At 44.5% G+C, this 72089-nt stretch overlaps 1 protein-coding gene across 1 annotated transcript; it reads right to left on the reverse strand.

Moving 5' to 3' along the window:
• Positions 1 to 30964: 30964 nt before the first annotated feature.
• Positions 30965 to 33583, reverse strand: LOC123176825 (anthranilate O-methyltransferase 3-like). Its single transcript, XM_044590867.1, has 6 exons — positions 33509 to 33583; positions 33043 to 33308; positions 32895 to 32958; positions 32518 to 32568; positions 31917 to 32186; positions 30965 to 31330 (listed from the first exon to the last, which is right to left on the reverse strand). Exons 1-6 carry the CDS (start codon positions 33581 to 33583, stop codon positions 30965 to 30967), a joined length of 1092 nt encoding a protein of 363 aa, XP_044446802.1.
• Positions 33584 to 72089: the final 38506 nt, after the last annotated feature.

The following is a 72089-nucleotide window of genomic DNA, read 5'->3' on the forward strand; positions in this document are numbered from 1 at the left end:
AAGTAGATGGAGGTGTACCTCAACATCACCTCCAAGGAGGATATTAGCGCTGAAGCGTTGTCGACATCGTGCTCACCACTGCTAGCCAAATGATTCCCACAGATAGAGCTCCCACGCCAACCACCAGATCCCACATAGAAGAGGCCACCGGAGATCAGAATCATCCCATGGAGTGGGCAACACGCATCGATGGAGACGTGTTTAGATATAGATGTGGGGGTCATGGGGCACCACTCCACTTCGCGAACACCGCCCTTCGTGACCACACCTCCTATGCAGCCAAGGGGATACGACCATATGCACCGGCGGACGCCTCCTATATCAATGGAAGGGCTCCACCCTCACTACTCAAGGCCGCAATCTTGGAGCCTAGTCCCTCGTCTGAGAAGAACAGTAGTCGGAGGCCTCACCGCGAACCTCTCTGGCAGCCAGACAGGGATCTCGGTGGCTGCCTCCGATGGTGGCAACAGGGGAAGGGAGGAAGGGGTTTGGCTACACGGCAAATCCTAGCCCTTCGGAGGACGACACGAGTCTCTCGCAACCACCCTTAAAGCGTACCAGTAAAGAAGTGGACTGGCGGTGTCTAGGACTGGAGACGACGTACGCAGTGAGTCAACGAAACCGTCTTCCGGAGCATACTACGCCATAGTGGAGACGTACTGCCAACGGCAGTCAGTGCTTGCGTCACTGATACATGACTTCCACAAATGAGGTCATCGACAGGTCAAAACCCATCAGTGAACGCGTTTAGGCACCTGACACCGGACGTGTAGCAATATACTAATACTCACTCCATTCCTAAATATAAGATCTCTGTATGAAGTCCGTATTGAGATCTCTATATTTAGAAACGGAGGGAGTACAAGATAGATTGAGAGAAGCCTATCAAGCGAGACATCTCACATCACACAGTACTATTCTTTTTTTTTTAAACACTGACCTTAATTTGATGTAAATCATGCACTGTGAGGATTTTTTTTTTTTTGGAAAGAAGGTTGCTCCTGGCCTCTGTCCACTAATACACAAAGCCCAAATATGTATGGTATTAAATGCTATTACCTGTCTAGCGATTCCTAAAACCATACCAAATATTGTCTAATTCGTTGTCCGGTGTGAAATCTTTTCACAGCTCTCATGCCATCAGTTTCTTTCCGTTTCAAGCTTACGATTCTGGTATATCTAGATCTCCAACCCTAGCTTCATCTCCATCCCTAGCATCATCCATTGCACCGTGCAGCCCGTCATCTCAAGCGCCGGCGTGTGGAGGACTCGCGGTTAGCTGCCTGCCCAGTACTTGCTAGTAATTTCTTATTGATACAGATCTGTTGCTGCTTGATTGAATTATTCCGTGATCCATCCCACTTCCTAGCTAGCTTTGACATGGGTCATTCTGGAAGCCAATCACGGCTTGGTGCTGCTAATGCCGCCGACAACCCGGAGGTTGTTCTCCCCGGCGACGAGGGTGAGATCAAAAGGTTAGCTTTCTAGGAAGCTAAACTTTCTTCTTCTTGGAGTCTTTACTGGATCTTTGTGATTGCTAAATCCTAATACCGTTGTCACCATTGTGCTGGGTGTTGTCTGCTGATGTGGTGGCCAGTGAGCCGCTGCCCAACGCCAACGTGCAGGTGATCTCTGGGACGACTGCCTCACAGGTCCCCTTTTCTCTGCCGGCGCTTGACCACCCGCACCCACACCCGGGAGATGTGTTGGCCTGGGCCTATGGAGAAGGCCGTATTCATGCGGACCCTCTTATGCAGAGGTTGGAAGCCATTGGAGCTTTGCTCAACGTGGAACTGATGATTGTTCCCCCCTTCCCACGCTCGGAGATCATGGCAGCACTGGACGAGCTCGCCACGCCTCCGGCTCCTATTGAAGCGGCTGCAGGAGCTTCAGAAGAGATAGATGCCGAGGTCAAAAGGTTAGTATACCAGGAAGCTGAAGTTTCTGACCGGATCTTTGTGAATCGTGATACCTAAAGACTAATATCGTTGTCACCATTGTTCAGAGTGTTGTCTGCTGATACGACGGCCAATGAGCTGATGCTGTCCAACCGCGACATGCAGATGGTCTGCGGGACGGCGACCTTACAGGCCCCCTTTCCTCCGCCAGCGCTTGATCACACACACCCGGGAGATGTGTTGGCCTGGGCCTACGGAGAAGGTCGCCATGTTCATGCGGACCCGCTTATGCAGAGGTTGGAGGCCATTGGAGCATTGCTCGACGTGGAACTGGATGGTGATGTACCGCCGCCATCGCTATCTCCGTGAGACATAAGTTGCTGATTATGATCGACCAGTTACTATCAACTGGGAATAAAAATGTCAGTCCTATATGGTATAATTTGAACATCACCTTTTGCTTCGCATTTGTGATTCTTGCTTGTGTAATGCTTTTCTTTACTTCAGCTCTTCGTGATGAGGTATCTTGTTCTAATCATGAATGGCAACTCCGTTTTCTGTGCACTTAAACTGGTTAGATATATGTGCATGTTTTCGTGCCTTTGCTAGGAATTTTGTATATTAAAATGTATTTTGAATCTGCATCTTCGGTTTTCCATGTTTATCAGTGAAATGGATAACAATATATTTAGTGTGTTGTTGACCTATTCTAACTGCTCATGTGCATGGGCTGCAACTCATAAACAAATTCACAAGACTGATTGGGCATATGCTTATGCTATTTGTATCCTGGGTAGGTTGTCTTTATAAGCGCAGCTCTAAATTACATTTTACTTCCACATCTTAATGTACAACCATTGTACATTATTTTCTCATAGCAAACTTGTTAACACTGTAAAAAGTATTTTGAACAGTAATCTTTCGCGTAAAACCCTCAAAATGATGTTTTGTAGATATATGTAGTCTCAAACTACTTTGTGCCTTATTGAGATCTCACCCTCATTGTGGGTTCTTGGACCACTCTGATTATTGACATATATTGTCCAGATTACCGACATCTAGGAGCATCAAAATTGATAAATATTCTGGCATTTATCTAGTCACATATACTTCGTTTTCTGCTAGATATTTTATGATCAGATTCTCCTGTTCTATTAAGATATCAAGTTATTTCAGTGTTCAAAAGATATGTCAACTCATCTATCAAATGTATGCGTATGAAATTTGAAGTTGCTAATTAATCCCCCGATGATCTTTTTATAAAGTATCGACTCTTTATAAATTGTCTGCATGCATCTCCCAGATGCGGAGGCTGGGGGTCATCCTCCTTTTCTATACAAAAAATGCTTATGTTCCTATTTTCTTTACTGTATATCTTGTATGTCTGCTATATTCATAATGTGAATTCATCATTCATTTTTTAACATGTTGATAATGATATATTTTAGTTCAGAAGAACATACCGGCATGCTGCTGTCCATCTTCCTGGGTTAAAAGCAAACATATCTGTTTCATTGTAAGGATGCTCTTGAGGCGGAGATCAGTGCCATCCTAGAGGGGTTATCAATGAGATTTCAACGCTCCGAACTTCCAATAGTAATCCAATCAGCAAATTCAGTGGCCATTGCTGCTTTGACGGATATGTGTAGAAGTTGGAAATCTCACGCCTATTTGTGTCCCTAAGTGTTCTAGGTACTGACTAGAATTTTTTAACATGTAATGATTCAAGATTCGTCTTCCCTGGTAACTAGAAATTTTGAACATTTTCCAACTAAAAAAAGACATGTTTTTCTAAGATATAACCTAATATGTAAAATATGTGGATGCTTGCGCAAAGCGGTGTTTTTCAACAAGTCGGATCGCTTCACTGGACGACTACAAGAAATGACAACAGGTTAAGAGAACCTTGTTTCTTGTAATCTATCTTCCATCTGAAACAGATAATTAAGAAACCCCACAGAACAGAGACGATACGGGAATCATCCCCAATCCTAAACACCGCTCCGTAACCAATTACCATAACTCCAACAGATCCAGTTTGACCCCCATATCGCTCAGGAGCGGCGATATGGGAGGCAATCATCTCTAGCCACCGGTACCCTTAGAAAATTCCATTTTCACTACCAACTTCGCTTCTTCCGGAGTAGCGTTGGTCTTCTAGGCAGGTTATTGGTCGCGGTAGTGCAACTTGCTCTCAGAAGTGACCCAGTAGGGTAGCGAGTGATTTACATAGGAGGTGGTAAGCGAAACCAATCACTGTAGCAATTGCTTGTGCATCACAGTGGTTAGCGGTGGATAGCACGAGTGCGGCTATAGTCATGACTAAGCCGGCTAGGAGACGTCCCTCCCCGATTTGGTGTCGGCCATGGTCCTTGGCTTGGCTTCGGGGTGGTGGTAGATGGATGTTGCTCGTTGTTATTGTCCAATCTGCCGTTTGCATCTCTCCCTTGCCTTTTCCATTGATCGATCGGCGGGAATGACGGATGATGGTCCATCATAGTCACTAGTGGGTCAGGGATTCGTTTTGTGTTAGAAACCAGCTTGTGATGAACTATGTTAGTGGATTTTTTCCACACATTGGTTTGTCATGGCGGTTGGAAACACTGGTTGTTGCGGGAACATATGTTGGTGCCATTTCTATTCCTTTTGTAAGTCGATTAGTTCGACCTTGAATAAAGATAATAGTTTATGCGCTGGAGAATGAAGAGGCAGGAGACTTGCCTTGCATTTTTCAAAAAAAAAAAGTTAAACCATATGCTTCAGTTATCATGATGCACATGCATAACAATCTTAAATTACTTTTGCTATATGAACATCGCTGAATTCAAACATCTAGATGGTTAAACTTTTTATATTCATATATTTATAATGAATTATAAAGAGTTTGCCAATGCTCTAATCGTACTAAATATTTTGCACAACTCTTTTTCTTCAGATCCTCCACTTTTATCATTTGAAACAAAAGTATGGTCGATTCATGATCTTTTTTGTATTGCATTAACATAGATGACGTTGTGCTGCAATTTTGAATAAGGATTCTGTTTTAGTGTTATTTTAACGTCTTCAACACTGCTCACTTTCTTTGGATAGTAATGGAAGAAACGAATCATTGTTTGTAATGGGGAAATTAAATATTTGGGCTGCTTTTCATGTGACAAGGTCGTAGCATACAGTTTATTGGGCTGATTGTTAACCTTCTTTTACATATCAAAAGGCATCTCCCAAAACTGTATACCATCAGAACCAAGCTCTCTTCTTCTCATCCCAGCACAAGAGCCATCTCACTATCATCCCAACTCTCACTCCGATGTGCCACGAGGAAATGCTCTGTCGCTGGGTGTTTTGACTAAGATTGATCATGCAGTCATTGCAGCGACATATGTCAGACTCATACAATGGATTAGTCAGAACCTTACCAATCACAGATTCAAATAATTTAGTTGTATTACCCTGTATTCCCGTCAATATAAGAAGCTAATTAGCCAGTGAGAGTTGTAAAAACTATATTGTTCAAACATTATCTTAACTCCCATGGCCGCCTACGCACATGCATTGGAAACACCATAATTTTTTAAATTATCCAAACTCATATGTAAGATTATTGTCTTTGTTTATTTGTCCAATAGCAAAATCCTTCCTATATGGTTGATCAAAAACAATATGAATAGAAATAATTTTAAGAAAATTACATCAACTCTAGAGAATACAATAAAATCAAAACACGTAATCTAATCGTGACAAAAATAAATAAAGCACTATAAAAATATGAAATTTCATGTCAAATTAACCTGAAACGAATAATTTGGCCGTGTTCTACCCCTAGCAAATCTTCTAACATTGGAACAGATCATGTGTTCCGTCAAGACTACATAATTTATTCAGAAAAACATCAAAATAGAGTATCATGCTGCTACATAGGCGAGCACGGACTAGCTGCATCCTGCATCCATACGAGGGTGTCACCCTATAAGCCTGTTTGGTTGCAACGCCCGGACAGCCACAAACAAATTTAAGTAGCGAATATGTCTATTCCTAACTGGTTGCGCGCGCAAAGCCAATCGCTGCCGTCGCTGCTTCACGTGGATGCGAGCCCCCTGGCGCACATATCCCTGGCCAAAAACGATAACTATTTCACATCTAAATAATCATCCTCATCCTAGAAAGTAGCACATCCCGCCTCATGTTTGTTTGATTGTCTTTTTTTCTTCGTTTCTTCCGGCCTGCCTGTTCGACCGATCGTCTTATTGATTAACTGTGATCTGCTGGGGCTGGCGGCCCACTCTTCCGGTGTCTGTTTCCTGCAGTGCAGTACGAGTCGCAACATGCAGAACAGCAGAAGCACAGTACTCCGTCAGTTATATACACCTACTAGAGCATACCGAGGGCACACACTAATCACTACAACGGATCACTAAATAGTTCGACGTGCTAAAGCAATCATGGTGCACCGGGAGCCATTGTGTGGGGTCCACTCCATCTCAAGCTACAGTAGCTAGCTCTAAATGGATGCCACTCAGACGTTTCATCATTCTTTTTTGCAACACCTTTTTCTTGGTCATTTATAAGGCACAAATTAAACTGAAAACCCAGGATAAAATACACATGCAAGTAGTTTCGTGTTTGACAACTCATGTAGAATTATTTGGGTCATCTATGGATAACATATAGAAGTACAAACATATGGTAGGCTTGTTGTTCTGCTTGGTGCCCTTGTTCACCTTCCACATACAAGTGAGTTGCAAGTTAAGAGTGACTATGCAACTAAGGCAAAAACAAAGAATCAAGCCGAATTGAGAGTTGATGGTGGACTTTTCAACTGGGACGAAATAAATTTTCGACCTAGTTGAGTCGAGGTTGTACTTCCACCTGAGGCAGCAAAAAATGAGACCTCTTAATCGGCGTGTTCTGCGCTGATTAGGGTTTCGGGCGCCCACACAAGTGCACATATGGGCCGGCAAATCAGCGCACGATGCGGACAATTGGCAGACGTGACCTCGTTTGCTTTTGGATGGTTGACCACCTGACAGGTCAACTATTGACTTTTTAAAAAAATGCAAAAGTTTCTGAAAAGCCAAATAAATTGCAAAAAAGGGAAGAAGTTTGTGAATTCAAAAAGTTCACGGGTTTGATTTTTTTGACAAAATTCAAAATAAGTTCATGAATTTGAACAATAAGCACAAAATTGGAAAAACTTGATGAGTTTGGAAAGTTTATCGATTTAAAAAAACATTCACAAATTTGAAAAAAGTTTGAGTATTTGGAAAAATGAAACACACAAATTTTGAAGGGATAAAGAGATGGTAAAAGTGGAGAAACTGAAAGGGGTCAATACTGTTTGGCAAATATGGCAACAAAAAACTATAAAGTCAAAAAAGGGGGCAGTTGAATACAAACTGGCCTTATATGTTCCTAAAAAATGTTAAGTTGTTTTGCAAATAACGATTGCACAAAAGGATATGAATGAAATGGTGTTTCCTGTTTTATATACAACAATGACATTTCCAAAAAAAAGTTCAAGAATTAAATCAATGGGTCGGGGACTAAAAAACATATAAATGGTGGATTGTTTGAAAGGAAAACATAACATATGAAAAAATGGGACCCTCCAACTCTGTTGCATTTCTTTCAAAAAGTATAAAAATGGGTAGAAGATGGGGCTTGCAAGTGGGACATTTGGAAAAATGGGTTGGGCCCAAAAAATACATAACAAACAATGTTGAGCATCTAAAGGCAAAAAAGAAAGGTGGATTAGTAACTGCTAAGGTTGGGGCGGTTCAGATTTGTCTATTGAAGGTAGAAAAAGCAACTAGGATAAAAAATTGGTCGCTCCTCGAGTTGCAAGTTGATGTGAATTTGTAATCGCGACAACGAAAACTTAGAGCCCAGTTGCGACTCATGTATGATCGACTTGCAATTGAGGTGGACTTGTACTTCAGGTGGTAACAAAAAAAATTAAAGTCTAGTTGCAAGTCGATGGTGGAGTTGCAACTTGGGAAACAACAAAACTTGAGCTCAGTTGCAAGTAGAGGGTGGACTTGCGGCTAGTGTGAACAAAAAAAATCTCGACTATGCACGAAGTAAAAAGGTCGGGCCATGTTGCGAGTCGAGAGTAGGCTTGCAACTGAGGCAACAACAACTACTACAATCCCAGTTGCAAGTCATGGGTGGGCTTGTAACTCGGATGAGAACAAACGATGGCCCGGTTGCGCGGCGAGGGTGGAGTTTTAACTGGGACGACAAACACACAAGGGTGAACTTGCAACTAGGGCAACTACAATTACAAGTTCCAGTTGCGAGTCGGGGATGGACTTGCAACTCAGGCAACTACACAACTACAAAGCCAATTGCGAGTTGATGGTGGAATTGCAACTAGGGAAATTACAACTACAAAAATCCCTAGTTGCGAGTCGAGGGTGAACTTGCAACTAGAGCAAATACACTACTACAAAGCCCCTAGACTAGCAAACAAAAACAAAAAAAAGGTCGTTGCCTGGCACCGTAGTATTTAGGAGATCCATCCTCATGTCGCCTCTGCTCCACAGACAAAGAGGAATGTGTGTGTGTGTGTGTGTGTGTGTGAGAGAGAGAGAGAGAGAGAGCGAATAACCGAACTGATGAGCTAGCGGTCAGCTCACCTTTTTGACTTATACAAGCAACTGGTCTCTTCAATTATGACATAAAAAAAAGGACGAAAAAGGCTTAATAGATAAAGACGCATGGTGCGGTGGACTGCAGAATGGACAATAGACGAGTGGCATCGAACGCACGGGACAAAACAACCCCGATCAAAGATTGCACGAAATTTATAGCGACGGATGTAATGGACTAAACTTAGATGAGACATTGCTAAAACTCGTCTACATGAGTTTTAGCAATTCAATACATGATTTACTATTCCATAGATGAACATGAATCAAAACAACAACAAACAAGCATGCATCAACGATGGTATGGTATATACACACCCAGGAGATGCATGCGCACATCATATGATATATACACATCATAGCATCACAGGGGAGAAAAAAGAATTGAAAAAAGACATTACCTTACACAAACAAGTATCTTAATAATGTGAGTGCGTGGATGAGGAAGAAAATGGTAAAAATGGCATTGATGCGGGTCTTGCACTACTTTAGGGGGAGGCAGGCTATTGACTCAAGATTCTACTACAAAATTCAAAGTAGACCCAAAACAAACAAATAAAGTCCTATGCATCTTCTCATGTAATGGATGCTCAAGGAAACTATATGATTTTTAGTTGCGAGTCGATGGTTGACTTGCAACAGGGCCCCTACAAACATACGTCCTCCTTAGATGTGAGTCAATGGTTGACATGCAATCAGGGACACTACAAAAAAGTACGACGCGTCCTAGTTGCGAGTCGATGGTTGACTTGCAACTGGGCGCCTACAAACATACTTCCCCCTAGTTGCGAGTCGATGGTTGACTTGCAACTAGGGCAACTACAAAAAGTATGACGCATCCTAGTTGTGAGATGATGGTTGACTTGCAATTGGACCCCTGCAAACATAAGTCCTCCCCTAGTTGCAAGTCGATGGTTGAGACGCAATTGGGGCCACTACAGAAAGTACGACGCGCGCTAGTTGCGGGTCGATGGTTGAATTGCAACTGGGCCCGTACAAACATATGTCCCCCTATTTGCGAGTCGATGGTTGATTTGCAACTGGGACCCCACAAACATACGTCCCCCTAGTTGCGAGTCGATGGTTAACATGCAACTGGGGCCACAACAAAAAGTATGACGCGTCCTAGTTGCGAGACGATGTTTGACTTGCAACCGGACCCCTACAAGCATAAGTCCTCCTCTAGTTGCGAGTTGATGGTTGACACGCAATTGGGGACGCTACAAAAAATACGGCGCGCGCTAGTTGCGGGTCGATGGTTGACTTGTAACTGCTCCCCTACAAACATAGTTCCCACAAGTTGCGAGTCGATGACTGACTTGCAACTGGGCCCCCCTACAAACATAAGTCCTCCCCTAGTTGCGAGTTGATGGTTGACATGCATCCGGGGCCACTACAGAAAAGTATGACGCATCCTAATTGTGAGTCAATGGTTAACTTGCAACTAGGCCCCTACAAACATACGCCCCCTAGTTGCGAGTCGATGGTTGACTTGCAATTTTCCCCTACAAACATACGCCCCCCTAGTTGCGATTCGATGATTGACTTGCAACTAGGGCAACTACAAAAAAAATACAATGCGTCCAAGTTGCGAGTCGATAGTTGACTTGTAACTACGCCCCTACAAACATACGCGGCCCTAGTTTCGAGTCACTTCTTGATTTGCAACTAGGCCCCTACAAACATACACCCCCTAGTTGCGAGTCGATGGTTGACATGCAACTGGGGTTACTACAAATAAGTATGAAGCGTCCCAGTAGCTAGGCGAGGCTGGCTTGCAACTAAGGCCGCTACAAACATATGTTTCCCTTAGTTGCGAGCCGTTGGTTGACTTCCAACTAGGGCAACTACAAAAATGTATGATGAGTCCCAGTTGTGAGTCGATGATTGACTTGCAATTGGGCTCCTACAAATATACGCCCCCTAGTTGCGAGTCGATGGTTGACTTGCAACTGGGCCCCTACAAACATACACCCCCTAGTTGCCAGTCGATGGTTCACATGCAACTGGGGCCACTACCAAAAAGTACGACACGTCCTAGTTGCGAGTCGACGGTTGGCTTGCAACTGCCCCCCTACAAACATACGTCCCCCCTTGTTGCGAGTCGATGGTTGACTTGCAACTGGGACCCTACAAACATACTTCCCCCTAGTTGCGAGCCGATGGTTGACTTGCAATTGGGGTAACTACAAAAAAGTACGACGCGTCCTAGTTGCGAGTCGATGGCTGACTTGCAACTGGGGCCGGTACAAACATACGCCCCCTAGTTCTAAGTGGATGGTTGACTTGCAGCTGGGGCATTTACAAAAAATTATGATGCGCCCTAGTTGTGAGTCGATGGTTGACTTTCAATTGGGCCCCTACAAACATACGCCCCTCCTAGTTGCGAGTCGATGATTGACTTGTAACTGGGGCCCTACAAACATATGTCCCCCCTAGTTGACAGCCGATGGTTGACATGCAACTGAGGGCCCTACAGACATATGTCCCCCTAGTTGCGAGTCGATGGTTGACTTGCAACTGGCCCCCCTAGTTGCAAGTCGATGGTTGACATGCAACTGGGGCCACTACAAAAAAGTACGACGCATCCTAGTTGCGAGTCGATGGTTGACTTGCAACTGCCCCCCCCCCCTACAAACATACGTCCCCCCCTTCTTGCGAGTAGATGGTTGAATTGCAATTGGGCCCCTACAAACATATGTCCCCCCTAGTTGACAGCTGATGGTTGACATGCAACCGGGGGCCCTACAAACATATGTCCCCCTAGTTGCGAGTCGATGGTTGACCTGCAACTGGGCCCCTAGTTGCAAGTCGATGGCTGACATGCAACTGGGGCCACTACAAAAAAGTACGACACATCCTAGTTGCTAGTCGATGGTTGACTTGCAACTGTCCCCCCCCTACAAACATATGCCCCCCTTGTTGCGAGTAGATGATTGACTTGCTATTGGGCCCCTACAAACATACTTCCCCCTAGTGACGGATCGATTGTTGACTTGCAACTGGGGCAACTACAAAACAGTACGACACATCTTAGTTGCGAGTCAATGGCTGGCTTGCAACTAGGGCCGCAACAAACATACGCCCTCTAGTTCTGAGTACATGATTGACTTGTAACTGGGGCAAGTACAAAAAAGTACGACGCATCCTAGTTGCGAGTTGATGGTTAACTTGCAATTGGTCCCCTACAAACATATGTCCCTCCTAGTTGCGAGTTGATGGTTGACTTGCAACTGGGCCCCTACAAACATATGTCCCTCTAGTTGCCAGCCGATGGTTGACATGCAACTGGGGGGTTTACAAACATATGCCGCCTAGTTGCGAGTCGATTGTTGACTTGCAAGTGGGCCCCATACAAACCTGCAGTTAATTAGCAGACAACCCCAGTGGTAGAGGTGGATATGCAATTAGCTGACTATCCTAGTTGTAGTCGTATCTAAAGCATGTAGCTGCAGTCGACTTGCAACACTTATAATTATATGTCTAGTGAAGGACATGCAAATAGCCAATAACCCTCTACCAGTCTAGTTGCAATCATGGTGAGAGTCATACAGTTATAGTCGGGATACAACGCTTTAAGCTGCTAAATAGTGGTTGAGACATGCTACTCGCTGAGAACCGTTGCATTTGGGGCATGCACAGTTGGGTTACAACACTTGCAATTGTGTTTCTACCAATGGATATGCAACTGCCTGAGAACAACCTACTAGTCAAATTGTTGTCATGTTGAGGGTCATGTAATTACAGCCAAATTACAAGGCTTGCAGTTGTAAATCTAGTGAACATGCAACTAGTCGCACAAACATTTACAAAAAAATCACAAATTTTAAACAGTTAAATTATCTAGAAAACATAATTTGTATAATTTTCTAAAAGTGCTCAATGTTTTCAAAAAAATTGATGGATTCTAATTAGTGTTCGCACACTTCAAAAATATCTTGTACAAAAAATGTTATTGATTAAAAGTGAAAAAAGAGAAGAAAAACAAAAAAGTAAATAGAAAAAAGAAAAAGATAGAAACATCAATACAAAATTCTCCCCCAAAAAAAATAGCAGCTCAAAATGACAGTGTGACAACGGACACACAAACATAAGAAAAAAGAACATGATTGTACGTAGAACATAGGGACAATCCCATGTCTGTAGACACGCACAGATAATACTTACAAAAAGTTCAAAAAATATTATGCCTGCATGACAAAAAATATTCGTGAGTTTGAAAATAAATTTCTTGCGGATCTCGACTGTAAATATTGTGCCCGATGAAAACACACACACACACACAAACACAAAAAATTTGAAAAAAAAAAGAATGAACAATGCCACTCCCCGTAAAAGAAACACAAAAATCAAAATAAAATGATAAGAGTGTAAGAAAAAGGGGAATGTGAGAGTGAGAAGATATAGTGGTGGATGGGAGCAGAAGGCGCAGGAGATTTAGGATTGACTCAATTTCTAATAAACAATCAAGAATTTAAAATAAAAAAGCTCAGGATGAACAAATAATAAAAAAATAAAAACAACACGAAAAGGCCCAGACCTGAACAAAAGGCAGAACAAAGGCAGCGGAGCACCATCACATTTGACAACAACAAAAAAAACAGAAGCCCACATGCCCACGAAGGCTGACCACCGCGTGTGATATGAAAAACAGCCCACAGGGAGACGCGAGACATACCGACAACACAAACGAAAAGAATTTTGCACGAATCTTACAGCCCCTTATCATGTGGTGGACAAGTTAGATGTGACATAACTAAAAAACATTTAGATGTGAGTTAGCAAATCCGTTTTCCTATTATATGACTGATGCAATACAGCAACCCCGTACCAGTCCCTCTCCGGCTCTCCCCTATCCTTATCCCTACCTGTGCCCCCCGTCCAGATCCCCTCTCTCCCTCTCGTCCTCCCTCCCATCGCGGGCGCACCGCCGGCGACCCACCACGGCCACGCACCGCCAGTCGCGCTCCTCCTCCTCCTCCCATGGTCGCGAGCCCTCCTCCTCCCTTCCAGAGCAGTGCTTCTCCACCAGTAGGCATCTTTGTGGGTCCTGGACGCCTGCTGATTTGACATGCATGCTGGATGGGTGGATGGAATATGCGTTGTGCGCGCAACGAGTTAGACAAAATCCTTGCTGCGAACAAGCGAGGGCCACAAACAGCCTTGGAGTAGATATGTGATGAGGTGATCGAACCGTTAATACGCCGGGAAGACAATGATTAGATAGCGTCTGCTGATCAGATTTTTCGATCTATAAGTTAATAAGTCTAGCTAGCCGGCTAGAACAGAATGCCATACGAGCTCGCCATGACGGCCGACGAGATGCTTCAAGCCCAGATCGAGCTCTACCACCAGTGCTTCGCCTACGTCAAGTCGTTGGCGCTCAAGGCCGCCACAGAGGACAGACCTACGCATCCCGGACGCCATCCACCGCCGAGGCGGCACCGCCACCTTGTCCGACATCGCCGCCGAGAACGGGATCCACCCGACGAAGCTGTCCAACCTCCGGCGCTCATGCGCGTGCTCACTGCCTCCGGCGTCTGCTCTGTTGCTGGTCACCAGGACGCCTACGTGTATAAGCTCACCGGCGTTTCTCGACTCCTCGTCGGTGCTGGTGAGCAGACCGACCTGCCCTCCATGGTGGCCGCGTTCGTCGGCCGGAGAAGCATGACCACACTCTTCAGCATGCGTGACTGGTTCACCGACGAGCGGGCGGCGGCCATGTCACTCTACGAGGTGGTGCACGGCCGCAAGCTGTGGGAGGCCATGGCTGCGAGCGGCGTGTTCAAGGCCCGCCATGACAGCCGACAGCCGCTTCACTATCGAGAGCCTCCCGATGAACGAGTGTGGCGGCACGGTGTTCGCAGCAGTGAGGGCCTCGCTGGTGGACATCGGTGGCGGCCATGGCGCCTCCACCGCTGACATCTCGAGGGTGTACCCGCACGTCAAGTGCATGTGCTGGATCTCCCCCATGTCGTCACTGGAGCTCCGACCGCTTCTCGTTCAAATCTCTCAACCCTAATCTTGCGTCCCCCCGCTTCTCTTTACAGAGCGGCGTCGGCTGCCGCCTGCCACCTGCCGGCGATGCAAGCCAAGGCCCCCGCCTCCCCCATTCTTCTCCTCTGGCAGTCCACATCCTCCTCCTCCATTTCCTACTTCCAATCCACTTCTTCCATGGAGCGCGGAGACCGGGTCAACGGCGGATGTAGGTGCCGGCGTTGGAGCTGCAGCACTACGTGCTTGGGAAGGCCGTCCCTTTCCCCTTCCTATCTTGTGTTTAGTTTGATGACAACGAAAAGTTGTAGCATAACTCGAGCTTCATGGTACCTTCTATCACCACCGCCAAGTTGCGCCAAGATCTGTGCCAGTAAGAGCATCACGTGGGCAGTCTATCCTCTGGCTGTGCTGTGTGAGCCCCCTTTACCAGTAATTAACAGAAGCGAAGAGTGGGTGGCCGACAGATGCATGGAGAGTTGCATGCTACCTTTTCAGAGTTGCAGGTTACCTTTTTTTCTTACAAGACTCTCACGGCTGCTCTCTCCCATCCCATTTCTTTCTCTCTCCCAAAGATTCTCACAGAAGTCACATCAACTCTCTCTCTCATGCGAAGGAGCGATTCATCCTTTCTCTACTCTCTGCAGCGGAGGAGAGATGATGAGAGCTGCTGCTGTGTGTGAGAGAAACGAAGAGAGAGAAAGACAGAGAGGTGCTGTGAGAATCATAAGAGAAGAGAGAAGTGTTTGTGACGTTGTGTGACAGTTCGAGAGGGGGAAGGGAGAGAGGTGTAATGCATGAGAGAGAAATAGAAAGAGGTGATGTGCGTGAGATAGAAAAGGAAGAGAGAGAGAGGTGTTGTCTAACAGTGTGAGAGAGAAAAAGGAGAGAAAGGCGTTGTGAGAGAAAAGGAAGGGAGTGAAGGAAGACTTATTTGATATTAGTTTATGTAACATTCATACCTTTGGGATTTCTGTGTCCCTGAAGAATAAACAAGACCATAAAGAGTGGAGACTGGTGTCTATATATGGGCCCAGCTATGATACTCTTAAGCTGGAGCTTATTAATGATTTACATAATATACTAGCTGGTTGGGATGGTCCTACTATTATGGGTGGAGATTTCAATCTCATTAGAGAAGCTAGTGATAAAAGTACTGGCCAAATAAACCATCACTGGGCTGATATGTTCAATGATTGGATCAATAAATTTGGCCTGATGGAGCTAAAAAATTCTGGTAGGAAATATACTTGGGGTAATAATCAAGATAATATGATTATGGCTGCCATTGATAGAGTGTTTATGACTGTTCACTGGGATGCTATGTTCCCAGCTACTCAGCTTAAAGCTTTACCTAGAGCGGGGAGTGATCACACTCCTATGATGGTTGACACTAAAGCTATTCCTGTTCCTAAGAATAAAATGTTTAGGTTTGAGAAATGGTGCTTAAAGGTGGAGGGTTTCAGAGATATAGTATACAAAGCCTGGAACACTAAATGTAAGAGCACTAAAGCCATTGATATTTGGCAGTTCAAAATCAGAGTCACCAGGAAAGCTATTAAAGGCTGTATGCTCAATTATGAGGTTGCCCAAAATAGACATAAGCAAAGCCTGGTGGCTGAGTACAATTGTTTAGATATTTCTGCAGAATCTAACCCTCTTTCTCCTAGCTCTAAACAAAGAATTAAATGTATTGCAGGAGAATTGAATGAGATTTGGAAGAAGGAAGAGATTAAATCCAGACAGAGATCCAGTGAAAGAGAGATTCTGGAAGGGGAGCAGAATACTCAATATTTTCAAGCCGTGGCAAACCAGAAAAGGAGGAAGAAGCAAATACTTATGCTGGAAAATGAAGATGGAATGGTAACAAACACTCCAGGTATCCTGAAAACTGCTGTAGATTTTTATCGCAAGCTTTTTGGTTTCCAGGACAAATTAGATATTAATCTTAGGGATGATTTCTGGGACCAACATAGCAAAGTTTTAGATGCTCACAATGCTAGTTTAGATGCTCCTTTTTCTGAAAAAGAAATTAAAGAAGCTGTTTTTGGATCCTATGCTGAAGGTGCTCTAGGCCCTGATGGATTTCCCTTTTTGTTCTACCAACAATTCTGGGAGGTCATCAAGAAGGATCTCTTTGCTTTGTTTAGAGATTGGGAGAAGGGAGAATTAGATCTATACAGATTAAACTTCTCCCTACTCACTCTAGTTCCTAAAGAAAGTGAACCTATTAGGCTGGAGAAATTCAGACCTCTAGCCATGACTAACTGTAGCTTTAAAATTTTCTCTAAATGTACTAGTAACAGATTTGGGCCTGTGTGCAATGATATAATTGCTTAGAACCAAACTCCTTTTATTAGAGGTAGATTTATTGCAGAAAGTATAGTAGCTGCGCATGAGATTATCCATTCGGCTGCTAAGAATAATAAGCTAGGTTTTGTGTTTAAGCTGGACTATGAGAAAGCTTACGACAAAATCAATAGAGAGTTCTTAATTGAGGTCATGCACAATAGGGGATTTAGCCCTAAGTGGATGAACAACATTAAGTCTCTGCTGAATAAAGGATCTGTTGGAGTCAGGATAAATGACACCAACAGTGATTATTTCCTCGTTGGTAAAGGTGTTAGGCAGGGTGATCCAGCCTCCCCTTTGTTGTTTAATATAGTTGCAAATGTATTTACTAGAATACTAGTAAAGGCAACTGACAATAACTACATTTCTGGTATTTTTGCTCCTAATACACCTGCTGGAGTGATCAGTATGCAATATGCAGATGACACTCTGTTATTCCTGGATAATAACCTAGAGAATGCTAAACATCTCAAGTGGTTATTGTCGTGCTTTGAGCAGATGTGAGGGATGAGAATAAATTTTCATAAGTGTGATTTGGTCCCTATTAACATAGACCATGATGATGCTGTCAAATTTGCTCAGTGTTTTGGCTGTAAATTGGGGGCATTCCCTATTAAATATTTAGGAGCCCCCCTTCACTACTCTAAGATTAGAAGAGAGGATCTGCAGCCTGTTATTGATAAGATTATTAAAAGAGGAGCTGGATGGAGAGGGAGATTACTATCTTATGGTAAGAGGCTGATTTTAGTGCAAGCCTGTCTAGCCAGTATCCCCTCTTACTTAATGGGAACTATTAAATTCCCTAAATGGGCGTTGAAGATGATTAACTCCCAACTTTCCCATTGCTTTTGGGATAACTATGAGGGGCACCACAAATATCATTTAGCTGCTTGGGGGAGTGTTACTATTAGGAAAGAGTATGGAGGTTGGGGCATAACCAATCTTGCTGATTTTAATATTTGTATGCTTGCTTCCTGGTTCCAGAGATATGCCTTTGGGGTGGGCAAGATTTGGAAACAGATTATTGATAGTAAATATGATACCCGCAACCCTAATATTTTTTGTTGTAACATAGATGGGGCTTCCCCTTTCTGGAAGAATGTTATGTGGGCTGCTAGAGCAGCTAACATTGGGTACTCCTGGAAAGTGGGCAATGGTGAATCTATTCGATTCTGGGAAGATAAATGGTGTGGTCAAAGTAGCCTGGCCACCCAATTCTGGAATCTTTACAATATTGCTACAGAACATAATGTGACTGTTGCAGAAGTGTGGGATGGAACGAATCTGAAGATTAATTTCAGAAGATGTTTTTCCCACGACATGATGCAGTCATGGAATGATCTGTTCAATTACAATAGAAATGTCTGTTTGCTGAGTGTTGCTCATAGATTGGTTTGGAACTATTGAGGCCAATGGCATTTACTCAATTAGTTCTTTCTATAAAATAGTCAATTTTAGAGGGGTTATCCCTGGCAAATGACCTAAAGTGTGGGAAGTTAAAATCCCGCCTAGGGTTCAAATTTTTGTTTGGCTTGCTCTGAATAATAAGCTGCTCACTAGAGATAATCTTAGTAAGAGGCAGCAAGTGGATGATCTGACTTGTTTGTTCTGTACAGAACATGAAACGGGTGGTCACCTTTTTTTGATTGTGTGGTTGCGAAGGAGATTTGGAGAGATATTAATGATATAGCAGACACGACTAATATTGCTAATTTTGCCTCCATGTTAGAGTGGTGGCACAGCAACCCAAATACCTCTCTTAAAATTTACCAGGCTGCAGCTATGTGGGCCTTATGGAAACTTCGCAATGACATGTATTTTGGCTGCGCTATGTGGTCTAATATGCAGGGTGTGTGGGGGAGAATGGTGGCTATACTGTCTACCTGGGAGATTCTATACTCAGGGCCTGTCAAAGACAGAGTACGTCTACTGGTGTCAAGACTGGAGCAGAAGATGAGAGAGCCTCCCCTGCTCATGTGGCCGGATCCTGGCTAGGACGAAGCTGCTGCGGTGGGAGGAGCGCTGCGCCTGAACGCGGTGGATTCCCCCTTCCACCCCTGGAAACCTACTCTGCAAGGCCGATGAGCCTGATGGATAAGTTGTAACTTGTTGTCGCAGGGCGTTCTATCAGGCAGTCCGTGTGCAAAAACTCCTGGTTTATCTCTCTCAATTTGCTCTGTAGAGTAGAGTTTGTGTTTAGTTGGCAGCCGCGTAGTGCTGCCTTTCCTGAGACTTGTGGATGTTTTGTAAGAACTGGTTGGTCTGGTTTCATTGATCAATGCAATGGAGCCGGGGCTCTTCAAGCCCTTTTCCTCTAAAAAAAAGAGAAAAGGAAGGGACAGCAGGTGGGACATTGGCATAGCTGCTACAGTGAGCATGCACAGATTATGGTTCACATGTTCTGCAAATTGCATTGGGTAACAGGTCTGGGTTCAGATCTCAAGGAAAAGGAATCTACTACCAACGGCATAGATAGCAGGGACCGCGTAGCCCCAGCTATGAAAAAACCGTTCTTGATGACAATGAAACCCGGCTTGTACAGTACGATTGTTAATTCTGAAATCTATTGATTCTGCTTCAATTTTTCACCTGTTGAATGCGATTCTGATTGGTTCAAGCCTTTTTAGAAAAATCCGGCCATTTTTGTTTAAATTTCGTTTATTTTTGTTCTAAATTTCAAAGTTTGTTCTGTGCTTTTCGTCCGATTTTTTTTCCCAAAAAACGGATTTTGCCCATTTTGCCTTTGACCGGTAAAAATCATAAAACGAAATCCAAAATCTTGTGTTCTCTTCATGCAAGTGTTATTCAGCTAGCTTCATGCGTGAGTTGTTAATAGTTGTACTAGTCTTTGTGAGTCTGGAGCGAATCTAGGAGATTAGCTGGGTAGAGTTAGTTCTGTTAGTGGACGGTAAAAGTCGGACTTTGCTATTACAGGTTTCACGTGTCACGTGGTATCATTTGATTTGGATTAAAGGGAGAAAGGGTCCCACCCTCCCTGAAACTCACGGGGGCGGAGAAGTTAATTTGCAAGGCCTCCGTAAAAGCCCATTGTTTGCCTGTGAGTGTAGGATTATTGGTAGTGGTCTCGCTTTGGTCAGGCATCGACGAAGCTGCTGGCTTGCACGGCGGGAGGGCCGGCGGTAGTCTCCGCGAAGTGCAGGTGGCTGAGTTGGCTGCGATGTGGCTTGTTCCGTGGTGGCGGCAGAGGTGGTGTGGTGGACCATCTTGTTGGAGGTTGACCGCCGGTTAACTCCGCGAGGTGTGGTTCGCTCAGGCGGTCTCGGTGCCTCTTCACAGATGGACAACTTTGTTGGCAGTGACAGTTGGTGGGCTTGCCGGCACCGGTGCGGGATGATGTGCCACCGAGGTGGTGTGGCAGCTAGGGTGAAGACCCTGTCTCGACCTTATGCCATCAGTAGCAATGGTGGCGGCTGTGGCCGTCGTAGACCTCCCTGAAGGCATCGCTTATTTGCTGTTGCACCCCTCCTGCACGGATCCCGCCGTCACGTCCTCTCTAGAGGAAACCCTTGGTCTTGTGTTCGGACGATGGTGGCACATTGTGTTGGGGATCGTAGCAGAATTTTAAAATTTTCTACGCATCACCAAGATCCATCTATGGAGTATACTAGCAACGGGGGGAAAGGAGTGCATCTACATACCCTTGTAGATCGCGAGCGGAAGCGTTCCAATGAACGAGGTTGATGGAGTCGTACTCGCCGTGATCCAAATCACCGATGACCGAGTGCCGAACGGACGGCACCTCCGCGTTCAACACACGTACGGAGCAGCGACGTCTCCTCCTTCTTGATCCAGCAAGGGGGAAGGAGAGGTTGATGGAGATCCAGCAGCACGACGGCGTGGTGGTGGATGTAGCGGGATCTTGGCAGGGCTTCGCCAAGCTTCTGCGAGAGGGAGAGGTGTTGCAGGGGGAGAGGGAGGCGCCAGGGGCTGTGGTGCTGTTGCCCTCCCTCCCCCCCCTTTATATAGGCCCCCTGGGAGGGGGGGCGCCGGCGAGGAGCCCATCTACATGGGGGGCGGCGGCCAGGGGGGAGACTTGCCCCCCAAGGCAAGTGGGGCGCCCCCCCCCACTCTAGGGTTTCCAACCCTAGGCGCAGGGGGGAGGCCCATGGGGGGCGCCCCAGCCCACTAAGGCTGGTTCCCTTCCCACTTCAGCCCATGGGGCCCTCCGGGATAGGTGGCCCCACCCGGTGGACCCCCGGGACCCTTCCGGTGGTCCCGGTACAATACCGATAACCCCCAAAACTTTCCTGGTGGCCGAAACTTGACTTCCTATATATAATTCTTCACCTCCGGACCATTCCGGAACTCCTCGTGACGTCCAGGATCTCATCCGGGACTCCGAACAACTTTCGGGTTTCCGCATACTCATATCTCAATAACCCTAGCGTCACCGAACCTTAAGTGTGTAGACCCTACGGGTTCGGGAGACATGCAGACATGATCGAGACGCCTCTCCGGTCAATAACCAACAGCGGGATATGGATACCCATGTTGGCTCCCACATGTTCCACGATGATCTCATCGAATGAACCACGATGTCGAGGATTCAATCAATCCCGTATACAATTCCCTTTGTCAATCGGTATGTTACTTGCCCGAGATTCGATCGTCGGTATCCTAATACCTTGTTCAATCTCGTTACCGGCAAGTCTCTTTACTCGTACCGTAATGCATGATCCCGTGACTAACTCCTTAGTCACATTGAGCTCATTATGATGATGCATTACCGAGTGGGCCCAGAGATACCTCTCCGTCACACGGAGTGACAAATCCCAGTCTCGATCCGTGCCAACCCAATAGACACTTTCGGAGATACCCGTAGTGTACCTTTATAGTCAACCAGTTACGTTGTGACGTTTGGCACACCCAAAGTACTCCTACGGTATCCGGGAGTTGCACGATCTCATGGTCTAAGGAAAAGATACTTGACATTGGAAAAGCTCTAGCAAACGAACTACACGATCTTTGAGCTATGCTTAGGATTGGGTCTTGTCCATCACATCATTCTCCTAATGATGTGATCCCGTTATCAACGACATCCAATGTCCATAGTCAGGAAACCATAACTATCTATTGATCAACGAGCTAGTCAACTAGAGGCTTACTAGGGACACGTTGTGGTCTATGTATTCACACATGTATTACGATTCCCGGATAACACAATTATAGCATGAACAATAGACAATTACCATGAACAAAGAAATATAATAATAACCATTTATTATTGCCTCTAGGACATATTTCCAACAGTCTCCCACTTGCACTAGAGTCAATAATCTAGTTACATTGTGATGAATCGAACAGCCATTGCGTCCTGGTGTTGATCATGTTTTGCTCTAGGGAGAGGTTTAGTCAACGGATCTGCTACATTCAGGTCCGTATGTACTTTACAAATATCTATGTCTCCATTTTGAACACTTTCACGAATGGAGTTGAAGCGACGCTTGATATGCCTGGTCTTCCTGTGAAACCTGGGCTTCTTCGCAAGGGCAATAGCTCCAGTGTTGTCACAGAAGAGAGTCATCGGGCCCGACGCATTGGGAATCACCCCTAGGTCGGTAATGAACTCCTTCATCCAGACTGCTTCCTGTGCTGCCTTCGAGGCCGCCATGTACTCTGCTTCACATGTAGATCCCGCCACGACGCTTTGCTTGCAACTGCACCAGCTTACTGCTCCTCCATTCAAAATATACACCTATCCGGTTTGTGACTTCGAGTCATCCAGATCTGTGTCGAAGCTAGAGTCGACGTAACCCTTTACGACGAGCTCTTCGTCACCTCCATAAACGAGAAACATATCCTTAGTCCTCTTCAGGTACTTCAGGATATTCTTGACCGCTGTCCAGTGTTCCATGCCGGGATTACTTTGGTACCTTCCTACCAAACTTACGGCAAGGTTTACATCAGGTCTGGTACACATCATGGCATACATAATAGACCCTATGGCCGAGGCATAGGGGATGACACTCATCTTTTCTCTATCTTCTGCCATGGTCGGGCATTGAGCCGTGCTCAATTGCACACCTTGCAATACAGGCAAGAACCCCTTCTTGGACTGATCCATATTGAACTTCTTCAATATCTTGTCAAGGTATGTACTCTGTGAAAGACCAATGAGGCGTCTTGATCTATCTCTATAGATCTTGATGCCTAATATATAAGCAGCTTCTCCAAGGTCCTTCGTTGAAAAACACTTATTCAAATAGGCCTTTATACTTTCCAAGAATTCTATATCATTTCCCATCAATAGTATGTCATCCACATATAATATGAGAAATGCTACAAAGCTCCCACTCACTTTCTTGTAAACACAGGCTTCTCCATAAGTCTGTGTAAACCCAAACGCTTTGATCATCTCATCAAAGCGAATGTTCCAACTCCGAGATGCTTGCACCAGCCCATAGATTGAGCGCTGTAGCTTGCATACTTTGTTAGCATTCTTAGGATCGACAAAACCTTCCGGCTGCATCATATACAATTCTTCCTTAAGGAAGCCATTAAGGAATGCCGTTTTGACGTTCATCTGCCATATCTCATAATCATAGTATGAGGCAATTGCTAACATGATTCGGACGGACTTCAGCTTCGCTACAGGTGAGAAAGTCTCATCGTAGTCAACCCCTTGAACTTGTCGATAACCCTTAGCGACAAGTCGAGCCTTATAGATGGTCACATTACCATCCGCGTCTGTCTTCTTCTTAAAGATCCATTTATTTTCTATGGCTCGCCGATCATCGGGCAAGTCAGTCAAAGTCCATACTTCGTTTTCATACATGGATCCTATCTCGGATTTCATGGCTTCTAGCCATTTGTCGGAATCCAGGCCCGCCATCGCTTCTTCATAGTTCGAAGGTTCACCGTTGTCTAACAACATGATTTCCAGGACAGGGTTGTCGTACCACTTTGGTGCGGAACGTGTCCTTGTGGACCTACGAAGTTCAGCAGTAACTTGATCCGAAGCTTCATGATCATCATCATTAACTTCCTCCCCAGTCGGTGCAGGCACCACAGGAACATCTTCCCGCGCTGCGCTACTTTCCGGTTCGGAAGGGGTGACTATCACCTCATCAAGTTCCACTTTCCTCCCACTTAATTCTTTCGAGAGAAACTCTTTCTCCAGAAAGGACCCGTTCTTGGCAACGAAGATCTTGCCTTCGGATCTGAGGTAGAAGGTATACCCAATAGTTTCCTTAGGGTATCCTATGAAGACGCATTTCTCTGACTTGGGTTCGAGCTTTTCAGGTTGAAGTTTCTTGGCCTAAGCATCGCATCCCCAAACTTTTAGAAACGACAGCTTAGATTTCTTCCCAAACCATAATTCATACGGTGTCGTCTCAACGGATTTTGACGGAGCCCTATTTAAAGTGAATGCGGCAGTCTCTAAAGCATAGCCCCAAAATGAGAGCGGTAAATCGGTAAGAGACATCATAGATCGCACCATATCCAATAGAGTGCGATTACGACGTTCGGACACACCGTTTCGCTGAGGTGTTCCAGGCGGCGTGAGTTGTGAAACGATTCCACATTTCCTCAAGTGTGCACCAAACTCATGACTTAAATATTCTCCACCACGATCTGATCGTAAGAATTTTATTTTCTGTCACGTTGATTCTCAACCTCACTCTGAAATTCCTTGAACTTTTCAAAGGTTTCAGACTTGTGTTTCATTAGGTAGACATACCCATATCTACTTAAGTCATCAGTGAGAGTGAGAACATAACGATATCCTCCGCGAGCCTCAACACTCATTGGACCGCACACATCGGTATGTATGATTTCCAATAAGTTGGTTGCTCGCTCCATTGTTCCGGAGAACGGAGTCTTGGTCATCTTACCCATGAGGCATGGTTCGCACGTGTCAAATGATTCGTAATCAAGAGACTCCAAAAGTCCATCTGCATGGAGCTTCTTCATGCGCTTGACACCAATGTGACCAAGGCGGCAGTGCCACAAGTATGTGGGATTATCGTTATCAACTTTACATCTTTTGGTATTCACACTATGAATATGTGTAACATCACGTTCAAGATTCATCAAGAATAAACCATTGACCAGCGGGGCATGACCATAAAACATATCTCTCATATAAATAGAACAACCATTATTCTCGGATTTAAATGAGTAGCCATCTCGAATTAAACGAGATCCAGATACAATGTTCATGCTCAAAGCTGGCACTAAATAACAATTATTGAGGTTTAAAACTAATCCCGTAGGTAGATGCAGAGGTAGCGTGCCGACGGCGATCACATCGACCTTGGAACCATTCCCGACGCGCATCGTCACCTCGTCCTTTGCCAGTCTCCGTTTATTCCGCAGTTCCTGTTTTGAGTTACAAATATGAGCAACCGCACCGGTATCAAATACCCAGGAGCTACTACGAGTACTGGTAAGGTACACATCAATTACATGTATATCACATATACCTTTGGTGTTGCCGGCCTTCTTGTCCGCTAAGTATTTGGGGCAGTTCCGCTTCCAGTGACCACTTCCCTTGCAATAAAAGCACTCAGTCTCAGGCTTGGGTCCATTCTTCGACTTCTTCCCGGCAACTGGCTTACCGGGCGCGGCAACTCCCTTGCCGTCCTTCTTGAAGTTCTTCTTACCCTTGCCCTTCTTGAACTTAGTGGTTTTATTCACCATCAACACTTGATGTTCTTTTCTGATCTCCACCTTCGCTGATTTCAGCATTGAATATACCTCAGGAATGGTCTTTTCCATCCCCTGCATATTGAAGTTCATCACAAAGCTCTTGTAGCTTGGTGGAAGCGACTGAAGGATTCTGTCAATGACCGCGTCATCCGGGAGATTAACTCCCAGCTGAGACAAGCGGTTGTGTAACCCAGACATTCTGAGTATGTGCTCACTAACAGAACTATTTTCCTCCATTTTACAGCTGAAGAACTTGTCGGAGACTTCATATCTCTCGACCCGGGCATGAGCTTGGAAAACCATTTTCAGCTCTTCGAACATCTCATATGCTCCATGTTTCTCAAAACGCTTTTGGAGACCCGGTTCTAAGCTGTAAAGCATGCCGCACTGAACGAGGGAGTAATCATCAGCACGTGATTGCCAAGCGTTCATAACGTCTTGGTTCTCTGGGATTGGTGCTTCACCTAGCGGTGCTTCTAGGACATAATCTTTCTTGGCAGCTATGAGGATGATCCTCAGGTTCCGGACCCAGTCCGTATAGTTACTGCCATCATCTTTCAGCTTGGTTTTCTCTAGGAACGCGTTGAAGTTGAGGACAACGTGGGCCATTTGATCTACAAGACATATTGTAAAGATTTTAGACTAAGTTCATGATAATTAAGTTCATATAATCAAATTATTCAATGAACTCCCACTCAGATAGACATCCCTCTAGTCATCTAAGTGAAACATGATCCGAGTTAACTAGGCCGTGTCCGATCATCACGTGAGACGGACTAGTCAAGATCGGTGAACATCTCCATGTTGATCGTATCTTCTATACGACTCATGCTCGACCTTTCGGTCCTCCGTGTTCCGAGGCCATGTCTGTACATGCCAGGCTCGTCAAGTCAACCTAAGTGTATTGCATGTGTTCCGAGGCCATGTTTGTACATGCTAGGCTCGTCAACACCCGTTGTATGCGAACGTTAGAATCTATCACACCCGATCATCACGTGGTGCTTCGAAACAACGAACCTTCGCAACGGTGCACAGTTAGGGTGAACACTTTCTTGAAATTATTATAAGGGATCATCTTACTTACTACCGTCGTTCTAAGCAAATAAGATGCAAAACATGATAAACATCACATGCAATTAAATAGTGACATGATATGGCCAATATCATTTGCTCCTTTGATCTCCATCTTCGGGGCACCATGATCATCTTCGTCACCGGCATGACACCATGATCTCCATCATTGTGTCTTCATGAAGTTGTCACGCCAACGATTACTTCTACTTCTATGGCTAACGCGCTTAGCAGTAAAGTAAAGTAATTTACATGGCGTTATTCAATGACACGCAGGTCATACAAAATAATAAAGACAACTCCTATGGCTCCTGCCGGTTGTCATACTCATCGACATGCAAGTCGTGATTCCTATTACAAGAACATGATCAATCTCATACATCACATATATCATTCATCACATCTTCTGGCCATATCACATCACATAGCACATGCTGCAAAAACAAGTTAGACGTCCTCTAATTGTTGTTGCAAGTTTTTACGTGGCTTGTATAGGTTTCTAGCAAGAACGTTTCTTACCTACGTAAAACCACAACGTGATTTGCCAATTTCTATTTACCCTTCATAAGGACCCTTTTCATCGAATCCGTTCCGACTAAAGTAGGAGAGACAGACACCCGCTAGCCACCTTATGCAACTAGTGCATGTCAGTCGGTGGAACCTGTCTCACGTAAGCGTACGTGTAAGGTCGGTCCGGGCCGCTTCATCCCACAATACCGCCGAAACAAGATAAGACTAGTAGCGGCAAGAAGAATTGGCAACATCTACGCCCACAACTGCTTTGTGTTCTACTCGTGCATAGTAACTACGCATAGGCCTGGCTCATGATGCCACTGTTGGGGATCGTAGCAGAATTTTAAAATTTTCCTACGCATCACCAAGATCCATCTATGGAGTATACTAGCAACGAGGGGAAAGGAGTGCATCTACATACCCTTGTAGATCGCGAGCGGAAGCGTTCCAATGAACGAGGTTGATGGAGTCGTACTCGCCGTGATCCAAATCACCGATGACCGAGTGCCGAACGGACGGCACCTCCGCGTTCAACACACGTACGGAGCAGCGACGTCTCCTCCTTCTTGATCCAGCAAGGGGGAAGGAGAGGTTGATGGAGATCCAGTAGCACGACGGCGTGGTGGTGGATGTAGCGGGATCTCGGCAGGGCTTCGCCAAGCTTCTGCGAGAGGGAGAGGTGTTGCAGGGGGAGAGGGAGGCGCCAGCGGCTGTGGTGTTGCTGCCCTCCCTCCCCGCCCCCTTTATATAGGCCCCCTGGGAGGGGGGGCGCCGGCCAGGAGCCCATCTACATGGGGGGCGGCGGCCGGGGGGGGAGACTTGCCCCCCAAGGCAAGTGGGGCGCCCCCCCCCCCACCCTAGGGTTTCCAACCCTAGGCGCAGGGGGGAGGCCCATGGGGGGCGCCCCAGCCCACTAAGGGCTGGTTCCCTTCCCACTTCAGCCCATGGGGCCCTCCGGGATAGGTGGCCCCACCCGGTGGACCCCTGGGACCCTTCCGGTGGTCCCGGTACAATACCGATAACCCCCGAAACTTTCCCGGTGGCCGAAACTTGACTTCCTATATATAATTCTTCACCTCCGGACCATTCCGGAACTCCTCGTGACGTCCGGGATCTCATCCGGGACTCCGAACAACTTTCGGGTTTCCGCATACTCATATCTCTACAACCCTAGCGTCACCGAACCTTAAGTGTGTAGACCCTACGGGTTCGGGAGACATGCAGACATGACCGAGACGCCTCTCCGGTCAATAACCAACAGCGGGATCTGGATACCCATGTTGGCTCCCACATGTTCCACGATGATCTCATCGGATGAACCACGATGTCGAGGATTCAATCAATCCCGTATACAATTCCCTTTGTCAATCGGTATGTTACTTGCCCGAGATTCGATCGTCGGTATCCCAATACCTTGTTCAATCTCGTTACCGGCAAGTCTCTTTACTCGTACCGTAATGCATGATCCCGTGACTAACTCCTTAGTCACATTGAGCTCATTATGATGATGCATTACCGAGTGGGCCCAGAGATACCTCTCCGTCACACGGAGTGACAAATCCCAGTCTCGATCCGTGCCAACCCAACAGACACTTTCGGAGATACCCGTAGTGTACCTTTATAGTCACCCAGTTACGTTGTGACGTTTGGCACACCCAAAGCACTCCTACGGTATCCGGGAGTTGCACGATCTCATGGTCTAAGGAAAAGATACTTGACATTGGAAAAGCTCTAGCAAACGAACTACACGATCTTTGAGCTATGCTTAGGATTGGGTCTTGTCCATCACATCATTCTCCTAATGATGTGATCCCGTTATCAACGACATCCAATGTCCATAGTCAGGAAACCATAACTATCTATTGATCAACGAGCTAGTCAACTAGAGGCTTACTAGGGACACGTTGTGGTCTACGTATTCACACATGTATTACGATTCCCGGATAACACAATTATAGCATGAACAATAGACAATTACCATGAACAAAGAAATATAATAATAATAACCATTTATTATTGCCTCTAGGGCATATTTCCAACACATTGGTGTGTCGTTTTTTGTCTTGGGGGCCTAGTCTCGGAGCTCTGCATCAGCAAGCGTGACCGGTGGTTTGTGGTGATTGTGGAGTTCAGACTTTTGCGGCAACGATGTTGGTGGGAGCGATGTCGGTGAGGCGGCAATGGTTGCGGTAGTCGTCTCTTCTCCGGTGTGTCCGTCGTATTGCCTCGGTTTTTTGGTTGTTGTTGAGTCGAAGCTGCTAGGGCGGAGCCTTGTGGTATACGATGACTGGCTACAGATGGCCCGTTCGGTGATCTTCTGCGGCACCAGCCATGCCTGGATTTGTTCTTCAGAGTTCTCCGTCAAAGTCGGAGTTGCGCTATTTGGCCACATGTGGCTGTGTTTTGCGCAGATTTTCATGGAGCTTCACGCGTCCGCATTGGTGTGGATTGAGTCAAGGATCGCCCACGGTGAAGTCGGAGTTGTTTGCTCAGAGTTTAGGGGTGGCGATGACGCCTCTTGGGGAGAAGGGATCACGATGGCGCACACGTGTTGTCTCGTCGGGGCCCTCCTTCAAGCTTTGTGCGTGGAATTTCTTATGTGTGCAGCTCAGCGGTTGTGATTGTTTTCGCTTGGTTCTTCATAATTAACTAGGCAATCTGGTTTTCGCTCGGTTTTCTCTAATTAACTTAGCAGCCATTTTGAAAAAAAAAACATTCTCTTGGGCAGGGGTTCACAAATTAGGATCCTCAACTCTTGGCCTTTGCACAAACAGAAGATGCATAAAATTATACAAATGTCTTTTCCATGTTGCCCACTAGCCATACATTCTTATTCTTATACAATATCATCGAACCCTTTTTTTACATATTAAATGGTGAGCTCGTTTACGGTACCCCTAAATAAATGTGAGCCATCCATCCATCTTAATCTCACGGTTAACCTTAGATGGTACTCCAACACAAGTCCTAGGGAGTACTAGCTCACAAAATAGGTGGAGTACCTTGATGTTAGGGGTAAAATGGTAATCTCTTTTTTAGGGAAAGGTAAAATGGTAATTGATGGGTGATTTATTTAGTATCGATAATTGCAAATTTCGTATTAATTAATTAGAAATCCAGTGCAATCCCAAATCAATATCTTTCACAAAAAGAAATCCCAAAACGAATATGATGATCGTACGTGGCGGGGCCACCACCACCGAGGGGCTTAGGAGCAGGCAAAGCTGCTCAATTGCTGCCGCCGATGGCTGTGCCTATGCGAAGTGGCCGGTGACGCATCCGCTGCACAGGATGCCCTTCGCGGATGTCTGTCAGGAGCACAGTCCTCGTACGGCGCAACTCAATTGATCTGGAATTAACAGGAATCCATGTGTATAGATGGATAGAGTGTTTCTTGATTTAATTGTTGATGCGGTGAACAAACTGGACGCATCTCATGAGGGGAGCAGGAATGGGGAAGACAAAGCCAGCGCGACGGGCCGGGAACAAACAGTGTGAGATCGTCGCGGACAATGTGCTTAATTCGAATGGGATAAAAACAAAAACTAATTAGTCTAGAGAAAAGGTCTAGAATACCCATGCAGATGGATGGTTAGATTTATTGGTACTCCTGCATCTTGTTAGGGAGTACCAGGGTACAGTAAAAACTCTCTAAATGGTAGGGTTTCTAGCGTACTTGGTTGACATAAAATTCATGGAATTGACTCTTTTTACATACGTACAAAATATCAACGAAACATCTTTTACATATAATATGCGATGGACCGGAAATACTGAACTCCCCGCATTTATTCAAATTGACACTTGAGAAGTTTCTTAGTGCTTGGCCTTCAAATAGACGATAATTATAGGATACTTGGCCTTCGCTTTCTTGAGATGCTTTGAAACCATGCTGGCATAAACCATAAACAGATCATCAAGAATGGCCTCGCCGAAGTGTTTCCTAATCAGCGGTTCCACCACCGCCCTTATGCACCTGGCAACATTCAACCCACTACTGGTGCAGCCCAACACGACATCATCGTGTGTGTCATCATCTTGTGGATCCCAGCTTGATTCAAACACACTCATGTGTTCCACATTGAAGAGATTGTTCTCCTCGACCACGGTCTTCACTTCGTCCACAGATGGCGCATAAAAAAGAAGGTTGAAAGAGACCAGCTTTTCCTTCTCCACAAGGCCCTGCCACACGTTGCAAAAAAATACAAAGTTTGCATCAATTCATATGCATGTTTTAAGATGTTAAATATAAATAGTTTTCCTCCCAAATATAAATACCCATGGTCACAATAACTTTAGACCATGCAGACTTGGACGCACTTCTATTTCTCCTCAGCGATGTGTGCTATGCCTGGCTCCAACAATTCATATGGGCACCACCCTTTACATTTTTTCCAACCGTATAAGTTCCAACGCTCCATGGAAGGACCCTCTGCCGCCTTTATCCATTATCTGTCATGCCTAAATATAATGTTATCGAGATTGGCCGCTGCCACTGCTAGCTAGGCATTAGAGTACTACGTGTCCAAGTTTCACAAACGTCACCAATTCGTGCTCTTAACCCGCATGTCGTGGCCATCAGCTACCATATCATCGTTATAGCCACCATGCCGATTGTTATCATCGGGCCAGAGATGGTAGAGGGTGGCCATATATAATTTTATTTTCTTCTAGTTATTGTAATTTTATTTTCTTCTAGTTATTGTAAGCATGTCGTGGCCTTAGCTATTTTATTTTTAGCATCGGGTCTGCACATTATAGAGCATACCTTCAGCACTAGAGAGAGAAGAGCTTGGGCGAGCAAGTCCCACATGCTGCTTGCTTCACCATGTAACAACATGTCTTTGCTCTTTCTGCCTAGAAATGTTAGCACCATATGCCCACCACATACAAGTTCATTGAACCGCAGCGTCAGGAACAATGACAGGTCCTTTTGGTACTCTTCTTTGTATAGTTTTATCACAGCAGGTGGAGTACTCTTGCCAATGTATATGCTCTCTTCATTCAGGTAAGCACCTCCTGAGAGCTCATCCGGTACCTTCGGAAGCCATAAAGGAATTAATATATTTATGTGATTAGTTGGACAAAATCAATATACTGGTATGTATACAAATTTATTTTTCCTTAAAAATTCCAAAAACCCATGAATATATATTGCATCTATGCACAATCTTATTCAAAAATATGTTAATAAGTGACATAAAGAAATACAAATTTGCGCAAATAGTAAGTCAATCTTTGATCTACACATTTGTTTTTTTTGTGTAAACTACGGCAGAAAAGACATATACCTATATGTTAAACTTTATACACACGTGCTATATGTCCATATGTGTACGTAAAATGGATTTTTGTAGGATTTGAAATACCTTTTTCTCACATGTACTCCCAAGACCACGGTAACTGAACTGATATGAGCCCTAGTGAGTGGTAGCAACCAGTGGCAACTTTAGCACCGGGCTAAATAGTAATTGGCTAATGCACTTGATCCCTAAAAGTGGTCTCTTTCTTTGAACAACCAATATTCCACATTATAGAGTTTACATTCCTCTGGTTTCTCTAGTCGCAGTTGGCTTCTTGCACCTTGTGGCAAGACATGATTGTTTGGAAAAGTATATTAATTTTTTTTCTTCCTAAGAAATGAGTGAGTAAATCATGTGAGTTTGTTTAAGAGATTCCCAAGCAGCTTTAACACGGCTTTCACTTGAGCTCAAACAATGCCTCGAACTGGTTTGTACGCACGCACCTTGGACCTCCACATGAGGGAGTAGGAGGAGTGGAAGAGGTGGACACTCCGGCATGGGAACAGCCTGGTGTAGAAAGAACCCGGCATCCCGGCCACGTAGTACTGCGGCCTCCTATCGGCTGTGAGCTTCTGCAGCCGATCCAGTGACCTGAAGACGAGGTTGAAGTCGTTCCCCGGCAGGTCGTTGAGGAAGAACTGCAACTCCATGGCTGCAGCAGGAGGGCGCTGCTCCTGCTCTGCCTCCCGGTTGTGGTCGGAGATTGTGCCGATGACCAACGACACAAGCAGCAGCGTGTTCGGCCCTGACGAGCAGCCGAGGTCGGCGACTACCATGGTGCTCCTGGCCGGCAGTGACCTGTACAGCTCCACCACGGCGCCCTGGAGCACTGGCCTGGTCTCAAGCATGGCCTTCTCCTGCTCGCGCGGGAGTAACAAATAATTAATGGATCGAGCACATCTGGACGCAAAAGGCAATAAATGCATGCACTTTTTTCCCCAACCGGGCTCACAACACATTCCATTAATTTCTTAACGGAAATATTCAGTACAGGTAGTTCAACCTAGAACAAAGCAGCTGAAGGAGAACAAGCATGCATGCATGGGACGGTAGTTACTTGGAGTCTGGAGTTGGTGGCGTAGCTGTTCTCTCCGTCGCCGTTGGCCATGTGAAGCCATTGCTCTACCTCCATGGCTAGCTATCACTTGTGAGTTGTGACTTCTTGTGAGGATGATTTAAGTACTCACGCAGACGGGAGGAGTCGGCCCCTTTTATAGAGGGGGCACACACACACACACACACACACACACACACACACACACATATTTCTGAAGATAGATGAAGATGAGGACAATTTTTTTGGATTTTTTTTTTTCTGAAAGCAATCGGTGCGCGGGTTGCACACAAATTCTTGGCTGACCACTGCATGGACGTCACGGCGAGTACCTCAGCACATAAACGTACGGCTCCCTCCCTCAAATCAGGTCACTTAATCGGATTGATTCTTCATGGCAGAATGCTCTTCACGCCTGCTGCTTTGCTGGCCTTTCTGCGTGCCCTGCATGCGTGCTGCACGTGTACTTTTCAGAGTATGCATGTAGATATACCCATGGGTACTTCACGTGTCCAACCGGAGCCCTAAAACGTCCCATCGGACAACCCAGTCACTCTTCAGGCAGGAGAAAGAAGTTTAAAAACCACCCAACCGTAATCCTGACTTTGTCCGGGCATGTTCGAGCAGTCCGCAAATCCCCATATTCAAGCCATATATGTGAAGGATAGGAAATGTCCGGGCGTGTCCAGGCAGGGTGCTACGTAGGATTTTGCCAACCACGAACTTCTTTTTCTCTTTTTTTATTCTTTCTTTCTCTTTATTGTCTTCCTCTTTATCAATCATATACACGTGACCGGACAATATAAGGACTGTGGTTGGTTTGCAAGAAAAATGAGGATCCAAAACAGACGTGCCAAGATACTGACCGGACACGTCCACGGACCTATGAGCAACCGAATTAAGCAATTGTGGTTGTAGAGGCTCTAAGTTTGTCTTCCTACTTACTAAGCCATAAAGTCCTTGAGCATGCAACAAACCCTTACAAGTTCTATTACACTAGTAGGAAAAGGGGCTTTTACCCCGGTTCATAAGGGCCTTTAGTCCCGGTTCTGGCCCTTTAGTCCCGGTTCTTACACGAACCGAGACTAAAGGCCGTCCACGTGGCCGGTGCGGGGAGCCCAGGCAGGAGGGCCTTTGGTCCCGGTTGGTGCCACCAACCGGGACCAATAGGCATCCACGCGTCAGCAGCTAGCAGGAGCTGAGGTTTTTGTTTTTTTTTGAAAGGGGGTGGTTTAGGGGTTTTGGGGGGTTAATTTAGGTGTTTCATATATTGTGCTAGCTAGCTAATTAATAGAGAGAAGTGTCCTCTCTTATCTCCGTGCTTGGTCGATGCTACGTACTATATACGTTATGGAGAGGAGTAGACACGCTAGCTAGTAATCAAATGAAGGAAACAGAAGATCGTCATGAACATATGCATACAGAGAGAAGTGATATCGACCACCTCTCCTTCTCCGAGATATTGGTCGAACAACAAGTTCTCGTATATCTATCCGACACTACCGGCTACGTATATACAATAATTATCTCTTACAATACAATCTCCTAATTAAATTGTAGGAACACAGGGTCCACATAGTATTCTCCGTTTTCAGCGATCACGTGGTCAAGGAAGAATGCCGCCAATTCCTCTTGAATTCCTCGCATACGATCTTCTGCTAGGAGTTGATCCCGCTTCCGAAAAATCTAATTTGAAGAAGGGGGTCAATACATATATATATATATATATGAATAAATGAAACTCAACACAAATGATGGTAATAAAATAAAATTGTGAATATTATTGCTTACGCACTTCATATTGTTCTTCAGTGTAGCCCCGCTCACAGGTCGTGTAGCAGATGGACTCGCAAACGTAGTATCCACAGTAATTATTCCCGGGTTCCTGCCACAACCACTTTACAAGAAATAGAGGTCAATCTAACTGATAAGCAAGCATGCTAAATGGTATTGATCAAACTAGCGCTTGAATCACTAGGAGATGCGCGGAACATGCTACTATAGTACTTACTTTCGGGTGTTTAAATTGCAGCTTCTTCGGCAGTCCCGGAGCTTTTGAGGTGAATTTTTTCCAAACCCTGCCAGACAAAGAAAACAATTACTTGATATCAGGAAATGAACAAAGTTGCTGATATGGTGGATAATGATCGATTTAACTTACTTCTGGAGCATTTGAGTCATGTTCGCATAGTCCTGGGGATCTTTTCGTTTCGAGTCTAAGACGGTTACTACTCCCGGCTCAAGCTTAATCTCTAGGAGAATATAGTGGAAGTTGCGCATGCATGCATAAGTCATCAATTACATTACCATAACCTGGACTAATAAGGAAAACCGAATATGCACAAGACAGTAACACTCACTTGAAGTTGTAAGGAAAGAGTATTATATCTTTGTTTTGATTTAATACCAACGATTGTAGCAAGTTGGCCTCGGCTTCTTTGGGATTTTTTTCAACCGTATATGCATCTATGAGATTTGTGTTAATGAACCCAATATCACCGATTTGCCTTTTCTTCAATTCGGCGATCTTCAATCTGCATAATATAGTGAGGATAAGTATAAATACATGCAATGAAAGAGCTGACCTATATAGAGAGACTTAATGACAGAAATAGTACTACTTACAGACAGTAGCAAGTGATCGTTGTTTTATCGAGGGACTTTAGATTGTAAAACTGGAAGAAATCCTCAAATGGAACATTCAGCAGTTCAATTCCAACGAGGTCATGCTCCGGCTTAACTCTCAGCGTCAAAGTACTCATCCCATCAGACTCTCTGCAGGTTTTCATGTACCAATCATGTAGTCTTCGGATCATCGTGCTTAGAGATCTGACATCTTTGACGAGAGGCTTCCCGTAATGGTATTTGTGGTTGTCCACCTCCATGATTTCATAATGTACATCGTCGGGCAGGTAATCTCCAAGATTGCTATAACCGGGCACCATACCCGGAACATTAGCGACGATGTCTTTTGACACCTTGAGCGGGGGGCACGATTGGTTCGCTTGTTCGCCGAGCTGGGCAATTTTTTCCCAGCTCGTCGTTCTTTCATCATTTTATCACTGACAGTACTTCCCGACCGCTCCGCTTCGGCATATGCCTTTCCAAGAACGCGCTCATAGTTGCCTCTTGGCAGAGACTTTGGTGGTTTTGTCAGGGCAGCCAGAGTGCGCTTTGCTTTCACCGGATCTACCTTCTCCTCCGGAGGTGGATGTTTGTTTGCTTTGTCCCCTTCAAAGAAGTTCTTCACTTCGGCTCGCACGATCTTCGCGTTCTCCTCCTCGGTCCTCTCATATGGTAACTTCTCTGGAGTCTTCAGAGAAGGACCGAATCTGTATTGCCTCCCGCCTCTGGCAGCTGTACTGCTAGACACCGGCAGAGTAGACGGAGCGGCTGCGGCTGTCTTCTTTCCTTGCTTACGAGGTGGAGGAGAAGGACTACGACGCGCCGGAGCAGCCGCAGCGGCGGCGGGTCTCTTCCGCCCTTGCTGACGAGGCGGAGAAGGAGGAGGCTGGCTGCCCTGGCGCGCCGGCGCTGGCGGAGAAGGAGGCGGAGTGCCGCCACGCGCCGGAGAAGGAGGCTGAGTGCCCTGATCACTCGCCGGAGGAGGAGGCGGAGGAGGAGGCGGAGTGCCCTTACTCGCCGGAGCCGTCCAGTTCGGGAGCTTGATGAGCTCCTTCCACCATAGGCATGGAGTCTTCAGAGCTAAACCCAGCCGAGTCTCCCCTTCACCGGTAGGGTGGTCAAGCTGGAGTTCCTCAAATCCCTCCGTTATTTCATCCACCATCACCCTAGCATATCCTTCTGGAATCGGCCGGCAGTGGTAGGTTGCGCCGGGTTCAGTAGGTAAAACAGAGCCAACAGCCGCCTTGACTTTCAAGTTCTGCCATTCCGCCATAAGGTGGCAATGTTGAGACTCCGTGATAGCATCCACGGGGTAGCTAGGAGTAGCCGCATGCTCCAGCTGAGGCAGCTCAGTGGAAGCCACGCTGATTCTACGCTGAGATGGCGGTGTAGCTTCGGGGGCAGTTTCGGCATCTCTATTGCCGTCTCGTTCCTCTAGCACTTGAACCCTTTCGTGCAGACGCTGAATTTGGATCTGCTCCACTTTTTTCCTCCTCTCCTGGGTTTTGTAACCGCCCGCGTCCGGAAAACCAGCCTTCCACGGAACGGAGCCTGGCGTGCCTCGTGTCCGTCCAGGGTGCTCAGGATTCCCGAGGGCCATTGTGAGCTCGTCGTTCTCTCTGTCTGGAACGAACGTCCCTTGCTGCGCTGCATCGATATAGTGCAGAATCTTATTGACGGGTATTGCTAGTTGCTCGTCCGTCCAACGACACCTCCCTAATACAGGGTCCAAGGTTCCGCCAGCCCCGAAGAACCAAGTCCGGCAACGGTCTGGCCAGTTCATTGTCTGTGGTTCGATCCCTTTATCAAGCAGATCCCTCTCAGACTTGGCCCACTTAGGCCGGGCTTTGAGGTAGCCACCTGACCCCGTGCGATGGTGAAGCTTCTTCTTCGCAGCATTCATCTTGTTTATCGCTGACATCTTCTTACTCTTTTCTGATGTCTTGTGGGCCACAAATGCGGGCCAGTGATCTCTGATCTTCTCATACCGGCCGATGAATTCAGGTGTCTCTTCTTTGTCGACAAACGTTTTCAGCTCATTCTTCCACCTCCTGAATAGGTCTGCCATCTTCTTAAGAGCATGAGACTTGATTAATTTCTCTATAACTGGCTTCTCCGGATCCTCCTCTGGCGGTAGGGTGAAATTTGCCTTCAGCTCAGTCCAAAGATCATCTTTCTGCATATCATTGACATAAGACACCTCAGGGTCTTCCTTCTTAGGCTTATACCATTGGTGGATGCTGATCGGGATCTTGTCCCTAACTAGAACTCCGCACTGAGCAGCAAAAGCATCCTTTGTCCGGAGGGGTTCGATCGGTTGGCCGTCGCGCGCGATTGCTGTGATCTCAAACCTTTCATCCGAGCGCAACTTTCTCTTCGGGCCTCGTCTCTTTACCGCAGTTGTGTTCGATCCGGAGGGCTAGAAAAAAGAAGAAAGACGAGTGTTAATTAATATGTGTACATACCAAAACAATGAATGCATCAATTAGCTAGTCAGCACAGGCTTAACTAATATATTTACCTGGCCGGACTCTGTTCGGTCACCGGAGCCGTCACCACGGGCTCCTTCTTGCACCAGCATTGGGTCACCGGAGCCATCATAATCATGTCTTTCCTCCTCCACTCTTCGATCACCGCAGCCAGCTTCTTCACCCTGTTCTTCCAGAGCATCATTGTCGTTAAGATACGACAAGATATCACCTCCGGCTAAGATTATGTCCCCCAACACCTCTTCTGCTTGCTCATCTCGTCCGTGCTCCATTGTTTCTGCAAATATTACAACATGGCAATTATTACACAAACATGATAGCAGATGGATATATTAGTGCAAACGTAGACCTAGCTTATTCCGGGTTTGGGGTGGCCTAGGCAATGCTTCAAGGGTAGGGCGCGGCGGAGGGGGTAGGAGACCGACATCGTTTTTTTTCTAGGGTTTGGGTGTCCTCGAGAGTTTTGGTCGAGCGAGAGGGCCGGGGGTTGCTCCCGTGGTATTAGTTATCACGGTCGAGAGGGGGTATACATATCGACCGTCCATCATGTCGAAGTTATCTGGGAGGGAGTTATATATATCGACAACGACGACATACATACACGGGAAAATAATGTTATCGAGGAGGGGGTATATATCGACCCCCCCCCCCACGTGTTGAAGTTATCGGGAGGGGGTTTTATATCGACAACGACGACATACATACACGGGAAAATAATGTTATCGAGGAGGGGGTATATCGACCCCCCCTCGTGTTGAAGTTATATCCCCCCTCGTGTTGAAGTTATCGGGAGGGGGTAATATCGACAACGACAACATACATACACGGGAAAATAATGTTATCGGGGAGGGGGTATATCGACCCCCCCTCATGTTGAAGTTATAGGGAGGGGTATATATCGACGACGACAGACCCGATAAAACATAAGAAAACGAAGAAGAAATAAAAAGAGGAGAGAAGAAGAAAGGAATAGAGGAGAGGATTGAAGAAAAAAAAAGAAGAAAAAAAAAGAAGAAAAAAAAAGAAGAAAAAAAGAAGAAAAAAAGAGGAGAAGAAGAAAGGAATAGAGGAGAAGAAGAAAAAATAGCATATTTGCTATTTTTTCTTCTTCTCCTCTATTCCTTTCTTCTTCTCCTCTTCTTTTTCTTCTTTTTCCTCTTCTTATTTATATCTCCTCTTCGTCCTCTCCTCTTCTTCTTTCTTTCCTCTTCTTATTTTCTTCTTTCCTATCCTTCTTTTTCTTCTTCTTCCCTTCCTAGCTAGATATATAAAACTTTTCTAAAATTGTAACTTTTGCATATATAAAACTTTTCCATGTGGATCATCATTTCTCATATATATCGAATATATATCCATTGTCATATATAAAAACTTTCTATATATGAACAAAAAACTTTCTATGAACAAAAAAACATTTTTGACATATATATTCATACATTTTGAACATCTACATACATACAAAATTTTTTTTGTTCACATATACATTATAGCCACATACACATATACATCACATATGAACAAAAAAATTAAACTAATAAAAATAAAAAAACAGAGCCGGGGCGGCGGCTCTCACAGCGGGGCGGCTAGGACGATGGCGACGGTGGGGGCGGGGGCGCCGGCGAGCACGCGCGGGCCGGGCAGGGGGGCTCGGGGCGCCGAGGCGGCGCGGGCGAGCAGGGGATCACGAGGCGGGGCGGCGCGTGGGGCAGGGCGACGGCGACGAACACCGGGCGGCGACCCGTCGAGGCAAGGGTGCGGGGCGACGGCGATGAGGAGCGGGCAGCGACGGCGAGCACGAGCAGCCTGGCGGCGTCGGGGGCAACTGGCGAGGTATGTCGAAAATTTCCTAAGTGTGGACTTATATAGGAAAGCCTTTAGTCCCGGTTCGTGGCACCAACCGGGACTAAAGGTGGGCATTAGTCCCGGTTGGTGCCACCAACCGGGACCAAAGGCCTCTTTTCAGCAGCCCAAAGGGCGGGAAGCGGCGGCCTTTGGTCCCTGTTGGTGGCACCAACCGGGACTAAAGGGGGGCATTGGTCCCGGTTGGTGCCACCAACCGGGACCAAAGGCCTTGCGCTGCCCGCGGCCAAAAGTTTAGTCCCACCTCGCTAGTTGAGAGGGGCTCGGAGTGGTTTATAAGCTCCACTGCGGCTGCCCTCTCGAGCTCCTCTCAAATGCAGGCTTACGGGCCTAATGTCACACTATGCTGTTTGTTGGCCTATTGGGCCTTCTGCGGGCCTGAATCCTGGCCCAGGTTGGGTTTCTAGTCGTATTCAGGCCGTGGTGGCCCAATAGGTGGCTGTTTTTTAAATTTTTTGCATTATTTATTTTCTTTTGTTTTTTGCTTTATTTTTTAATTCTTTTTGCTTTTAGGTCAGCAAAATTATAAACTGTCTGTTAGTGCCATTAGTTTTAGAAAACATATAAACTTTCTATTAGTGCCATTAGTTCTCTATGAAAATTCTTTTTGCTGTATTTAGTTTTTTTATTTTCTTTTTTGCTATATTTATTTTGTTTTATTTCTACTTACAACAAAAAACTTATTTATTTTATTTTATGTTGTTTCTAATTACTTATTTATTTTACTTTATGATAATTCTTTCTGCTATTAAAGTTTCTATCAAAAAAAGTTCTTTATGAAAATTCTTTCTGCTTTTAATGATTAAAAATAAAAAAGAGGCGCAATGCGCGTTGATTTGCTTCAAGCCTTTCGGAATAGTGTAGACTGCACTGCACATAGCTCGATGCAGTCTACCTTATTCCTCAAGGCTTGAAGCTAAGCAACGTGAGCATTGCGCCTCTTCTTCATCGTCTCTGCACTCAGGGCTTATAAACCGCTCCTAGTGCCTCTCAGCTAGCGAGGTGGGACTAAAAAACTGCTTAGCTAGTAAGAAACTCTAGTACCGGTTCGTGCCACGAACAGGTACTAAAGGTGCTCGTGGGGCCACAGTCTCATTAGTACCGGTTCGTGGCACCAACAGGGACCAAAGGGTGGAATTGGTCCCGGTTCGTGCCACCAACTGGGACCAATGGCCTTGCACAGCGGCGTGGTGGTGAGTTTAGTCCCACCTCGCTAGCTAAGAGAGAGCCACACCTGTTTATAAGGTGCGGTGCGCCTGAGCTGTCGAGCTCCTCTCTAAAGCAGGCTTACGGGCCTAACCTCTCTGCACTCAGGGCTTATAAAGCATTTCAAATGAACTCTGAAAAGGTTGAAAAGTTGGCATGGTATCATCATTTCATCCACATAGCATGTGCAAGAAAGTTGAGAGGGTTACGGCAAAAACTAGATGCACTTCTTGTACAAAACGGACAATGGTATCATACTCGTCTATTACAAAGTTGGCATGCTATCATCATAATAGTTGCGGGAGAAAGTCTTCACTTTTTCTTCGCTTGTGTCATTTGCTTATTGCGCCGTAACCATGGATAATCTTCATCGTTTATCAGGATGCTTGGGTCAGCCTTGACTTTGAAGGGAGGAATTTCATGAAACTTTTCATAATCTTCAGACATGTCTGTCTTGCCCTCCACTCCCACAATGTCCCTTTTTCCTGAAAGAACTATGTGCCGCTTTGGCTCATCGTATGATGTATTCGCTTCCTTATCTTTTCTTTTCCTCGGTCTGGTAGACATGTCCTTCACATAGATAACCTGTGCCACATCATTGGCTAGGACGAACGGTTCGTCAGTGTACCCAAGATTGTTCAGATCCACTGTTGTCATTCCGTACTGTGGGTCTACCTGTCCCCCGCCTCCTGACAGATTGACCCATTTGCACTTAAACAAAGGGACCTTAAAATCATGTCCGTAGTCAAGTTCCCATATGTCCATTATGTAACCATAATATGTGTCCTTTCCCCTCTCGGTTGCTGCATCAAAGCGGACACCGCTGTTTTGGTTGGTTCTCTTTTGATCTTGGGCGATCGTGTAAAATGTATTCCCATTTATCTCGTATCCTTTGTAAGTCAATACAGTCGAAGATGGTCCCCTGGACAACGAGTACAACTCATCACAAACAGTGGTGTCACCTCTGAGACGTGTTTCCAACCAACTGCTGAAAGTCCTGATGTGTGTACATGTAATCCAGTCGTCACACTGCTCCGGGTGTTTGGAGCGCAGACTGTTCTTGTGTTCATCGACATACAGGGTCACCAAGGTAGAGTTCTGTAGAACTGTGTAGTGTGCTTCAGACCAAGAATATCCGTCCCTGCATATTATTGAGTTCCCCCTCCAAGCGTGCCTTTTCCAGTCAGTCTCCCCTCATACCGCGATTTAGGGAGACCTATCTTCTTAAGGCCAGGAATGAAGTCAACACAAAACCCAATGACATCCTCTGTTTGATGGCCCATGGAGATGCTTCCTTCTAGCCTAGCGCGGTTACGGACATATTTCTTTAGGACTCCCATGAACCTCTCAAAGGGGAACATATTGTGTAGAAATACGGGCCCCAGAATGACAATCTCGTCGAATAGATGAACTAGGACATGCGTCATGATATTGAAGAAGGATGGTGGGAACACCAGCTCGAAACTGACAAGACATTGCGCCACATCACTCCTTAGCCTTGGTATGATTTCTGGATCGATCACCTTCTGAGAGATTGCATTGAGGAATGCACATAGCTTCACAATGGCTAATCGGACGTTTTCCGGTAGAAGCCCCCTCAATGCAACCGGAAGCAGTTGCGTCATAATCACGTGGCAGTCATGAGACTTTAGGTTCTGAAACTTTTTCTCTGGCATATTTATTATTCCCTTTATATTCGACGAGAAGCCAGTCGGGACCTTCATACTGAGCAGGCATTCAAAGAAGATTTCTTTCTCTTCTTTCGTAAGAGCGTAGCTGGCAGGACCTTCATACTGCTTCGGAGGCATGCCGTCTTTTTCGTGCAAACGTTGCAGGTCCTCCCGTGCCTCGGGTGTTTCTTTTGTCTTCCCATACACGCCCAAGAAGCCTAGCAGGTTCACGCAAAGGTTCTTCGTCACGTGCATCACGTCGATTGAAGAGCGGACCTCTAACTCTTTCCAGTAGGGTAGGTCCCAAAATATAGATTTCTTCTTCCACATGGGTGCGTGTCCCTCAACGTCATTCGGAACAGCTAGTCCGCCGGGACCCTTTCCAAAGATTACGTGTAAATCATTGTCCATAGCAAGTACGTGATCACCGGTACGCATGGCGGGCTTCTTCCGGTGATCTGCCTCGCCTTTGAAATGCTTGCCTTTCTTTCGACATTGATGGTTGGTCGGAAGAAATCGACGATGGCCCAGGTACACATTCTTTCTGCTTTTGTCCAGGTATATACTTTCAGTGTCATCTAAACAGTGCGTGCATGCGTGGTATCCCTTGTTTGTCTGTCCTGAAAGGTTACTGAGAGCGGGCCAATCGTTGATGGTTACAAACAGCAACGCGTGCAGGTTAAATTCCTCCTGTTTGTGCTCATCCCACGTACGTACACCATTTCCATTCCACAGCTATAAAAGTTCTTCAACTAATGGCCTTAGGTACACATCAATGTCGTTGCCGGGTTGCTTAGGGCCTTGGATGAGAACTGGCATCATAATGAACTTCCGCCTCATGCACATCCAAGGAGGAAGGTTATACATACATAGAGTCACGGGCCAGGTGCTGTGATTGCTGCTCTGCTCCCCGAAAGGATTAATGCCATCCGCGCTTAAACCAAACCATACGTTCCTTGGGTCAGCTGCAAACTCAGCCCAGTAATTTCTCTCGATTTTTCTCCACTGCGACCCGTCAGCGGGTGCTCTCAACTTCCCGTCTTTCTTACGGTCCTCACTGTGCCATCACATCAACTTGGCATGCTCTTCGTTTCTGAACAGACGTTTCAACCGTGGTATTATAGGAGCATACCACATCACCTTCGTAGGAACCCTCTTCCTGGGGGCTCGCCGTCAACATCACCAGGGTCATCTCGTCTGATCTTATACCGCAATGCACCGCATACCGGGCATGCGTTTAGATCCTTGTACGCACTGCGGTAGAGGATGCAGTCATTAGGGCATGCATGTATCTTCTGCACCTCCAATCCTAGAGGGCATACGACCTTCTTTGCTGCGTATGTACTGTCGGGCAATTCGTTATCCTTTGGAAGCTTCTTCTTCAATATTTTCAATAGCTTCTCAAATCCTTTGTCAGGCACAGCATTCTCTACCTTCCACTGCAGCAATTCCAGTACGGTACCGAGCTTTGTGTTGCCATCTTCGCAATTGGGGTACAACCCTTTTTTGTGATCCTCTAACTTGCGATCGAACTTCAGCTTCTCCTTTTGCATCGACAATGACCCGGCGGAGATCATCATCATCGGGCACTGGTTCCTCTTCATCTTCAGCAGCTTCCCCCCTTGCAGCATCATTGGGCACATCGTCTGGTTCCTCTTGATCTTCAACAGCTTCCCCCGTTGCAGCATCACCGTATTCAGGGGGCACATAGTTGTCATCGTCCTCTTCTTCTTCGTCGTCTTCCATCATAACCCCCATTTCTCCGTGCCTCGTCCAAACATTATAGTGTGGCATGAAACCCTTGTAAAGCAGGTGGGCATGAAGGATTTTTCGGTCAGAGTAAGACTTCGTATTCCCACATGTAGGGCATGGACAACACATAAAACCATTCTGCTTGTTTGCCTCAGCCACTTCGAGAAAATCATGCACGCCCTTAATGTACTCGGAGGTGTGTCTGTCACCGTACATCCATTGCCGGTTCATCTGCGTGCATTATATATAATTAAGTGTGTCAAAAACCATTACAGAACATCATGAATAGATAATTAAGTGACCAAATTAATAAAAGTTCATCATCACATTAGAACCAAAGTACATACATAGTTCTCATCTAACAACATATATATAGCTCTCCAGAGCATCTAATTAATTAAACCATACATTGAAACTATGTAAAACATTTCAATGCGAAAACAAATGCGATCATAATCGCAACCAAGGTAACAATTGATCCAACGGCATAATGATACCAAGCCTCGGTATGAATGGCATATTTTCTAATCTTTCTAATCTTCAAGCGCATTGCATCCATCTTGATCTTGTGATCATCGACGACATCCGCAACATGCAACTCCAATATCATCTTCTCCTCCTCAATTTTTTTTATTTTTTCCTTCAAGTAATTGTTTTCTTCTTCAACTAAATTTAACCTCTCGACAATAGGGCCGGTTAGAATTTCCGGTTCAACCACCTCCTAGATAAATAAAATCTATGTCACGCTGGTCGGTATATTTTTCATAAACAATAAATGAATCAAATAGTTATAAAAAGATAATATATACCACATCCGAATCATAGACAGGACGAGGGCCGACGGGGGCGGATACCAAAACCATCGCACTATGTAATAACAAGGAATAAAATAGTAAGAAAATTAGACAAGTATCTATCTAAAGTAAGAATTTTTTTCTTTCAAAAAGAAGATAAGAACAAGAGGCTCACCACGGTGTTGCCGGCGACGAGATCGGCGCGGGCGGTCGACGGCGGTGAAGACGGGAATGGGACGTGACGGGCTGCTAAACCTAGACAAATCTCGAGGAAAATGGAGCTTTGAGGTCGAGCTTCGAGAGGACAAAGCTTAACTAGTGTGGCTCGGGCATTTCATCGAACACCTCATGTGCATAGGAGGTGAGCTAGAGCACCACAAAGCCCTCCCCTCGCCGGCCAGAGAAAAACAGAGCACTGGAGTGCTCTGCTCGCGGGCGAGGGGTATATATAGGCACCTCATTGGTCCCGGTTCGTGGCATGAACCGGTACTAAATCCGGGCCTTCTGTCCCGGTTCATGCCAAGAACCGGGACAAATGGTTGTGGGCCAGGAGCGAGGACCATTAGTCCCGGTTCGTGGCTCGAACCGGGACAAATGGTTCCATACGAACCGGGACCAATGCCCACGAGGCCCCGGCCGGCCCCCTGGACTCACGAACCGGGACGAATGCCCCCATGGGTCCCGGTTCGTGACTGAACCGGGGCTAATGTGAAAACTGCCCTGTGACCTATGCCCTTTTTTCTACTAGTGTTAGTTCTTTTCTTTAATATAGTACATACGTAGACACTCATACATACGCACACACTCACCCATATGAACACACGCACGCACATTCTATTCCTATTATCACCTCCTGGAGACTGAGCTGGTACATCATTTTGGGATTCACGAAGTCGTCACAGACGTCTTTGTAGTCGACGGGAACATCTCCTTGCACTAAACGCACATCGCCAGAAAGCCTGGAATATAACCAGAACAATGTGAGAACCAGTGTCAAGTCTATGTCTTGAACCCTGGTAGGTTGAGGATACCACTGCCCTCATAACCATCCAACTACATATTTGGTTCTCAAGTTCTATTAGTTTATCAACAACTTAATTATTTTAATCAACCAATTAAGATCAATAGGATCATTGGGTAGCGTGTCCATCCTTATCCTCACGAAGTACCTACCTTGGTGGACAAGGATTTGTGGCACACAAGTGCTGAGGCACGCATGTCCCTGGTGCCTGCTTTTTATTTTGGCTTCCAATTTTCAAAGTTCCATATCTTTTAAACTTTCAAATTAAATTATGTTTTCATATTCACGTTTCTCATGATCAGTGCTTTCAAATAAGATATATTTTAATGTGTTTGACGACTTTAAAAAAATATGTTCAGTTTCAACGTTGACACTTAGTACGAGCGGTCGATAAAAATCAATTATTTTGATTCGACGACGACCGACAGAAAAAGTTGTTTGCAATTATATCTCTAGAGCTGGTTGAAACTTGGTAGTTTTAGATGCAAAAACCGTAAGTTTAATCATTGAAGCTAAATTTTTTTTGAGGGATTTTCTTTTCTAGATTACCCTCGTGCGGGATTAAACTACTATGCGAATCGTGAGCCAAAACGAGCGGGCGGCAGGACTTGGCAGATGACTGCCCCCGCACTCGCGTACCCCCATGCATTTCCGGTGCCTGGGGTACCTTTTTGTCGACTAGTAAACGTGTAGGTGCAAATGCCCGTATTAACTAACTAAACGTTTTGAAGTACACACTATGAACATTGATTTTTTTTGTACATACCTCGAGAAATTTTTTTATCACCAAACTTTGCATGTTAGTAAACATTTGAATTTTTCCCATTTTTTTGGACAGGTTTTTTTATCACAAAAGAAATCAGTTTCTTTTGCATGAATTTCGTGGACCAGTTTCTTTTTCTACTGTGTGTTAAACGTGTTGAGGTGCTCACCATTGGTATAATGTAGATCATTAGATCGACATGGTTTAATGGATGACATGGTTTGGATCCGCCTTTTAGGGTATTTTTGTACTGGTATAGACATAGATATGGTTATACATGCAGTTTGTCCACTCGTGCATAAAGATGGCAATTTTAATATTTCAACACTATTCCCTAACACTTCTCACCGATTTACTCACATTCATTTAGAGGAGATGCTAGTGGTCGTCTATGGTGAGAGAAGAAAGGGTGGTAGATAGTTCATAATGAAACTGGATGTGTCATCTTACATAAGGCCTTAATATATTACTTTTACTTATTCATTATCACATCATGCAAGATCATGGCATTGAATTGTGAATTCATAAAAATTTCATGAAATCTTACTATCATTCCTACAAAGACGTACTTGCCTATATATGTTGTAGCATTTCGGTCCAGCCCTGCATCAATTGAATAGGAGTAGCGACAGTTGTTGCCTAGACGGGGCTTCAGACTTAATAAAATGGCTGCATGCATCGCAGAGGCTGGGGGTCCTCCTCCTTTTCTTAAAAAAAGCATTTCGGTCCAGTGCGGTCCACAAAACAATAGATTGATCCAACGAGATGAGATGAAAGAAAGATACAAAAGGAGGAGGATATATGTTCCGCAAACTAAAAACAAGGAGAAAGATCTGATATTAATCGTTAGGATTTGAGTTCGGAAAACTTGGCATCTATGCATATGTCTATCTTTTGTCCTCTCATAGCTGCTATAGCTATGCTGTTCTCGTCACTGTCAGCGTCACCTTTCGTGTGGTTACTGCTTGGCTAGCTGAGGACTGGGATTCAACTTATCAATCGACATGATAGTCTAGCTGACGTGTTGAACAAGTGGTTTTTTTTCGGAATAACTTCCAATCTATTCATCTTCAATCATGGCAGTACAACGAACATCAGAAATAAAAATTACATCCAGATCCATAGACCACCTAGCGACGACTACAAGCACTGAAGCGAGCCGAAGGCGCGCCGCCGTCATCACCCCTCCATCGCCGGAGTCGGGCACAACTTGTTGTAGTAGACAGTCGGGAAGTCGTCGTTCTAAGGCCTCATAGGACCAGCGCACCAGAAAAGCAACCGCCGCCGATGAAGAATAACGTAGGTTGGAAGGATTCAACCCGAAGACACACGAACGTAGACGAACATTGACGAGATCCGAGCAAATCCACCAAAGATAGATCCGCCGGAGACACACCTCCACACGCCCACCAACGATGCTAGATGCACTGCCGGAACGGGGCCTAGGCGGGGAGACCTTTATTCCATCTTCAGGAGCCGCCGCCGTCTCGCCTTCCTGAACAGGACACAAACCCTAACAAGACAGGAAAAAACGACTGAAAACGGAGCCCTCCCGCCGGCCCTTGGCAGGATCCACCGCGCCCCCATGGCCCTAGGGCCACCTGAGACGAGGCGGACCTGCGGCGGCGCCGGCGAGAGGCAGAAACCCTAGTTTTTTTTCTTGGAGGAGGAGGAGCGACTTGGCGGCTGTGGGTCGTTAGCATACTTCATTATTGGTCCTGTTGAACAAGTGGTTTGACACGTAATAAATATATAATTTGTGTGTAAGAAGGGCACTCAAATGTAAAAATAGATAGAAATGCTATTCAGAACTTCGGGTGTAGAATAAATTGTTTTGCACCGGAAGTATTTGTTACGATCATTCGCTAAATAATTACTTTTGGTATACAAACAATTATGTTCATATTGATTCACTATGTAAAATTTGGCAAAAAAAGATCGGAATATTAGTCAGAAGACCACAAAATTTACATTTTTATGTATATCGTACACTATGCTTTTACGTTCATAATTTGACGTCACATCAAACTTTTTTTTACAGCCGATATATATTTTCTTATGTTCTCGTTTGACTTCGTATATAAGAACAAAAAAAAATACAGGACCTACAAATATGGCGCAGTGATGTTAAAATAGAGGGAGTGAACAATAATTAGTTTTCACCATGAGTGATGAATAGCGCGACCCTACAGGTAGCTATGCATCATCATGAGCACGTGCTAATTTACTGAAAAATAATTAACATGCATGCCATGTCAATTACAGCGGCTGATACGTACATACCTGCAATTAATAGATAGACAGTCACACCGAGTGATCTAATGCCTAACATACGTGAACGTACGTTGCTCTCGTCCCAGTCCCTTACGCACGCGCCTAAGCAATCAGATGTGTTCGTTTCGACACACGTACCCTAAAACGTACGTGCATCACGCGCATGAACATGATATCTTCGGTTTAGATTCATTATAACCACAGCGGCAAGAAATAGGTAAAAGGGAGTCTATTCAAAGCCCCCCAAATAAAAATCAATAATCAGGCGCTGTTTAAAATGCAAAAGTGGTAGTATCGTCAGTGGCCAAGGATGAAATTCTTTCAAGATAGGGTAGATCAAAGCTATGCACTGTTGTCTCTCGGAATAGGCTTTCGCCCCGCTATATTAATATAGCAACCATCCAATACAGCTGTTTGATCAACGTTGGGGCAAACAGCACAATCACGTCCAAAAGAAAAATAAGAGAAAGAATGCCAACAGCGTCGGATCGACGAAAGCAATGGTATCCCGCAACCACTGCGCCCTCCGGAGAATTCCACCATGCTCCTATGCCTCTGAATTGCCGTGTACCAAGCAACACCTTCAAGAAGGGCTGCGATGACTACGACGCTGCTACCCGGACGGATCCTACGATTTCTCCCGCTACACGGAGGGGAGTGGGGGGAGAGGTACTCCCGACACCCTTTAAGAAGGATGGCAGCGTCCCCAGATGTTACCGTGTCGGTGCCGGCAAGACCCGACAAAGATTTCTCCCGACCCCTCACACCCACAACCCTGGACCAACCGTCGGCTCCACCATGCTTGCCGTCCACCAACATGCGCCACCATAGTCTTGAGCACACCATCGACGTCTCACCATGGCAAACGCTGCAAGGCTGATCGTACCTAAACGAAGCAACCGTAGACAGGGGACGGCAGTACCGCAGCCGCGTGGGAGGGAACAACCTCCACCGGCTCAGGCGGTAGCAGACCGGACTTAGCAGCAGGAGCATGCCACGCCAACTGCCCGGCCAGGCCCAGATCGGGCCCGTGAAGCTCCCGCCACCGCGCTGCAGCCGACGGAGCTCAGGCCTAATGCCGCCTCGGTGGGCACAATGTTTTATGGGCACTCCAACGGGGTTCACCGAAACGGACATGATCAAATCTCCGTGGATGTATCTGAGGGCAGCGAAGCGGCGTCGGCCATCCAACCACATTCGACTATTGTCCAATGGAGAGAGAGGGATGGAGGCCGAAAAATTGGATTTTTGTGTTGGGGTCCAAGGTTGGGTTGGCGTGTCCGAAGTCCCCAAGCCTCCCATTTGTTTGGTTCTAGTTTTAAGAATTTCAGATGTCTGGATCGCATGGCCCATTATTCGCGGACATTTAGTATTATCTTATGATGGCAAAATATGTCTGGACCATCCGTCCGGACATTTAGGGGCGATGTCATCATCTCGCATGGTGTGGCAGTTAGTATGGTCATATTTTCATGTAACGTGCTAGTATAGGTCATCGCAAAAATATGGATGCTGATGCTGGATTGTCTTGCCAAGCAGCTTTAATTACGGACGTCCAGGCCTTCTATCGTTTTTTGATGTTGAAAGATCGTTCTTTGGTTAAAAAAAATAGCAGTCCTTGCTTTCCACATGACCACGTGATGCACACCCTTTTTTATTTATTTTGGGAACTGCTTTGCACGTCTTATTACCTGCATACGTGACTCCTTAACAATATGTATGTGACATGCTTGACCAGGTGTTGTACATAACAAAACTAGTGTGGTGGCTCTATTTTTCCTCCATATTTTTCTTTTAGTATATAGTATAATAGAATAAGGAGATACATTATCAACTGTTGGTTGTTTGTTTTTGATGATAGCTTACCAGGCTTGCCGGCTGATTCTGTGTCTATCTTTTGACAGCTCGGAGCTGCTATAGCTATGTTGGTGTCGTCATGCTCAGCGTCACCTTTGTGTGGTCACTGCTTAGCTCAAATATGTTGTTTCGCGCGCGCAGGTACATAGGTAGGTCGGCATCACCATCAGCACGTACTACTCTATTCATCACATGTCCACCCCTTGTCCAATGGAGAGGGAAGAGCGGAGGAAATATGGGCTTGTGTCTCGGCCGGTGGGGTGATTTGGTGATCCGTGTCGAAATCAGTTTGGGTTTGTCACCCACTCGGATGATGTGGTCAATGAAATCAGGATGATGAACAGCGACCACACAAGCCCAACCTTAAAAAATGGTCCGCTGGCACTGGCTCGCAGGAAGACCTTTTTCCCATATAAGTTTTATTTTTAGAGCAGAGGCGCATGCCCGGCCTTAAACCGAGGCCCTTACAAAGTCTAGCAAAGTCTGGAAGAGTATGAAAGTGAACAAACACGAATAAAAAGTTAGGGGAGGTTCGATACAATGTCACTCATGACCCAAGTCCGCGACACAACGCGCTGGACGATGTTCACACCGGAGATACGTTGGCTGCAAGACAGGTGGGTCTCTAGCCGGTGGTATCCCACCTTCCCAGACGTCGAAGCTCTGAGCACCTTGCATGAAGGCTGCCTGCGAGTTGGTCCACCATTCCTCGCTCCCATGGTTTCGCCAGAAGCTTCCATAGCTGCAATAGACCACCAGTTTGTACATTAAGTCAGCCGGGTGGCTGGAAATTTTGCCTTCCATAAGAGCTTTATTGCGCGCAGTCCAAAGGGACCAGGCTAACGCCAACCCAAGGCCACCTACGATCCTGGACATCCGTATTTTTGGTCAACCGATACACATCCGAAAAATTGCTTGGGTTCCACCTACACCACGTGGCCACACGAAGACCGCTCCACACAAATATAGCAACAATGCAATGGAAGATGGTATGGTCGCAGACTCGCAGTCTCATCCTCTCCACACCATACGCATTTGTCGTCAACCGGGCCATGATGTTTTCTCACCCAATCGCCACACAGGATTCTATTCCTAGCCACTTGCCAAAGGAAAAAAATATATTTTCAATGGAATTTTTGAACTTAAGTCACATGGTGTAGCTAAGCGGAAGATCTCCCTGCATAAGGATCGAGTCGAAAAAGTCTGAGAGGGGTCTAAGGTCCAAGTGACCTCATCCCTCCAATGGGAAACCCCATGGTTGGCAATCTATCTACACATATTATCCAATTCGTGCATTTCATGGACTCCGAGGGATCTCCAAAATCGAAGGGGAGGGGGGAGGGGGCGAGGGGCATCGATTATTCACCTAGACATCCTCCACCTTCACCTCGGGGAGCTCCGATATGGCAAATAAACTCTGGTAGCGCTCGATCAGGGTCCTATCACCACACTGTTTTTCTAACAAAAAAAGTGCAACCCTAATTTTATTAACTTGAAACCTAGTACCCAATCGTAGCAACGGTTCTATTTTCATCACCCCTTTGGTAAACTGGGATAGCTTGGCGTTCAAGCAAAAGTCTGGTCCCTCTTCCGATAAGTACTTTGCATGGAATATGTAAAGCCAAAGCCCCATTTTTTGCGATGAGGCACCAATTCATATTGAGTATTTATCACACCTAGGCCCTTTTTTTCGAGAGCAAATATGCTCCCATTTGCCCATATGATATCTTTGTTTTCTGTGTTCTTTAGCCCAAAAAAATATGGATCTTACCCTATCCAATTTATCGTCATTGCCATCTTGTAACAGGTACAATCCAATGATGAACTTTCAGATATTTGTGAGGCAATCGTTAATCAAAACCAGGCGTCCCGAGGCTATCATATTTCGTTGCAAAGGTTCCACGCGGCCAAACATCTTATCAACCACCGGATAAGGGTCCATAATAGTTAGCGCCCGGCCTATTTGAGATGGGCATACCCAAGTACTTCATTGGGATGGAGCCCAATTCACAATTTATCGTATGTGCTGACCTATGTTGTGATTCTAGGTCTCCTCGCGAGACAAAGGCCTGACATAGCCTCAAGACACATAAGAAGGAACTTGAAGTCGATTATTTCCTCCTCCGAGTTCCGAACAAAGATCAACGCATCATCAGCGTATTCCAGGTGAGTTAACCCGTTCGGCACCACCCTTGCCGCAACTCCAGAAATTTGACCTGCGTCCTTGGCCCTATCAAGCATGGCCACTAACTCGTCGGCCACCACAATAAAGACCAGAAGAGATATCGGATCAGCTTGGCACACTCCCCTGGCATTTTAGAAGTAAGGACCGATCTCGTTGTTACAATACTAGGGAAAACCCTAGCAGTAGCGTTGGGTTTTTTCCTAGTAGTAGCACGGCCGTAGCTACTACTACGGCGCGAAAACTAACTTGTAGTAGTAGCGTTGGTTAAACCAGTGCTACTGCTATCCCAACTTAGCAGTAGCATTTATTTGAGCAGCGCTACTGCTATAGAGCTATAGCTTTGGCATCGATCCCGCACCCCTAACCTTCCCGCGCTACTGCTAACGTTACGCATATTATTTTCTGCTACGTATTTACGTTGTATTTGTACAGGTTTTATATAGTAGTCTAATCACATCCTACACAAACAATATTCTCATGATATCATACACATAATAGTCTCATCATGTCATCACATCATCCAACACAAATGATGCCTCTCATCATCATCTCGATATAGCGATACAGGTTATGTGACATGTCTCGAATACAAGCAACTGCATGGTCATCACATACACATGTTTCATCATCTATATCTAATATATGATATAGAAGAGAAGAGCGATCACTATGAGCAAGAGCGTGATAATATAGTACTTCAGGCGCCGGTACCGATCCCTCTCTCGCGCAAGCCTGAACCTCAAGTAACTAGCTTCCGCTTCGCGTCTGCTATCGAAACCTCTCTGGCTGCTCCTCGAGAACCCCGACACTTGAGCCAGACACCTTGGCCATCGTACACTCCTGGAACCTTCCCTACGAACACGGCGTAGCACTTCTTCACCATTGATGATCTCTATACCTGCATCGTCACATGATGAATTCATCGATAATATGCAACATAATATATAGTTGAGCAACACAAAGAGACAGAGTTAGCAAAAATAGAAGCAACATATTGTAAACATAAATAACAAAGTTCATCGTACCCAAACTAATTAACTAGAGTGATCTACACTAGTTGAGGAGGACGGTTTAATTACATCACAAAGTTTCATCGTGCATACATTCAAAATTTTCGTCATAGAAAAAGTAGTGACTAAATGGACACATTGTCATCGTCAATCACTCCAACATGTCGTGCCATCTGTCCAAATCAGGGAGGAAGGACCCGAGTTGTGTGAAAGGCTTCAGGTCGAGACATTGAGCCGCTACGTGTGTTCGTACGTCTTCCCGCGACATTTGTGTGAAAGGCATCAGGTCGAGACATTGAGCCATCCGTCCAAATGAGGGAGGAAGGACCCGAGTTGTGTGAACGGCTTTAGGTCGAGACATTGAGCCGCTACGTGTGTTCGTACGTCTTCCCGCGACATTTGCCCTTCTTCGTAAAATGACCCTGTTTTTTCGACAACCTCCTTCATAATGAGTTGGACAAGTTCACACTGCATGTGATGGAACTCAGCTCGGAGTCGATGATTCGGTACATTTCCTAGTTTCTTGGCCCATTGCAGAATATCTGCATCGCCGGATTTAGGTGACATGCGAAGTTTTGCCGATCCCTTCTGTACTCCAGCATGTGGTGGATGACGTAGAATCCATCACCGAGACTACCATTTGGTTGCTGGATGCAGTAGAAGTCGGTCTTCTGGCCGAAGCAGGGGGCGCGGTTCTTTGTCTTCTTGACCACGATCTCCCCACCCTGTTGGCTACTTAAGATAACACTGTCGAGAACACTCTTGATGTGTGTGTAACCCTTTTTCTTTATGTTCTTCAACGAGTCCAAGTAAAAATTGTGGGAGAATCGGGGGTAAAGAATTATGAGGGCAGCGCGCCCCTCGCTGCGCAAAATAAGTACACCTCACATTAGCCTCCACGCGTGCATAGGAATGATTGAAACTTATGGAAGTATGTATGTGCCACAGAGGATATCCGCGGATGACTTACATGCATGGGATGATAAGGCAAGAGAATAGTCTGCTTGTCCTTATTGGCAATCATGAAGTCGGCGATGTAGTTCCACGCATATTCACGGTGCTCTGCGCACCAAGAAGGCCTCGTGCATAAAGTACTGGTCCGTGACTGAGATATAAGATATTTGCTCGCGCCTATAGATTATTTACAAGGCATAAAGGCGGACGAACGTAAAATCCAGCTTTGTCATGTGAAACATGTCGAAGAGGTAATCAAATCGAAGGAAGAATTTATCCGCGGCGAATGTCTGGACATACAACCTTTTGCTGCGGCTTGTTAACCATGTAGAGTGAGTATCCTCGATTTTTTGAGACGAGAAGCCTTTTCTCTTTGTTTGACAGGGTTTGGAAAGAATTCACCGGAATGGTTCCGGGACTGCAGAGGGAGCTGCGATTTACACACCTGAAAGTAAGTAGTACTAGCTAGTTCCGCACATCTCTTATTGATTCTAGTTTCATCAGTACCATTTATCATGCTTGATTATCAGTTTGATTGAACTCTATTTCTCGTAAAGTGCTTGTGGTAGGAAGGCAGGAATAATTTATATGGATACTACGTTTGCGAGTTCACCCGCCACTCGACCTCTGAGCGGGGCTACTCTGACAAGCAATTTTAAGTACGTAAACAATAATATTCACAATTTTATTTTATTACCATCAATTGTATTGAGTTTCATTCATATATATATATGTATTGACCCCCTTCTTTAAATTAGATGTGGCAGATGCGGGATGAACTCCTTCCACATGATCGCATACGAGGAATTCAAGAGGAATTGGCGGGATTCTTTCTTGAGCACGTCATACATAAAGACGGAGAATACCATGTGGAAATTAAAATGGATTTTAGATGTTAGGGATTGCTAGAGATGTTATATTGTATATATGTAGTAGCGTCAGATAGATATACGAAAACTTGTTGTTCGACCAATCTCGGAGAAAGAGAGGTCACTTCTCTCTGTATATGTTCATGACGATCTTGTGTAATTAATGGTTCCTTCATTTGCTTACTAGCTAGCGTGTTGGGTTCTCTCTCTATATATAGTAGCTAGCGTCGATGAAGCACGGAGAAAGAGAGGTCACTTCTCTCTAGTAGCTAGCTAACACAATATGAAACCCCTAAATTAACCCTCCAAAACCCCTAAACCCCCCTTAAAAAAACAAAACCCCAACGACCTACGAGCTGCTGACGTGTTGCTGCCTTTTGGTCCCGGTTGCTGTTACCAACCGGGACTAAAGGTCCTCCTGCATGGACGCCGCGCAGCGGCCATGTGGAGCCCCTTCTGTCTCGGTTCGTAAGCAAACTGGGACTAAAGGTTTTGGGCTTTAGAACCATTTTTTTTGTCCCGGTTCCAGAACCGTGACTAAAGGCCCTCTGGAACCGGGACTAGTACCCTGTTTTCTACTAGTGAAATGATAAAAACATAATTTTTGATGTGGAATGCTACCTAACTATTTATCCATGTAATTTTCTTCATTGTGGCATGAATGTTCAGATCCATAAGATACAAAACAAAAGTTTAATATTGACATAAAAACAATAATACTTCAAGCATACTAATAAAGCAATCATGTCTTCTCAAAATAACATGGCCAAAGAAAGTTATTCCTACAAATTCATATAGTCTGGTCATGCTCCATCTTCATCACACAAAGTATTAAATCATGCACAACCCTGATGACAAGCCAAGCAATTGTTTCATACTTTTGATCTTCTCAAACTTTTTCAACTTTCACGCAATACATGAGCGTGAGCCATGTATATAGCACTATAGGTGGAATAGAATATGGTGGTTGCGGAGAAGACAAAAAGAAAGAGATAGCCTCACATCAACTAGGCATATCAACGGGCTATGGAGATGACCATCAATAGATATCAATGTGAGTGAGTAGGAATTGCCATGCAACAGATGCACTGGAGCTATAAGTTTATGAAAGCTCAAAAAGAAACTAAGTGGGTGTGCATCCAACTCGCTTGCTCACGAAGACCTAGGGCAATTTGAGGAAGCCCATCATTGGAATATACAAGCCAAGTTCTATAATGAAAAACTCCCACATAGTATATGAAAGTGACAACATAGGAGACTCTCTATCATGAAGATCATGGTGCTACTTTGAAGCACAACTGTGGAAAAAGTGAAGGAAATATGCCCTAGAGGCAATAAAAAAGTTGTTATTTATTTCCTTATTTCATGATAAATGTTTATTATTCATGCTAGAATTGTATTAACCGGAAACATAATACATGTGTGAATACATAGACAAACATAGTGTCACTAGTATGCCTCTACTTGACTAGCTCGTTGATCAAAGATGGTTGAGTTTCCTAGCCATAGACATGAGTTGTCATTTGATTAACGGGATCACATCATTAGGAGAATGATGTGATTGACTTGACCCATTCCGTTAGCTTAGCACTTGATCGTTTAGTATGTTGCTATTGCTTTCTTCATAACTTATACATGTTCCTATAAATATCAGATTATGCAACTCCCGAATACCAGAGGAACACTTTGTGTGCTACCAAATGTCACAACATAACTGGGTGATTATAAAGGTGCTCTACAGGTGTCTCCGATGGTGTTTGTTGAGTTGGCATAGATCGAGATTAGATTTGTCACTCCGATTGTCGGAGAGGTATCTCTGGGCCCACTCGGTAATGCACATCACTATAAGCCTTGCAAGCATTGTAACTAATGAGTTAGTTGCGAGATGATGTATTACGGAATGAGTAAAGAGACTTGCCGGTAACGAGATTGAACTAGGTATTGAGATACCGACGATCGAATCTCGGGCAAGTAACATACCGATGACAAAGGGAACAACGTATGTTGTTATGTGATACGTCTCCAACGCATCTATAATTTTTGATTGCTTCATGCTATATTATATTCTGTTTTGGATGATTAATGGGCCCGGCCCAAATTGCTGTTTTTTTTGCCTATTTCAGAGTTCCGCAGAAAAAGAATATCAAACGGAGTCCAAACGGAATGAAACCTTTGGGAACGTGATTTTCGGAACAAACGTGATCCAGAGGACTTGGAGTCCACGTCAAGAAAGCAAGGAGGAGAGCACGAGGTAGGGGGGCGCGCCCTCCACCCTCGTGGGGCCCCTCCACCGACGTACTTTTTCCTCCTATATATACCTACGTACCCCCAAACCAACAGAAGCATCCACGAAAACCTAATTCCACCGCCGCAACCTTCTGTACCCGTGAGATCCCATCTTGGGGCCTTTTTCGGCGTCCTGCCAAAGGGGGCATTGATCACGGAGGGCTTCTACATCAACACCATAGCCTCTCCGATGATGTGTGAGTAGTTTACCTCAGAACTTCGGGTCCATAGTTATTAGCTAGATGGCTTCTTCTCTGTCTTTGGATCTCAATACAAAGTTCTCCATGATTCTCGTGGAGATCTATTCGATGTGATCTTCTTTTGCGGTGTGTTTGTTGAGACCGATGAATTGTGGGTTTATGATCAAGTTTATCTATGAACAATATTTGAATCTTCTCTGAATTCTTTTATGTATGATTGGTTATGTTTGCAAGTCTCTTCGAATTATCAGTTTGGTTTGGCCTACTAGATTGATCTTTCTTGCAATGGGATAAGTGCTTAGCTTTGGGTTCAATCTTGCGGTGTCCTTTCCCAGTGACAGAAGGGGCAGCAAGGCACGTATTGTATTGTTGCCATCGAGGATATAACAAGATGTGGTTTATATCATATTGCATGAGTTTATCCCTCTACATCATGTCATCATACTTAAAGTAGTACTCTGTTCTTATGAACTTAATACTCTAGATGCATGCTGGATAGCGGTCGATGTGTGGAGTAATAGTAGTAGATGCAGGCAGGAGTCGGTCTACTTGTCACGGACGTGATGCCTATATACATGATCATACCTAGATATTCTCATAACTATGCTCAATTCTATCAATTGCTCAACAGTAATTTGTTCACCCGCCGTAATACTTATGCTCTTGAGAGAAGCCACTAGTGAAACCTATGGCCCCCGGGTCTATTTTCCATCATATTAATCTTCCAACACTTAGCTATTTTTATTGCTTTTTATTTTACTTTGCATCTTTATTACAAAAATACCAACATATTATCTTATCATATCTATCCGATCTCACTTTCGTAAGTGACCGTGAAGGGATTGACAACCCCTTTATCGCGTTGGTTGCGAGGTTTTTATTTATTTGTGTAGGTGCGAGGGACTCGTGCGTGGCCTCCTACTGGATTGATACCTTGGTTCTCAAAAACTGAGGGAAATACTTACGCTGCTCTACTGCATTACCCTTTATTTCCTCTTCAAGGGAAAACCAACGCAGTGCTCAAGAGGTAGCAAGAAGGATTTCTGGCGCCGTTGCCGCGGAGTCTACGGAAAAGTCAACATACCAAGTACCCATCACAAACTCTTATCCCCCGCATTACATTATTTGCCATTTGCCTCTCGTTTTCCTCTCCCCCACTTCACCCTTGCCGTTTTATTCGCCTTCTTCCCGGATGCCTTTTTGTTTGTGTTTCCACGTTCCTTCTATTTGCTTGCATCTTTGTTTGCTAAAAATCTATTGATATGGATCCACTTAAAGTATTCTACTTGGACCATCTTCGATCCTTATGCGCTCGTGCTGAAACCCCAACTAGCCTAGTTGATGGGAAATCTTTAGATGAGCATGCTCATTTTGTGCGTCACCGTTTGTCTGAAAAGGGGAAACTTTTAGGGAATCAAATAAACAATTTGTTGTGTTATGCTTGGAATCTTTGTGAAATTTGTGATATTACTTGTTGCTCTAAGAACCCTAAAAAACACCTTCCCTACCTATGTGAGTTTAATGAAAATGAAATCTTATCTTCTTATGCAAAGGGTGTTTATAGCTACTATGATATTGAACAAATTGAAGAATTTGTTGCTTTTAAGGGTTCTTTTGAAGTTGCTTCTTTGTTTGAAAAGTATGATATTACTCTCTACGAATCTGAAAATCTTGACATACTTAAATATTGCTATGAAAACTATGCTCATAATGTCTATGTCAAAGAATTTATTGAAAGAATGACCGTTGCTTCGGAAGAAAATAATGATATGCATGAATTTATAGATAATTGTGATTCCGATGATTTGATTGAAATATCCCTTGATGAACATGATGCTTGCTATTCTTGTGGCCATGATGCCAATATTTATGAAGATGAATTTGCTATAGTTCCGTATGTTAAACATGAGATCGTTGCTATTACACCCATACTTGATAGTTCCTTCGATAAAAAGCATGATTGCAATGATTTTACTATAAATTCTCTTGATGTCAAATGTGCTAATAATATGCAAAATCCTAAGCTTGGGGATGCTAGTTTTGCTATGTCTACTACTTGTTGCAATGATCATGATTTGGGTGATTCTTCTTATGATCTTGAAAATTTATTTATGCCCCATGATGAATATGAGATTGATAATAGTGTTTGCAATATTATTGAAAGTCGGTTTGGAAGAGTGTCAACTTTAGATCCCACATATTTGGAGTATGTTCAATCTTATGATATTTTTGATAAAAGTGGGTTTGGAGAGGTCATGACTTTAGTTAATGATATTCCCACTATTTTGGAAGAGTGTCAACTTTGCATGCATGTGGACCATGTAGATTTTTTTTTATGTCATATCTATATTGTTGAATTTGAATATTATCCCACATGTAATTATTATGAGAGAGGAAAATATGGTTGGAGAAATTTTCATGTTACTAAATTACCTCTCGTTATGTTGAGATTGCTATTGTTTCTTTCCGCTTCCTTGCATATGCCAGTTTTTGCTTGCTTTGATAATTTGTTTTCCTATAAGATGCCTATGAATAGGAAGTATGTTAGACTTAGATATGTTTTTCACATGCTTTATGATGCTCTCTTTGCACTTCAATTCTTGTCTTTCATGTGAGCATCATTAAAATTATTAATGCCTAGCTAGGGGCGTTAAACGATAGCGCTTGTTGGGAGGTAACCCAATTTTATTTTTAGTTTTTTTTGCTTTTTGATTCTGTTTAGGAATAAATATTTGATCTAGCCTCTGGTTAGATTTTTTTATGTTTTAATTAGTGTTTGTGCCAAGTTAAACCTATAGGATCTTCTTGGATGATAGTTATTTGAAATTGCTGAAAATTCCAGAAACTTTCTGTTCACGAAAACAATTGTTAAAAATTACCAGAACGTGATATGATATTGATTCCAATTGCAGAAGATCAATAAACAAATTATTTAGTTTTCCTATTTTGGCTGAATTTTTAGAGTTCCAGAAGTTTGCGTTAGTTACAGATTACTACGGACTGTTCTGTTTTTTATAGATTCTGTTTTTCGTGTGTTGTTTGCTTATTTTGATGAATCCATGGCTAGTAAAATAGTCTATAAACCATAGAGAAGTTGGAATACAGTAGTTTTAACGCCAATATAAATAATGAATGAGTTCATTACAGTGCCTTGAAGTGGTGTTTTGTTTTCTTTCGCTAACGGAGCTCACGAGATTTTCTGTTAAGTTTTCTGTTGTGAAGTTTTCATGTTTTGGGTAAAAGATTTGATGGATTATGGAACAAGGAGTGGCAAGAGCCTAAGCTTGGGGATTCCCATGGCACCCCAAGATAATATAAGGACACCAAAAAGCCAAAGCTTGGGGATACCCCGGAATGCATCCCCTCTTTCGTCTACTCCCATCGGTAACTTTACTTGGAGCTATATTTTTATTCACCACATGATATGTGTTTTGCTTGGAGCGTCTTGTATGATTTGAGTCTTTATTTGTTAGTTCACCACAATCATCTTTGCTGTATACACCTTTTGAGAGAGACACACATGATTCAGAACTTATTAGAATACTCTATGTGCTTCACTTATATCTTTTTAGAGCACGGCGGTGGTTTTGTTTTATAGAAAGTATTATTCTCTCATGCTTCACTTATATTATTTTGAGAGTCTTAAACAGCATGGTAATTTGCTTAAATTGGGAAATTAATCCTAATATGTTAGGTATTCAAGATTAGTAAAAACTTTCTTATGAGTGTGTTGAATACTAAGAGAAGTTTGATGATTGATGATTGTTTTGAGATATGGAGGTAGTGTTATTAAAGTTGTGCTAGTTGAGTAGTTGTGGAATTGAGAAATACTTGTGTTGAAGTTTGCAAGTCCCGTAGCAGGCACGCATGGTAAACGTTATGTAACAAATCTGAAACATGAGGTGTTCTTTGATTGTCGTCCTTATGAGTGGCGGTCGGGGACGAGCGATTGTCTTTTCCTACCAATCTATCCCCCTAAGAACATGCGCGTAGTGCTTGGTTTTTGATGACTTGTAGATTTTTGCAATAAGTATGTGAGTTCTTTATGACTAATGTTGAGTCCATGGATTATACACACTCTTACCCTTCCATCATTGCTAGCCTCTTCGGTACCATGCATTGCCCTTTCTCACATTGAGAGTTGGTGCAAACTTCGTTGGTGCATCCAAACCCCGTGATATGATACGCTCTGTCACACATAAACCTCCTTATATGTTCCTCAAAACAGCCACCATACCTACCTATTATGGCATTTCCATAGCCATTCCGAGATATATTGCCATGCAACTTTCCACCGTTCCGTTTATCATGACACATTCATCATTGTCATATTGCTTTGCATGATCATGTAGTTGACATCGTATTTGTGGCAAAGCCACCATGCACAATTTTTCATACATGTCACTCTTGGTTCATTGCCTATCCCGGTATACTGCCGGAGGCATTCATATAGAGTCATACCTTGTTCTAGTATCGATTTGTAATCATTGAGTTGTAAATAAATAGAAGTGTGATGATCATCATTCATAGAGCATTGTCCCAATAAAAAAGAAAAAAAGAAAAAAAGAAAAAGAAAGGCCAAAAAAAGGCCCAAAAAATGAGAAAATAGAAAGGGACAATGCTACTATCCTTTTTCCACACTTGTGCTTCAAAGTAGCACCATGATCTTCATGATAAAGAGTCTCTTGTTTTGTCTCTTTCATATACTAGTGGGAATTTTTCATTATAGAACTTGGCTTGTATATTCCAACAATGGGCTTCCTCAAATGCCCTAGGTCTTCGTGAGCAAGCAAGTTGGATGCACACCCACTTAGTTTCTTTTGTTGAGCTTTCATGCATTTATAGCTCTAGTGCATCCATTGCATGGCAATCCCTACTCCTTGCATTAACATCAATCGATGGGCATCTCCATAGCCCGTTGATTAGCCGCGTTGATGTGAGACTTTCTCATTTTTTGTCTTCTCCACATAACCCCCATCATTATATTCTATTCCACCCATAGAGCTATATCCATGGCTCACGCTCATGTGTTGCGTGAAGGTTGAAAAAGTTTGAGATTACTAAAGTATGAAACAATTGCTTGGCTTGTCATCGGGGTTGTGCATGATGAGAGCATTCTGGTGTGACGAAAATGGAGCATGACTAAACTATATGATTTTGTAGGGATGAACTTTCTTTGGCCATGCTATTTGGAGAAGACATAATTGCTTAGTTAGTATGCTTGAAGTATTATTACTTTTCTGTCAATATTAAACTTTTTTCTTGAATCTTGCGGATCTGAATATTCATACCACAATTAAGAGGGTTACATTAAAAAATTTATGCCAAGTAGCATTCCGCATCAAAAAATTTGTTTTTATCATTTACCTACTCGAGGACGAGCAGGAATTAAGCTTGGGGATGCTTGATACGTCTCCAACGTATCTATAATTTTTTATTGCTTCATGCTATATTATATTCTGTTTTGGATGATTAATGGGCTTTGTTATACATTTTTATATTATTTTTGGGACTAACCTATTAACCGAAGGCCCAGCCCAAATTGCTGTTTTTTTTGCCTATTTCAGAGATTCGCAGGAAAAGAATATCAAACGAAGTCCAAACGGAATGAAACCTTTGGGAACGTGATTTTTGGAATAAACGTGATCCAGAGGACATGGAATTCACGTCAAGAAAGCAAGGAGGAGAGCACGAGGCCGGGGGCGCGCCCTCCACCCTCGTGGGGCCCACGTTGCTCCACCGACGTACTTCTTCCTCCTATATATACCTACGTACCCCCAAACCAACAGAAGCATCCACGAAAACCTAATTCCACCGCCGCAACCTTCTGTACCCATGAGATCCCATCTTGGGGCCTTTTCCGGCATCCTGCCGGAGGGGGCATTGATCACGAAGGGCTTCTACATCAACACCATAGCCTCTCCGATGATGTGTGAATAGTTTACCTCAGACCTTCGGGTCCATAGTTATTAGCTAGATGGCTTCTTCTCTCTCTTTGGATCTAAATACAAAGTTCTCCATGATTCTCGTGGAGATCTATTCGATGTAATCTTCTTTTGCGGTGTGTTTGTTGAGACCGATGAATTGTGGGTTTATGATCAGGTTTATCTATGAACAATATTTGAATCTTCTCTTAATTCTTTTATGTATGATTGATTATCTTTGCAAGTCTCTTTGAATTATCAGTTTGGTTTGGCCTACTAGATTGATCTTTCTTGCAATGGGAGAAGTGCTTAGCTTTGGGTTCAATCTTCCGGTGTCCTTTCCCAGTGACAGCAGGGGCAGCAAGGCACGTATTGTATTGTTGCCATCGAGGATAACAAGATGGGGTTTATATCATATTGCATGAGTTTATCCCTCTACATCATGTCATCATACTTAAAGCATTACTCTGTTCTTATGAACTTAATACTCTAGATGCATGCTGGATAGCGGTCGATGTGTGGAGTAATAGTAGTAGATGCAGGCAGGAGTCAGTCTACTTGTCACGGACGTGATACCTATATACATGATCATACCTAGATATTCTCATAACTATGCTCAATTCTATCAATTGCTCAACAGTAATTTGTTCACCCGCCATAATACTTATGCTCTTGAGAGAAGCCACTAGTGAAACCTATGGCCCCCGGGTCTATTTTCCATCATATTAATCTTCCAACACTTAGCTAATTTTATTGCCTTTTATTTTACTTTGCATCATTATTATAGAAATACCAAAAATATTATCTTATCATATCTATCAGATCTCACTTTCGTAAGTGACCGTGAAGTGATTGACAACCCCTTTATTGCGTTGGTTGCGAGATTTTTATTTGTTTGTGTAGGTGCAAGGGACTCATGCGTGGCCTCCTACTAGATTGATACCTTGGTTCTCAAAAACTGAGGGAAATACTTACGCTGCTCTACTGCATCACCCTTTCCTCTTCAAGGGAAAACCAACACACTGCTCAAGAGGTAGCATTATGTGGTTTGACCGATAAAGATCTTCGTAGAATATGTAGGAGCCAATATGGGCATCCAGGTTCCGCTATTGGTTATTGACCGGAGACGTGTCTCGGTCATGTCTACATAGTTCTCGAACCCGTAGGGTCCGCACACTTAAAGTTAGATGACGATCGGTATTATGAGTTTTGTGTTTTGATGTACCGAAGGTAGTTCGGAGTCCCGGATATGATCACGGACATGACGAGGAGTCTCGAAATGGTCGAGACATAAAGATGGATATATTGGAAGACTATGTTCGGACACCGGAATGGTTTCGGGGAGTTTCAGACACATACCGGAGTACCGGGGGGTTACCGGAACCCCCCGGGGAGACTAACGGGCCTATTGGGCCCTAGTGGAGAAGAGGAGGGGTGGCCAAGGGCATCCGCGCACCCCCTTCCCCCCAGTCCGAATTGGACAAGGAGGGGGGATGGCGCCGCCCTTTCCTTTCCCTCTCTCTCTCCTTCCCTCTCCTCTCCTACTCCCACTTGGAAGGGGGGAGTCCTACTCCCGGTGGGAGTAGGACTCCTCATGGGGTGCACCTAGGGTGGCTGGCCCCTTCCCCCTCCTCCAGTCCTTTATATACAGGGAGGGGGGCACCCCTTGGAGACACAACAATTGTTCTCTTGATCTCTTAGTCGTGTGCGGTGCCCCCCTCCACCATATTCCACCTCGATCATATCGTAGCGGTGCTTAGGTGAAGCCCTGCATCGGTAGCAACATCATCACCATCACCACGCTATTGTGCTGACGGAACTCTCCCGTGAAGCTCTGCTGGATCGGAGTTCGCGGGACGTCATCTAGCTGAACGTGTGCTGAATTCGGAGGTGCCGTACGTTCGGTACTTGGATCGGTCGGATCGTGAAGACGTACGACTACATCAACCGCGTTGTGCTAACGCTTCCACTTTCGGTCTACGAGGGTACGTAGACAACACTCTCGCCTTCTCGTTGCTATGCATCACCATGATCCTGTGTGTGCGTAGGAAATTTTTTGAAATTACTATGTTCCCCAACAGTGGCATCCGAGCCTGGTTTTATGCGTAGATGTTATATGCACGAGTAGAACACAAGTGAGTTGTGGGCGATACAAGTCATACTGCTTACCAGCATGTCATACTTTGGTTCGGCGGTATTGTTGGATGAAGCGGCCCGGACCGACATTACGCGTACGCTTACGCGAGACTGGTTCTACCGACATGCTTTGCACACAGGTGGCTGGCGGGTGTCAGTTTCTCCAACTTTAGTTGAACCGAGTGTGGCTACGCCCGGTCCTTGAGAAGGTTAAAACAACACTAACTTGACGAACTATCGTTGTGGTTTTGATGCGTAGGTAAGAACAGTTCTTGCTCAGCCCGTAGCAGCCATGTAAAACTTGCAACAACAAAGTAGAGGACGTCTAACTTGTTTTTGCAGGGCATGTTGTGATGTGATATGGTCAAGGCATGATGCTATATTTTATTGTATGAGATGATCATGTTTTGTAACCGAGTTATCGGCAACTGGCAGGAGCCATATGGTTGTCGCTTTATTGTATGCAATGCAATCGCCTTGTAATTGCTTTACTTTATCACTAAGCGGTAGCGATAGTCGTAGAAGCAATAGTTGGCGGGACGACAACGATGCTACGGTGGAGATCAAGGTGTCGCGCCGATGATGATGGTGATCATGACGGTGCTTCGGAGATGGAGATCAAAAGCACAAGATGATGATGGCCATATCATATCACTTATATTGATTGCATGTGACGTTTATCTTTTATGCATCTTATTCTGCTTTGATTGACGGTAGCATTATAAGATGATCTCTCACTAAATTTCAAGATAAAACTGTTCTCCCTGAGTATGCACCGTTGCCAAATTTCGTCGTGCCGAGACACCACGTGATGATCGGGTGTGATAAGCTCTACGTTCATCTACAACGGGTGCAAGCCAGTTTTGCACACGCTGAATACTCAGGTTAAACTTGACGAGCCTAGCATATGCAGATATGGCCTCGGAACACTGGAGACCGAAAGGTCGAGCGTGAATCATATAGTAGATATGATCAACATAGTGATGTTCACCATTGAAAACTACTCAATCTCACGTGATGATCGGACATGGTTTAGTTGATATGGATCACGTGATCACTTAGATGATTAGAGGGATGTCTATCTAAGTGGGACTTCTTAAGTAATATGATTAATTGAACTTTAATTTATCATGAACTTAGTCCTGGTAGTATTAGCATATCTATGTTGTAGATCAATAGCTCGCGTTTAGCTCCCCTATTTTATTTTTGATATGTTCCTAGAGAAAACTAAGTTGAAAGATGTTAGTAGCAATAATGCGGATTGGATCCGTGATCTAAGGATTATCCTCATTGCTGCACAGATGAATTATGTCCTTGATGCACTGCAAGGTGACAGACCGATTGCAGGAGCAAATGCAGACGTTATGAACGTTTGGAAAGCTCGATATGATGACTACTTCATAGTTTAGTGCACCATGCTTTACGGCTTAGAATCGGGGCTTCAAAGACGTTTTTGAAACGCCACGGAGCATATGAGATGTTCCAAGAGTTGAAATTAGTATTTCAGACTCATGCCCATGTCGAAAGGTATGAGACCTTTGACAAATACTTTGCCTACAAGATGGAGGAGAATTGCTCAGCTAGTGAGCATGTGCTCAGAATGTCTGAGTACTACAATCACTTGAATCAAGTGGGAGTTAATCTTCCAGATAAGATAGTGATTGACAGAGTTCTCTAGTCACTATCACCAAGTTACTAGAACTTCATGATGAACTATAATATGCAAGGGATAACAGAAACGATTCCCAAGCTCTTCGTGATGCTGAAATCGACGAAGGTAGAAATCAAGAAAAGCATCAAGTGTTGATGGTTGACAAGACCACTAGTTTCAAGAAAAGGGAAAAGGGAAGAAGGGGAAATTTGAGAAGAATGGCAAGAAAGTTGCTGCTCAAGTGAAGAAACCCAAGTCTGGACCTAAGCCTGAGACTGAGTGCTTCTACTTCAAAGGGACTGGTCACTGGAAGCGGAACTGCCCCAAGTATTTGGCGGATAAGAAGGATGGCAAAGTGAACAAAGGTATATTTGATATACATGTTATTGATGTGTACTTTACTAGTGTTTATAGCAACCCCTCAGTATTTGATACTAGTTCAGTTGCTAAGATTAGTAACTCGAAACGGGAGTTGCAGAATGAACGGAGACTAGTTAAGGGTGAAGTGACGATGTGTGTTGGAAGTGGTTCCAAGATTGATATGATCATCATCGCACACTCTCTATACTTTCGGGATTAGTGTTGAACCTAAATAAGTGTTATTTGGTGTTTGCGTTGAGCATGAATATGATTTGATCATGTTTATTGCAATACGGTTATTCATTTAAGTTAGAGAACAATTGTTGTTCTGTTTACATGAATAAAACCTTCTATGGTCATACACCCAATGAAAATGGTTTGTTGGATCTCGATCGTAGTGATACACATATTCATAATATTGAAGCCAAAAGATGCAAAGTTAATAATGATAGTGCAACTAATTTATGGCACTGCCGTTTAGGTCATATTGGTGTAAAGCGCATGAAGAAACTGCATGCTGATGGGATTTTGGAATCACTTGATTCTGCATCACTTGATGCTTGCAAACCATGCCTTATGGGCAAGACGACTAAGACTCTGTTCTCCGGGACAATGGAGCGAACAACTGACTTATTGGAAATAATACATAGTGATGTATGCGATCCGATGAGTGTTGAGGCTCGCGGCATGTATCGTTATTTTCTGACCTTCATAGATGATTTGAGCAGATATAGGTATATCTACTTGATGAAACATAAGTCTAAAACAATTGAAAAGTTCAAAGAATTTCAGAGTGAAGTGGAAAATCATAGTGACAAGAAAATAAAGTTCTACGATCTGATCGCGGAGACAAATATTTGAGTTACAAGTTTGGTCTTCAATTAAAACAATGTGGAATAGTTTCACAAATTCGTGCCACCTGGAACACCATAGCATAATGGTGTGTCCGAACGTCATAACCGTACTTTATTGGATATAGTGCAATCTATGATGTTTCTTACCGATTTACCACTATAGCATAATGGGGTTATGCATTCACGTTAAAAAGGGCACCATCTAAATCCGTGAGACGACACCGTATGAACTGTGGTTTGGCAAGAAACCAAAGTTGTCGTTTCTTAAAGTTTGGGGTTGCGATGCTTATAAGAAAAAGTTTCATCCTGATTAGCTCAAACCCAAATCGGAGAAATGTATCTTCATAGGATACCCAAAGGAGACAGTTGGTTACACCTTCTATCACAGATCCGAAGGCAAGATATTCGTTGCTAAGAATGGATCCTTTCTAGAGAAGGAGTTTCTCTCGAAAGAAGTGAGTGGGAGGAAAGTAGAACTTGATGAGGTAACTGTACCTGCTCCCTTATTGGAAAGTAGTTCATCACAGAAATCTGTTCCTGTGACTACTACACCAACTAGTGAGGAAGCTAATGATGATGATCATGTAATTTCAGATCAAGTTACTACCGAACCTTGTAGGCAAACCAGAGTGAGATCCGCACCAGAGTGGTACAGTAATCCTATTCTGGAGGTCATGTTACTTGACCATGACGAACCAACGAACTATGAGGAAGCGATGATGAGCCTAGATTCCACAAAAATGGCTTGAGGCCATGAAATCTGAGATGGGATCCATGTTTGAGAAGAAAGTGTGGACTTTGATTGACTTGCCCGATGATCGGAAAGCCATAGAAAATAAATGGATCTTCAAGAGGAAGAGAGACGCTGATAGTAGTGTTACTATCTACAAAGCTAGACTTGTTGAAAAAAGGTTTTTGACAAAGTTCAAGGTGTTGACTATGATGAGATTTTCTCACTCGTATCAATGCTTAAAGTCTGTCCAAATCATGTTAGCAATTGCCGCATTTTATGAAATCTGGCAAATGGATAACAAAAGTGCAATCCTTAATGGATTTATTAAAGAAGAGTTGTATATGATGCAACCAGAAGGTTTTGTCAATCCTAAAGGTGCTAACAAAATGTGCAAGCTCCAGCGATCCATCTATGGACTAGTGCAAGCATCTCGGAGTTGGAATATACGCTTTGATAAGTTGATCAAAGCGTATAGTTTTACTAAATTCCAGAGAGATTTTGCAAATAAAGTCGAAATTCATATTTGTAGATTTTCCCAACTACTAGACCACATATCACATGGGAAACTTACTTTTTTTTATTTTTTTGACATTTCCATCATTTTCTTTTATTTTTTCTAAAACTGAAAAGGCGGTCAAGGGGGGGGGGTGCAAAGAAAGTTAGTAATGGCGCACCTTCACAAAGTGCGCCATTACTATGTGTATGACTTGGTCAAACTTTGGTCAGAGTTAGTAATGGCGCACTTTGTGTAGGTGCGCCATTACTATGTTTGGCGCACCTACACAGAGTGCGCCATTACTAAGTTTGACCAAGGTTTGACCTAGTCATACACATAGTAATGGCGCACTTTGTACATGTGCGCCATTACTATGTCAACTAGTAATGGCGCACTATCCCCTGGTGCGCCACTGCTAATATATTTTTTAATTTTTTTTTCAAAACTAGTAATCACGCACCACACACCAGGTGCGCCATTAGTAATATGTCAATAATGGCGCACCTGTATCTGGTGCGCCACGCCACTGCTATATAGCAGTGGCGCACCACATAAATGGTGCGCCATTAATCTCCATATTATGTATAGCCCTTTTCCTAGTAGTGACAAGGTGTG

Source organism: Triticum aestivum, chromosome 1D (assembly GCF_018294505.1).
Source record: "Triticum aestivum cultivar Chinese Spring chromosome 1D, IWGSC CS RefSeq v2.1, whole genome shotgun sequence".
Taxonomy (NCBI): Eukaryota; Viridiplantae; Streptophyta; class Magnoliopsida; order Poales; family Poaceae; genus Triticum; species Triticum aestivum.

Coding starts and splice junctions, on each gene's coding strand:
- LOC123176825 (XM_044590867.1), bottom strand. CDS start 33,583: ATGGAGGTAGAGCAATGGCTTCACATGGCCAACGGCGACGGAGAGAAC. Junction 32,187..32,517: donor GGAGTACATGTGAGAAAAAG/GTATTTCAAATC, acceptor TGGCTTCCGAAG/GTACCGGATGAGCTCTCAGG. Junction 31,331..31,916: donor TTCTCTCTCTAGTGCTGAAG/GTATGCTCTATA, acceptor AACGTGTGGCAG/GGCCTTGTGGAGAAGGAAAA.